General features: G+C 36.1%; 4 protein-coding genes across 4 annotated transcripts; 3 read left to right on the forward strand and 1 right to left on the reverse strand.

The window, feature by feature from the left end:
- Window positions 1–13127: 13127 nt before the first annotated feature.
- On the forward strand, window positions 13128–18316 carry LOC136235432 (uncharacterized). Its single transcript, XM_066025098.1, has 9 exons — window positions 13128–13284; window positions 13408–13530; window positions 14854–14934; window positions 15005–15093; window positions 15201–15275; window positions 15995–16056; window positions 16141–16197; window positions 17177–17470; window positions 17968–18316. The coding sequence occupies exons 2-9, from the start codon at window positions 13408–13410 to the stop codon at window positions 18021–18023; spliced, it is 837 nt and encodes a 278-aa protein (XP_065881170.1). The 5' UTR covers window positions 13128–13284; the 3' UTR covers window positions 18024–18316.
- A 22751-nt stretch (window positions 18317–41067) lies between these two features.
- LOC136201299 (expansin-A11) lies at window positions 41068–43404 on the forward strand. The gene is made up of 3 exons (XM_065991931.1): window positions 41068–41389; window positions 42323–42644; window positions 42726–43404. Exons 1-3 carry the CDS (start codon window positions 41254–41256, stop codon window positions 43030–43032), a joined length of 765 nt encoding a protein of 254 aa, XP_065848003.1. The 5' UTR covers window positions 41068–41253; the 3' UTR covers window positions 43033–43404.
- A 12366-nt stretch (window positions 43405–55770) lies between these two features.
- LOC136234848 (uncharacterized) lies at window positions 55771–59061 on the forward strand. The gene is made up of 6 exons (XM_066024335.1): window positions 55771–56040; window positions 56117–56165; window positions 56252–56378; window positions 56592–56662; window positions 56744–56816; window positions 58622–59061. Exons 1-6 carry the CDS (start codon window positions 55821–55823, stop codon window positions 58733–58735), a joined length of 654 nt encoding a protein of 217 aa, XP_065880407.1. The 5' UTR covers window positions 55771–55820; the 3' UTR covers window positions 58736–59061.
- A 1039-nt stretch (window positions 59062–60100) lies between these two features.
- LOC136200654 (UPF0496 protein At1g20180) lies at window positions 60101–61730 on the reverse strand. Its single transcript, XM_065991078.1, has 2 exons — window positions 61529–61730; window positions 60101–61412 (listed from the first exon to the last, which is right to left on the reverse strand). The coding sequence occupies exons 1-2, from the start codon at window positions 61581–61583 to the stop codon at window positions 60322–60324; spliced, it is 1146 nt and encodes a 381-aa protein (XP_065847150.1). The 5' UTR covers window positions 61584–61730; the 3' UTR covers window positions 60101–60321.
- Window positions 61731–72089: the final 10359 nt, after the last annotated feature.

A 72089-nucleotide genomic window follows, 5' to 3' on the forward strand; every position in this document is an offset into this window, starting at 1 on the left:
TTTCTTATTTTTTTCTTCTTTCTCTCTCTTATCTTTCATCTTTGTTAAATTTTCTCTATCTAAAATCAATTGAACATTAAAAATACGAATTCATCAAATTGATTCATCAATTAACCGCTTTTGCTTGAGCATGGGCAGCAGAATTTGTTGAACGCTTAATAAAGGAGATAAAGTACAATTCTAAATCTCGTAATAAATGAATATAATCAGAAATAATGTCAACTAAATACGAATGACCTTCTAAACCCATTTGAATTGCCTTCATCACTTAGAATGACCAAAAGTTGATTTTATCAATATACGCATTTATTTTTATGGGAGAACCGATTTTTAATAAATAAATAAATAAAAAGTGACTTTTTTTTTAAGTGACTTTTTCATTGTTTGATTTTGTATAATGTTACAACAAGCTTCAATTTAGGAAATTAGTTTTAAATTGTTTTACATAAGATAGTCAAATTGGTTGAAAATCTGTAGTCTTCCAGATTGCAAATTACTTTAATTTATTGTATATATCTTTTTCAATTCAATATGAATCATTGACATTTTCCATGACACAGATTATTGCTAATTGTATATATATCCCACAAAAAGAAAAGAAAGCTAAATAAAGATAAAAACTGAGACAAATGTCTAATTAATGCAAATAACTTAACTTATGGGATTGGATTTGGATGAGTAACTGAAAAACTTTGGCCAGTTTCTGTTTCTTGACTCAACATTACATTACCAATCATAACAAATTTGTTAAAATCAAATTTCTAGTATTAGCAAAACCTCGTTTTGGTAGTGTAGGGACGCGATGGCATTTTGGTAAATAACTTGCACAACCTTTAATCAACAATTAAATGAGAAAGGATGAAGGATTCGACCCTAGAATGTAGAGAAGAGGAGCACACACGCGCGTGTATTACCACTGGGACACTTGTTTTTGTTTGTTCATTATACAATTCTTTTATTTATATATTATTAAGTGCCTCTGATACTAAAAAAAATCCAATACTATATTTTTTAATAAAAATATATTATATATTTTAATACAATTTCATATTAACATTTTATTTATATAAAAAAATATATTTTTAAAATATAAGTTAGAACATATATTTTAACTTTACGTTATGTTTTTTAAACATGCGTTATGTTTTTTCGAACATGAGTTATAAATTTTTTTCTTTTTTGGATAGAAATTGGGACGAGACAGAACTTGGGCGGGGTGAGCACCCGTGACCCAAGAACTGACAAACCCGCAATATATTAATAAACGAAAAATGAATGTTTGAACAAGAGAAGAGGAAGGAGAACAAACAAAAAGAAGGGGGAGGAGAAAAGTTTAGGAAAGTCAAGAAAAACGTAAGTGAGAAATACTACAAATGTCATCATTGATAAACCTGTGGCAAAAAGCAGGAGCTGAAGGCCACCAATTGATCACTGAGGAAGAGACTCCAAAATTTTCCAGTGCATCAGCAACTCTATTTCCTTCCCTAAAGATGTGTGAAAAAAGAATGTTCATCCTAGAGCAAATACTGAGACAATGCAACCATTCTTGACGAATACTCCAAGGAACATCCATGGAACGATGTCTAAGCAGATTAACAACGTACATTGAGTCTGACTCAACCCAAAGCTGATGCTAATTTTTCTCCCAAGCAAGTTCAATTGCAAAAATAGCTGCTCTCAATTCAGCCATGTAAGCAAAAGAAGGAGGGGTAGAAAAAGCAAAACAGCCTTTGGAAAATCCACGATAGTTGCGAAAAATACCTCCCGCTCCTACCTCGCCTGGAGTGCCAAAAGCAGAGTCGTCCACATTGACTTTAACTCATCCCGGAGGAGGTTTAAGCCAATGGACCAGAATAATGTTGGGAGCCGGAGGCGGCCTAGGAGAAGCCAGAAGACGGGATAAGATAACATCATCTCTTCGTGAAGAGCAAAAACCTTTAGAAGTGGCAAAGGACTCTCGAATCATTCGAAAGAGGGTGATCTTCGAGTGCTGAATAGAAGGAGAAACTTCCTTAAAGATTGCTTCATTCCTGCAATGCCAGATTAACCAGATGTAAGTGACAGCGGCAACACGCCAGATCATCGATACCTATGAGCCAAAATAAATGCTACGAAGAGAGCTGAAGAAGTGGATGAATTGTGAATAACGAGGCAAAGAGCAGTCAAAGTGAAACTCGAGGGCCCTCCAAAGAGAATATGCAAAAGAACAGCTAATGAATAGGTGGTTAATGGACTCAGCATCCCTACCACATAGAACACAACGAGAGGCAAAGGAGAATCCAAGATGTTGTAGGAGGTCGTGAGTCGGAACCCGGCCATGCAAAACTCTCCAGAAAGTGAAGGAACTTTCAAGCTTGGTGATGACTGGAGGAACGAAGCTCTTCAATAAATATGATAATGAATAATGCAAGAACAAGCTTTCTATAAGAGGGGAAGGGTAAAGTAAATGTTATTATTCTAAAAAACTCTCGACGCCCTAACGTACCACGCAAGGCTGCTGATGGAGCCGCCGGCATCTAACCCTTCATCCCGACCACCTTCTGAGCCACCGGACCGACATTTGAAGGAGGTGCTAAATACCACAAGGATGGGAAACAATACTGAATCGGCGATTTTACAAAGGAACTGGAGGGACCTGCTCCTAAACAAGGAAGTTGTGCGAAACCCCAAACCAAGCGAAAACCTGAGAAAATCTGGGAAGGTGGTGATCACGGTGGACGATACTAACCCACTCTATCCACGAGTTTCACTTGACCCCAACCTGAAACAGCAACTAACTGATCAATGGTGCAATGCTTTGATTATTAAAGTGCTCGGGAAATCTTTGGGATATATTGCGCTACATAAGAGGGTATCAGACTTGTGGAAGCCAATTGCCGCATTCAAGATGATGGAGTTTGGGAACGGATTTTATGTGGTAAAGTTTGATGATCCACTTGATAGGGAACATGTCATCTTGGATGGCCCGTGGTTAATCCAGGGGAATTACCTAACGGTTCGAACCTGGTCGTCCTCCTTTTCACCGTCAGACTCGCTAATAGAATCAACGCTGGTATGGATTCGGTTTCCACAAATCCCACTGTTCTATTATAATCAAGATGTGCTACTAGCTATTGCCGAAGCAATTGGAAAGCCAATTAAGGTGGATGATAATACTGCTTTTGCGGACCGTGGAAAGTTTGCCCGCATATGCGTGGAAATCAACCTCCTCAATCCTCTTATTGCCCGCTTCGAGTTGGAAGGAATGGAACAGAGAGTGGAATATGAGGGTCTGCATACAGTCTGTACAAGCTGTGGTCGCTACGGACATTTACGTCAGGCTTGTCTTTGGCCGAGTGTTCACGCAAATGGGAGCATAGGGGGTTTGCAGAAGGGTGGCGAGGCAGAGAAACAGACTGTAGGGTTGGACGAAGCTAACCAAATGGAAGGAGAATGCACAGATGAGACGCCGGATCAGAATGCCAAGCTACCTTTACTCGAAGAGATGGAGTATGGTCCTTGGATGGTGGTTCCCAGGAGAAAGCAGTCAACTCGCAGTCGGATGCCACTGAAACCGCTAGCTATCGATCCGGGGAATGTGATGATGAATCCTTTTGTGGTTGAGAAACCGGATTGGGACAGGAACAGACCAGGTGGTAAGTTAGTCTTCTCAAGCAAGTGGAATGAGGAGGCCACAACTAGACGGACCAAGAAAGGAAAAAACCCAATCCACGCGTCGAGAAGCGGAATAAACATAAACAGAAATACCTTTGGAGAACTTGCTAACACAGACAATGAATTGGATCTTGTTTCCCATCAGACGAGTCCGCCAGGGTTTGAGGAGAAGAACAGAAGGGGTAAAAGGATTCGGAGGCAACAGGAAGAGCTGGCTAACCCGACTGAAGATCAGAGGAAACAAAATGGTAAGCAGGTGGATAAGGGCCCCTCAAAGGAAGTTGATAGTATGGAAGGAGTGGAGGAACCTGCGTTACACTTCCCTAGATAATCAGTTGGTGGGTCGGATACAGATTGATTCAGTCTTTTTTAATGCATTACATCTTTTGGAATTGTTTTGGTGCTGGGGGAAGGGTCTTCCAGCGATCTTTGTATCACTTAGTTAGCTTACATCGCCCTTCCATTGTTGTCCTTCTCGAGCCCAGGATTTCGGGTACTCGTGCGGAGCAAATGAGGAAGAGGTTGGGTTTCTCCTCCATGGAAATTGTTGAGGCTGATGGATTTAGAGGTGGTCTTTGGATGTTCTGGGATTCGAAGAGAGTTCTCATTGATGTTCAGCATCAGAATGATCAGTTCATCCACGCCTGGGTGACTAACCTTTCAGGAAGAAGGCAAGGTGTTAAGATCGAGTTAACGACTGTGTATGTGAGGCCTCAGGGTGGAGCTAAGCGTCAGTTTATGGAGGATATGATCATGCTGAAAACTTCTATTCAGAACCCCTGGGTTATCGCAGGGGATTTTAATTGCATCAAATCGGCGGAGGAGAAACTAGGAGGATCTAGGGTGCTAGCTTCTCGATGCTCGATGTTTGCAAACTGGATCAATGACCTTCAGCTCATCGATATTGACTTCATGGGACCTCCGTTCACCTGGTTCAGTGGACTCTCGGCTCGTACTCGTGTTGCTTGCCGGTTAGACCGAGCGCTATGCGACTCTAGCTGGAGACACACATTCCCAAATGGAGTTATTAGACATCTCCCTAGAGATAACTCAGATCATGCCCCCATCCTGTTGGATCTCATAGACTCAGTTCCGACTCGTGTTAATAGACCTTTTCGATTTCAAATGGCCTGGACGGAGCATCCTGGCTTTAAGAAAGCGTTAAGCACGTTTTGGGACAACTCTCAAGGGATGAATTTGAGCCTAGCTAACCTGGCGACCAAGCTGCAGGACTGGAACTCTAATGTTTTTGGAAACATTTTCCACCGTAAGAAGAGGCTTCTTGCGCGGCTCGCGGGGGTCCAAAGAAGACTTTTCCAGGAACATGTAAGGAACTTGTTTCATCTTGAGCGCCGTCTTTCTAATGAGTTGTCTGCAGTTTTACTTCAGGAAGAAATGCTTTGGAGCCAAAAGTCCCGCATTAACTGGATCAGATGTGGGGATCGTAATTCCCATTTTTTTCACACGACTACCTTTATCATGAGGAGGCGAAACCGGATTGATGGTCTCCAGGATGAGAGTGGTGTGTGGATATGGGACCCGGATCGGCTTAAACAGATGGCAATTGAGTATTATAGTACTGTGTATACGAAAGAAGAGGAGGATAGGCCGAGGCTTAGAACTGTTCATCAGTACCCGGGATGGGAGGAGGGAGCCTTGACGGAGCTGAATAAGCATTTTTCTGTGGAAGAAGTAAGGAGGGCAATTTTCTCAATGGCGCCTTTAAAAGCTCCTGGAGATGACGGGTTTCAAGCTTTCTTTTATCAGAAATTTTTGGATGTGGTGGGGCCGGCAGCTGCCGAGTGCGTTCTGAAAGCTCTGAATAATGGAGTTATTGAGGCCGGGCTAAACAATACACTCATTACGCTCATTCCCAAAATCCCAGCGCCTGTCAATTTCTCCCAGTTCAGACCGATCAGCCTCTGTAATGTTTTGTATAAAACTATCACAAAGTGCTTAGTCCAGCAAATCAAGAAGCATCTTGGATATTTAATTGGACCATGTCAGAGTAGCTTTGTACCTGGTAGGCAGATTACTGACAATGTGATCCTGATGCAGGAAGTCATCCACTCTCTAAAGAGACGGACAGGACGCAAGGGGGTGATGGTGCTTAAGCTTGATCTTGAGAAAGCTTACGATCGAGTTAGCTGGGATTTTCTGCGTGAGACTTTAACCCTATTGAAGCTTCCCAATCATTGGATTAATCTGATAATGACTTGCGTCTCCTCTCCGAAGCTGGCAATCTTATGGAACGGGGAAGCATCCCAAGATTTTCAACCGAGTCGAGGGTTACGTCAGGGTGATCCGCTCTCACCTTACCTCTTTGTGCTGTGTATTGAGAGGCTTTGCCACCTTATCTCTGATGCAACTGCAGACAAAAGCTGGAAGCCCATACGTGTGTCTAGAAGAGGCCCTGTCCTTTCCCATCTGATGTTTGCGGATGACATTGTGCTTATGGCGGAGGCTTCTGAGGAGCAGGCGTGCACTATTAAAGGTATTCTAGATAAGTTCTGTCAGGCCTCTGGCCAGCGAGTCAGCTTTCCTAAGTCCCGGGTGGTATTCTCATCAAACGTCCCTGAGCATGTTGGTGCAAGGATTTGCTCAGCTTTACATGTTGCGCGCACCACTAATCTAGGGAAATACCTAGGGGTGCAACTGTTTCATCAACGTGTTGATAAAAGTGCCTTTCAGCACGTGGTTGATAGGGTTCAAAACCGTTTAAATGGCTGGAAAGGGCAATGCTTATCCTTTGCGGGAAGAACAACTCTCATTCGATCCGTTGCTTCGTCCCTCCCAACTTATGTGATGCAAACGGCGCTAATGCCGATTGGGGTTAGCAACCAGCTTGACAGTTTGAATCGGAGATTCCTTTGGGGAGGGACAAGGGAATCCCGGAAGATCCATCTTGTTAAATGGGATACTGTTTGTAGACCGCGCAGAGTGGGTGGGTTGGGCATTCGCAGAACGAGAGACTTTAACCTGGCTATGGTAGCCAAACTTGGATGGAGGCTACTCACTGAAGACGCAACTTTGTGGGTACGGGTGCTCCGAAATAGGTACATGAAAGGCTCAGCGGAGATTCATAAAATTAAACCCCATCAGAACGCGAGTCACGTATGGAAGAGTTTGGTTCAGGGGGTCTCTCTGCTGCGTCAAGGTTTGGACAGATTGGTTTGTAATGGGAAAGATACTAAGTTTTGGACAGATAGATGGATCGGGGATTCATCAATTGAAGAAGCCTGCGAGATCCCTATCCCGGATGAGATCAAAGGGAAATCAGTAACGGACTACTGGAAGAGCACTGGAGGTTGGGACTGGGAGAATTTGCAGGAGATGGTACCAAATTCAATTATGTTGCACCTTGCTTCGATGGTTATTTTTCCGGAGGCGATTGAGGGGGATACTTGGCGGTGGAGTTTGAACAGCAGTGGCATGTTCAGTGTCAAAACAGCCTTTAATTTAACTCAAAGTTGGGAGAGTTCTAACCTGGTGTCGGAAGATTGGAGAATAGCTTGGAACTTGCAGGTCCCTGAAAGGCTGCGATACTTCTTCTGGCTGCTGCTACATGATGCAGTACTGTCGAATAGAGTCCGAGCTGCAAGACACTTATGTGAGGATGATTCGTGCGCGGAGTGCGGTTACTCGGAATCCACCTTGCATATTTTAAGGGACTGTCAGTCCACGGTAGATCTTTGGCGGTCAATAATCCCGAGATCGGAATGGGGGACTTTTTTCAGCCGGGATCTAAAGGAGTGGCTTCAGATGGGGATGAACTGTAAGGAGAAGTGGCGGGATGTGGATGGGAGAATAGTTTTTGCAACTACTGTCTGGTGGGCTTGGAAGTGGAGATGTACGCGTATTTTTGAACCAGCAGAGGCGAGATGTGTGGAGAAGATCGAGTTCATTTCCGTGAAAGCGGGCGAGTACTAGAGAACTTTTATGGATGAAATGAGGTTGCGGGATAAACCGGTGAGGGAGGTTCTGGTTGGATGGAAGCCGCCGGCGCATGGTTGGGTGAAAGTGAACAGCGACGGGGCTTGTAAAGGAAACCCGGGGTTAGCCGCCGCAGGTGGGGTTGTTCGTAATGAGAGAGGCGGTTGGCTAGGAGGTTTCGCTGCGAACCTTGGTTTCTGTTCGGCGGTCCTTTCTGAGCTTTGGGGTCTCTACTTCGGTCTGAAGTATGCTTGGGACAGACAGTTTCGCAGAGTAATTTTTGAGATGGATTCGCTGGTTGTCGTGGACATTATCAATAAAGGCACGGATCATAGGCACAAGTTTTTTTGGCTGATTGTGGAATGCCAGAAGCTTTTAAGACAAGAGTGGGAGGTTCAGTTAGTTCACGTGTTACGCGAAGGAAATCGAGCCGCGGATTGGATGGCAAACTACGCAGGGAATGTTACTTTGGGTCTTCACGAGTGTGAGGTGCCTCCTGCAGGCATCCGGGATATTATTTTGTCTGACAGTTGTGGTACTTGCCTCCCTAGGAGGACAAGTATCTACTAGTTTTTGAGCCTTTTTCGGTTGTGTTTGTGTTTGTCCTCGGGGTTTAACCCCTCCATATTGATAAAAAAAAAGTAAATGTTATTATTCTAAATACCTTAGAAATGAAGATCCAAGGTCTTTTCTAAAAGAAAATTACAAGCATAAGGGGCACAAAATCTAAATAAAGTGTTGGAAACTTGAAAATTCAAATGCTGAAAATATGGCCAGCATGATGTCTTGATGGACAGACTTCGAGGAAATTTTTCTCCGAGGGCCAGCACGACATGTTGGCCTATTGTTGGCAGTGCCCTGGGCAGTTTTTGACAAATTTTCCTTGATTGCCCCCTGTCCACTCCTTAAGTGAAAAATCCCTAAATAAAGATAATTAAATCAACAAAATCAAATGTGTCTAAGGATAATTCCATTTAAAAAAAATACAAAACTCAAATGTAAATCTAACAATTAAAAACTCAACTTAATCTAATAAATGCAATTAAAACCATAAAATAAATGAAAACTAAAAATAAAAGATTAAAAATTCTAGAAAAATAAACTAAAATTTCAAAAACATCAACCCATCTAAACTAGGAAAAATGAAAGTATGCAAAAGTGAGTGAAATTAAACAAAAAAAAAAAAGTTACTAAAATTCAAGAACTTTGACTCAAATTCACAGAATAAGTTTACACATGCATTTTGACTAGAAAATTTATGAAAAATGACTTTAATGAAAAGACTCTAAAAACCATATATAAAGATAGAGATAAAACATCTCTATCAATATATTAGGAGCCCTTTGGACTTCTAAAAAAAGTTGATCAGTCCTATGAATTTACAAAGTGATTTCTTAGTTCCTAAAATTTATTTAAAGTGACTTGATTATCTCTTTAAGTCCACATAGAAAAAATAAGATTAAATTTGGAAAAATTGAAATGTATATTAGTTTAAACAAGTTAATGGGTCGATAGACAACTATAAGCAAATTGAGTGGGTTAAAATGTGATACCATAGGAAATAAATAACGACGCATAGAGTATTAAGAGCATTCAGATCAAGTAACCACGTGGATCATTAAGAGCATTCGGACCAAACAGCTTTCAGAAACCGGCCGCCATTAAAGAGAAACCAACCGTCAATATATGAAGGATGCTGATAAGTTCGAAATTTATTATCGCATGCATTTTCACGTTTATATTCATGCGTTTAGCTTAGTCTATTAAATGTTTTGGAAAGATTTCACGTGGTTGTTTGTGATTTGAATATAAATAGGTTTAATACGGGTGGGTGACAGCTCAATATTAAGGAATATCAGCAAGAAACGAGCAAAAGACAAAAAAAGAAGTGCGAATTAGGGCAAAACCACTTGTCACATTCGTGACCCCTATGCCACGAACGTGACATGGCTAGGAATCAGCTCGAAGGAAAAAACTCCCTATTAGTTTTGTGACACTACTATCACGTTCGTGACATGCAAAATTCCACCATCTTTGTAGTTTCCACATGTCATGAACGTGACACCCGTGTCTCGTTCATGACAGGCATTAGCAAAAAGACATGATTTTTCATGTCTGAGGCACATCTTTTCGTCTGAATCAACGCTCCTTTTCACCATTGGCTACGTCCATTCATCACAACTTTATAGAAGAGTATTATGTCAAGAGACATAATCTTTCATCATCTATAAGAAGAATCTTCCTCTCCATTCAAAGATATAGATTGATAATTACAGAGATATACATAAGATATTCAGAGATATACTGAAGTTATCAAGTTATAAATATTTCTAGAGATTTAAATCCAAGCACATAAAGAAGTGAAGTCGAGAGATAAACTTTCTTGAGATCCAAAGAAGAAGATACAAAAGAGAAGATGAACCCGAGGCTTGACAACCTTACAGAGATAGTAAAAGGATTCACAACCCTTATACTTTCATCTGTTACAGTCTTTGTTCCTTATATTCTTTACTTTTGACATATGACCAATACTGTCAATACTTGTTTATCAGAATAAAATCAATCAAATGCAAATTATTCTATGTTTATTATCTTATTCTTATTGCTTTATTTATTTTATAAGGAAATCCATATAAGCTAGACATATGAATAGTTATCATTTTTATGGATCTAGAAGAGATTCAGTTCATAAAAATATAATTTATCACATTATTTACTTATTCCGTTTTTAATTCTTAATTCTAATTCACTATGATAGGTCTATGAATTAGAATTATCTATCTAAAAACACTTAAGTCATTTAATCATGGATTGAGACATCAGATTAAATCTGTTCTGTCTGATACAACTGTATAAAGATTGAAAAGCATTAACATGTTTATATTTAGTAAAACCATCAATGTATCCTGAGCTATAGGTGGAAATAAATCATAGGAACTGGTTTAGATTTTATATTACTTGCAACAAAACCATTTACCAAATTAATTATTTTCTATAAACAAAAGAAAACGAATTATTAAATTAATATTCTTTAAACAATCAATAGCTTTCCCTATGGGATCGATATCTTTTATTACTACAAACGAAGCCGTGCACTTACGAAATTTGCCTAACAGATGTTTTCTAAAAGAAGAAGGATTCATTAAGCACTATAAATGGGCATGTATGGCAAAACCTTAGAGGTACGTTAACATCAATATTATGAAGTATTGAATTGCCTTCAACCCTTCTAAACCCTTGTTTACTTAGGCATTGAAGCGGGTTCACCAGACGCTGCCCCCTCCCTAACTGTTTGTTCTTTCTTGCAGGTGATTTGAAGAGGATTCTGAAGATGTTCCGGATACCATATTGTCATTGGTGCGGTGAGCGTGGAACCGAACAAACACGTAACTTGCAAGGTAGGAGATCATACATATAGACCTGCAACCAACAGGCCCATTCGATATGAAGTTCATGGAGAATATATGGAGGAATCTAAGTTAGAGTCTAGACACCATTAGGAACCATTTGACCCTCAATACTAGAGGGATTCGAGGGATTCAACTCTATCCCTCTCCATATTCTGCTATGGTTCGCCCTATGTATAATCACCGTCCATATAGAATGCTTCCAATAGGTTCACCTCCCCTTGTTTAAGGGATTCTTGGCATACGCTCGATTATCCCTTTAATTATCAGGCCAACGTTTCCTTCCATTACGCTAGTAGAGAAACCACAAACAATTGTTTATGTTGTCAAGATATCACCTTATATGGATAATGAATTTATGTTATCTCTATTTCGGATTTGTGGAGTAGTCAATAGTTGGAAGCATGCTCAAGTCCCCATTAATAAGACTCCCAGAGCCTTTGGATTTGTGAATTTGAATATGCTGAAAGGGTTTTCCGTGCATTATGACTTTTGAGCAAATTTAATGTTGATGTGCAAGAACTGGTGCTAAATTTCAATCAAGCAACAAGAGAATATCTCCAACATTATGTTAAAAAGAAAACTAAACTCTTAAAGGATATAAAAGAAAATCAAGCTGCATGCACTCATAAGGAGGATGCTACAGCTTTAGTTGCAAAGAGTGAACCTCTCAAATCTTTTGAAGCCTCTGGCAGTGACAAAAGGAACAAAGAAAATCATGATAATGCAAACCTTTATCATTGTGACGAATGAAGACAAGGAAGGAAAGAAAGAGGCGTTGGAGAACTTGGCCTTCGTAGTGTCATCACAACACAAAAACTTTAGCACTGTTTCCAGTTATATTCCATATTGGTTCGGACTGACTGTTTATGTTGGCAAGAAAATCCTTCAACGGCCAGAAACTTCCTGCCATTCGACAAAGGTCATGTAACTTCTTGACTTTCAGCAATCAAAACATGTCATTCAACAAAGGTCATGTAACTTTTTGCCTTTCGGCAATCAAAAGAATTATTAATAAAACGAATACTTATAGACACATACTACTTCTTTCTTTAGTTACTTTCGGAATTCCTTAATCGACTATATTAAAGGTCAATCATATGCATGCTAAAAGGATTTCGATCAAATGTCTTAAGTCGAAAAAGTTCCAAGGAACACACTCCTTCAAACAAATTGAAGAATACTCCCGTACAAATTATTAAGGATGAGATCACATTTTAAAAAGGTTATTTTTTACAAAATGCATAGAGAAAAAAAGTAGCATGTTATAAAAGTAACATTGAAAAAATAAGGAAGCCGAAAGAATGAAATGTAACAATAGGCGCTTTTTTCTACTAGGCACACCGAACCCTAAAGGGCTCAGTTTTTCCTAGAAAGAGGAGGGAGGAGACATATGTTACCGTAGAAAATAAATGACGACACATAGAATATTAAGAGCCTTCAGATCAAGTAACCATATGCAGTATTAAGAGCCTTCTGATGTAGCAGCTTGTAAAAACCGTTTGCCATTAAGAGCCTTGCCTACTATTAAGAGCCATTAAAGAAAAACCGACTGCCATTAAAGAAAAATTGCCCGTCATTAAAAGAAGGACGTTTCTCAATAGAATAACGTTTTCTAGAAGAAGGAAGATCATTAAGCACTATAAATCGACATATATACATTAACATCACTATCACGAAGTATTCAGTTCTCTCCAACCCTTCTAAATCCTTACTTATTTGGACATTAGAGCGGGTTCAACGGACGCCGATCACTTTCTAGCTTTCTATTCTTTCTGATATGTGATTTGAGGAAGGATTCCGATGACGCTTTACATGCCATGTTATTAACGTCAGTTTAAATAAATTCAGATAATCGATATATCATTTTAAATAAGTTTAGAGACTAATAAAATGCTACGTAACCAATTAATTTTTTTTAAACAAATTAAGAACTCGTCGTAATCAACTTTTGGAAACAAATTAAGGACTCCTCGTATATTAAGCTTTAATATTTTAACTAATTCAGCAATTTTAAGATTTCTTTTAGGACCAATTAAATGTGTATTTAAAAGCTAGGTGTTGGTAGGATAAATTAAAGCGTGTTGAAAACGTGGCAGCATTTAAAGAAGAACCGAGCGTTATCCGGGTTGAACCGGTTATAAATCGGTTTGGTTAGGGCAGTTTTGGGAACTGGGAGTATATAGAACACCAGACTTCTCCGCAAGCAGGTTAGGGCGTAAAAGAAGAAACGAAGCCGTAGAAGAGGGCTCTTTCTTGGCCGAGCATATTTATCTCTTAATTTTCCAAGGTACATGTTGATCAGATCCATTCCAACTTCAGTTCATGTTTCCTTTCGATTCTTCTAGTTTCAAATTTTCTGCCTCAATTTTTCTTACTGATTTTGTTCATGTGTTTGAATTTGTCACTGCAGATGGATCGGTACCAAAGAGTGGAGAAGCCGAAAGCGGATACACCAATTGACGAGAATGAGATTCGTATTACTAGTCAGGGAAGGATGCGCAGTTATATCTCATATGCCATGAGTCTGCTTCAAGTATGTTTCTCTGTTCTAAATTATGTTTTAGTACTCCTTTTTTCTTACTTGAGATTTTAATTTATGTCGGATACGATTTATAAACTGGCGGTGTTTGATTTTATGGTTCTGTATATACATGGAAACTTGAGGCTTAAACTTGGATCTGTGGAGAAGGATTCAAACCTTGTGTGTGATTTTTAGGGAGAAAATTGTAACGTCCTTAAGTTGCCAGGCGCTTGTTAATTATGTTACGGTTGCTTATTTTATGTTTTCTGGTTGTTTTTCTTTCTGTTTGATGTTTATTTGGGAGGTAATTTATTAATTCTTCACCAACTTCCGGCATAAACTCAAATATGTGTAGAGTAGAGATAACATAGTTATTAAAGGCGCATGGTGCACCATAGCAAGCGAGACAAGGCACACTTACAAAAACAAAAATTATAAAACTATAAAACTAACATAAAAATGCAATGAATACTAAATCATGACAATATTAAGCATGAATAAGTTTTAAAATGCAAAATAAATCCCATGTTAGAAATATAAAGTTGAATACTAAATCCTAAGTTCTACTCCTCATCAAAACTCTCCAAATTAATCACTCATGTTGAGTTTGAATTCGCTTGGCTGCTTTGTTTCTGTTTGAATTCGTTTTCTGTGTTTTGTTCTACTAAACTTATTCCTCTTATAATAAGATTTTGTCGCTGCCTCTTCTAATTAATTCAAATGTATAATCTCTCTTCCTTTTTAATATTTGTTTTTTTTTCCCTCATTTTGGACCCTTCACAGAGGGCGAGCCTTGGCGCAACGGTAAACGTTGTTGTCGTGTGACCAAGAGGTCACGGGTTCGAGTCTTAGAAGCGGCCTCTTGCCAAATAAATTGGCAGGGGAAGGCTTGCCCCAGTACACCCTTGTGGTGGGACCCCTCCCCGGACCCTCGCTCAGCGGGGACGCGTAGTGCGACCGGGCCGCCCTTTTTTTTTTTTTTTTGACCCTTCACAACACTTGTTCCATATATGTAACTGTCAAAAAACCCATAAAACTGCCCCTAACTCACCAAGGCGCGCCTTAGTGCGCCTTTGGCAACTGCCCCTTGGCGCACCAGGCGCGCACCATGGCAGTTGCCCCACGCCATGGGGGTGTCATGGCGCTAAGGCCTGCACCTGGTGCGCATGCGCCATAGGCGCACCTTTAATAACTATGAGAGATAAGGGTTGCCTATTGTGCATGTTCCTGTGCTGATAGGTGGAAAATAATTGAAGTATAAAATTATTCGTGGTTCTTGTTTGTTTGATAATTGTCTTTATCGCTGTGATTTTTATTTTTATGCCAATTTTGCAGGAAAAAGGGTCAGACGAAATTGTATTTAAGGCAATGGGAAGAGCCATCAACAAGACTGTTACAATTGTGGAGCTAATCAAGGTATTGTTTGTAATATTACTGAGTTTCATGCTATTCCGATTCTGATGCATGTGTTTCTTCATTGATGCAGAGGAGAATTGTTGGTCTCCATCAGATCACAGCAATTGGATCCACAGACATAACTGATACATGGGAGCCCCTAGAGGAAGGCCTTCTACCGTATGTACATTCCGAGATGAAAACCTCAATGCCTAATATTTTTCTGTTAGAGATCATCATGTGGTATCTGTTGCTACAATTCTGACCTCCTGTTCTTGTCATTGCAGTTTGGAAACCACAAGGCATGTATCGATGATTACAATTACCCTTTCCAAGAAGGAATTGAATACGTCTTCTATTGGGTGAGCTTTAGAATCCTACTATTAAATGTGATGATGTTTTGTTGATAGCAACCTTGTGGTTATTCAAGGCCATTATGCCGTTCTATATTTCTTTTATTTAGATACTATGCTTTATTTCTGTCTTCTGTTTAGCAACATTGCAGCTAAGTAGATAGTGTTCTCGATATTTTATTTTATTTCCCCCCTAATTTTGGGGCACAGCATTTGGAGATATCATAAGCCTTCATTTATACTCAATTGAGCTTATAGTTGCCTCTTTTTGTGCTTTTCCTTTCTTAAAACATACCTCACAAAATTTCCTGATAAATTTGATTTAGAGGAACAAGTTAGATTGCAGTGAGTTGAGTTGAGTTGAAAAGCATCTCTCATCTTTTTTTTTTATCAGAATAGCAGTGTGGTTGTTGGATAATCCCTTCTCCCTTGATTTTTTCCTTTTCAAATTTTTTTTTTTAGTGGTCATACAAGCTGGTTCACCTGGAAATAAATTGAGATGCATATTTGATTTCTTTTTCTTGTTTATAATTATGTTCTATGGGTAATACTTGTTTATTCAGGGTGTCATGAATCATGATATCCTTGTTCATGGAATAGTTCCTCTGTTAGCCAGAACAGAAAAATTAATTCCATTTGGCTAGTATTTCTCTGCACATATAATATGACCAATTGAGTTGGATCTTAATTTTTAGCTATCTCATAACTGATAATGACTACCTTATCAGATACCAACCTCCATTGCCTGCGGAACAGGTGAAGGGCCCCCAAGAATATGATTACGAAGGAGGTGATGCTCATTTACTATCTGAATTTCTACACACATTTCTCTATTCTATGTTTTGCTTTGTTCTAAGTCAATTTTATGATGCAGAGGGCTCACCAAATCGAGGCAGGGGTCGGGGTGGTAGAGGAAGATCAAGAGGCAGAGGTACGTCTGAGTGGTTTTGACACCATTCTTTTGTTTTCGAAATTGAATTGGAGCTTGTGAAATCGGGACTTTAAAATATTTGCCATTAACTTGACCATATATTTTTTTTTTTCCAATGGTTGCTTCGTTCTTGGTTTGTTATTTGAGGCAGTAGAATGCATTAGTTATCAAATGAGATAATGCTGCTGTTGGATTTTTTTTTTTATTCTTAGGGGGTGTTTGGTTAGACAATTTTATAGTAGGGAATGGGAATGGGAATGGGAATGATTCATTTCGTTTCTTAGCGTTTGGTTTTACAATTTTAATCTAGGAATGGGAATCATATTCCATCATCTATGGGAATCATTCATTCCCTCTTCCCTCCCTATCAATCAATTTTCATTCCCATTTCCTTCCAAATTTACCGCACAAAAAAAATGATCCCACGTTTGGTTATATTTCTTTTGGTGCTAGACCCACGTTTATTTTGTTTAGATACACTACTAAACAACTACAAATTGCTTTTAATAACTACCCACATATACATAATAATCGTATATATATATTTTTTTGTACATATGTTATATAAAATATGATTTATTAAATTTATTAAATTATATATTAATATAATATCTTATTATATTATCTAATAAAAAATATATTAGTTTAAAAAAAAAGTTTGTTCCGTTTTAATTCTGATTCCAATTCCGAAATTGAACCAAACAATCTCTTAATAATTGGATTCCAATTCCGAAGTTTGAACCAAACAAAAGAATTAAATAGTCATTCCGATTCTGATTCCGTAGCATTCCGATTCCAATTCCGATTCCGAAGTTTGAACCAAACACTCCCTTAATCTAATGTGTATTATAAAATTTGTGTATAAATGTTATATATTCTAGTTTGATTCCTCAGTAGATGGAAGTGTTGAATGAGGATCATGGTTTTAGGTATTGACGGTTCATGCTGCATTGCACTTATAGATGTTTTCTTCCTTCAGGAAATGGATTTATTGCTGAATATGAAGATGGTGGTTGGGATCGCAGTAGGGGCTATGGTAGGGGTAGGGGCCGAGGAAGAGGACGTGGTTTCCGTGGTCGCGGGAGAGGAGGATATAATGGACCTCATGCTGACATGCAGCAAGATGGAGGCTACAATTATGATGCACCAGCTCAAGGCCGTGGAGGCTACAATTATGATGCACCAGCTCAAGGCCGTGGAGGCTACAATTATGATGCACCACCAGCTCAAGGCCGTGGAGGCTACAATTACGATGCACCAGCTCAAGGCCGTGGTACTTCCCTTTTTCCTCAACTTATGACTTACATTTTTCACATTTATTTTTTATCTGCTGTATATGTTTTTCCAATGGTATGCCTTTTTTAACTATAATTTATCAAAATCGTCCTTGAACAAAATAAGATACATTTAAAATAATTCACAGCAAAAGCCAGCTGTTAATCTGGTGACAGTTTGGTGAGAAGGTGAACTCAAAACTGCAAAAGCTAATGAGATGATTGGAATGATAAATTAAACATCCAAAGAATTTATGTATTCAAATTCGGATGAATTTTCAAGAGATGTTCGAGTAAATATTAATTCCTAAAGGTTATAGAGATAGGATGAATTATGAACTCTCTCACCAGCATTGTGTTACATTAGTTGTTGAGAATTTTTATGAAAATTGGTGGAGGTTGAGTTTTCAGCACCATATGTTCGTTAAAAATGAGATGTATTTCGAATTGGTTAAACATAGTCTCGTAAGATGAACATGATCTGTTTATGTTGCAGGTCGTGGGCGTGGAAGGGGAAATCGTGGAAGGGGTCGTGGATTTAAGGTGTTGTAATGGACTGATCCAGGGAGTTGCATGAAATGGCCCGTTTCTGATTGAATGGAGTGCAGTGTTGTTGATCATGTTTGATGTCTTCTCCAGTATCATCGTTATTATCATATTTTATTCCTTCTTTTTATTGGATTTCTTGGTGCGAACTAGGAGTGTTAACTTTAGGATATATTATCGTGTAGCCCCGTAGACACTAATCTTTGTAGTTTGACATGGTTGGGTTTGAACATTTTAGGTGTAGTTGTGGTGTTTAACAATTGTAATTTTTTTGAGCAGTGGTATTCTTTTATTTTTCAGTTTAAGCTTGCGGATTGGTAGAAGTAAAATTGCAAGTGGTGAAATCTCTTTTAGGTTATTGCTTGTTAGGATAACGAATGACATTGCAATTTCAGTTATACATAAGATTCGGACAAATTATACTGATAAGGGTCTAATTTATTATTGTGGAATGCTGTATTACTTGTGTTACAATTGAGTTCTTTAGCAGTGACAGAATTTCAGTCTGTTGATTCTTTTGAAAAATAGGAAACTGGGTTTTATTTGGTCTAGACTTTTTAATTGTGATGTTTTAACGTGGAGGCTTTTTAAGGTCAATATAAAGATATTAATAGTGTTTTAATTGTGAGAAAAATTGTATGTAATAATACTGGTGGATTGAAGCAAGAAAGTTAAAGAGAAGACATAATTAGCCGTGTTTTGATATTTTTCATAATTCAACTTAATTAATGATCTGTTCCGATTCAATTCCTAACAATATTGCTGTCAAGCGTTGTTTACATTGTGTTCAATAGGACTGCTATAATAACAGACGCAAGTGGTCTTTCTTGCAAGGGTATACGATGTGCCTGTTGAAAATCTAGAGCTATTCATATAGTTGTGTGTTTAGTAAGTTTTCCAGGTATTTTTCGTTCTTTGAAATGGGAAATAGTTTGGATTTGTATCATAAATGTGTCAATATCGGGCAACAAAGAGCATGATTCAAGCCAAAGCAGTACTGACTAAATAGGGGCAGGGTGGGGCAAAGGTACTGAAAGAGAAAGGAGGCGGAAGCAGACGGGGTTGGAGGTGCTGACCAGCTCCCTTCTTCGGAAACAACCCTCTTTTTTGTTGGAACTCAAGGTACCTTTGCCCGTAATCCCTGGATAAATAATTTATTAGTTTTCACATTTTTATGTAATATACTGTTTAGTTTTCATATTAACTCTGTGATGAACGCTTTCCTGAGTAAGACATCCTCCCATGGAAAAAAGACGTTACAACGGTATTTGGTATTTCCTTCATTGCTCTTTTTTCCCTCCTTTGAAGAGAAAAAGTTCAAGACATCGGACCTATCATTTTGTTTATTTTTTTCGATTTTTAACCGAACATATCTTAGCTTTCAGGACAGTCATAGTACGATACAAAATGGTAACGTTACTCTGTTTTTTTTCTGTCTGTCTGTTTATACTAAATATAACGGTTAAAAATCTTAAAAAAATAGACAAAATGACCAAATGGTTAACAGTGACAAAAGATAGATCTTATAATATGTGTCTTAGATAAAAAGGAGAGAACTAATAAATTATTTACCTTTTGGCATTGTTTGGATGAAGTGTAATTAAAGTAAGGTAATGTAATATGGAGTGAGATGTATGAAATAATTTTTGTGCTTGAGTAAGGTAAATACTGATTTAATAATGTAATTATATATAAAATTACTTTGATATAAATAAAATAAAAGACAAATGGTAAGATCCAATCCCACTTTTAAATTAGTTCTAAGATGGAATGATATTAGAGGTGTTGAGTAGTTCTAAGATCCAATCCAACTTTTAAATTAGTTTTTATTCCTCGCTTAGCGAACAGTGCAGCTCATTTGGTAGCGAGGCTTGCCTGTTTCAATGCTAGCGATTTCTTTTCAACAGTGGTGCCGGAATGCCTTGTAAACACCATTGTTATCGATGCAAATCCATCATTTATTTGATCTTCACTTTCTGGTTCAAAAAAAAAAAAAGACAAATGGTAATTTTGGAAGAAAAGGATCAGTACCATAATTCCATATGCTTTTTAATTACACTTCAAAACAAACAAAGTTATCTAATTATATTTACTCTCACTTACTCTCAAATACCATCAACCAAACAATGTCTTAGGTAAATATTAGTCTTATATTTAATCCCATTTTAGATCATGTTTGATTTTTTTTTTTTTTTTTTTTTTACAATTAATGAAAGTGGTTTTCTATTTATTTGACATTTTGAGGATTAAGTTATTATTATTGTGTATTAAAAATAAAAATTTATAACGTAATAAGGTTGTAATTATTATTATCATTTGTGATTTTCATGTAACTTACCCTTCTTAGAATTGTAAGACCATCAAGTTTGTGTCGACAATAGAATTTATAGAAATTATAACACGATCCATTTAACACGATTATCATTTTTATTATAATTATATAATATATAAACATGTGGAATATATAGATCATGTTATCGATGTTATGTTTTTTAACCTTAGATAAATTTTTTATCTCGGAAAGCATTGACAATTGAAAGACTTAACATTGAGTTTGTACTTGGATTTCTTTTTAGACGCAAGACATGTTGGATTTACCAGCAGTAATTGTTTAAATTTATAGGTGAGCCTAGGATTTAGTTTTGGAAAGACATGACCCTTCAATCCTAGTTTGATCATGGGGTATTAGGAGAGGATATTTTCACCCCGAAGTCTCACTGTGCTGTTTGATAAAACTGAAAATTAAGTGCTGAAAAAATAAGTACTTTGAAACCTAAGTGCTGAAAATATTGAGTAATATAATTATTATAAAAATATTAGTTGATAATGTTTAACTTAAAATATTAAGTTAAATATTTTAACTTATCAAAATAAGTGTTTTTTTAACTTAATTTACTAATTTAAGTGGCAGAGAAATAATTGTTATCAAACGTACTTAAATTAACATTTTAATTTAAGTCATTAAGTAGGTTATCAAACAAGACCTTAGCTGAGGTTGTAGAGAATTAATAACATAACATAATACAATTTCAATTTTTTTTTTTCCCAGCGTGATATTATATTTTAGTTACCTTGAATATGTTAACATTCAACTAGGATTTTTTTTTTTTTGTTGTTGTTTACAAGACGAGTTGAGTTCAAAGCCTAAAAGTTGAAAAAGAAACAATGGATTCGATGAGGGAAAAAGAGTTTCTGCATTGATAGACAAAAAGAAAATCTTGAATGTGTGACATACTATTTTCGTGATGATTTAAAAAAGTAAATAATTTATTAGTCTTTAACTTTTTACTTAACAGTAATCTTTTGTCAATATTAACCATTTGGTCATTCTGTCTATTTTTTTTAGATTTTTAACCGTTATCTTTTGTATAAACAGACAGACAGAAAATAACAGAGTAATATGATCATTTTGTATTGTATTATAACGGTCCTGAAAGCTAAGATATTTTCGGTTAAAAATCTAAAAAAAATAGACAAAATGAATAAAGAGTTAATATTGACAAAACATAAGTTTCTTATAATGTGCTTTTTAAAATAGAGGGATTAAACAGTGTGTTATATAAAAAGTTGGAGAATAATAAACTATTTACCCTTTAAAAAAAGTTTTTTTAATGTTTGCTATCGAATTAGGAACACAATTCTCTTCATGCCAAGTACGAAGTAGTTTTACAACTTTCAATTTGTATTTTTTTTTTGATAGGGAATGCTAATATTTCATTAAATCATGAAATTGTAAGTACACGATGAAACCAGTAAGGAATAAAACCTTACACATATAGGCTAAGTCTAATACATAGTCCACTAGGGTAAGAAAATGACTATTAAAAGCAAAAACATGACTATTAAAAGCAAAAAAAAGTCATTAAAGGTACATTAAACAAAGACAACATTTGAAACATATATAGATCGTAACTCCAAATTCGCCGCAAAGCAACTGTAGTACAATCTCCAGAATTTGAACCATTCTGAACTTTCGGATCTAGGTCATTTCTTTTGCAACCATGTAGATCCAGTGATCTACGTATAAGATCTACCGTTTCTGTTCTTGCTAACACAGAAAAGGTTACCAAAACTGAGAATTTAACCAACAGGTGCAGTTCAACCGGATCCAGAAGCACGATGAAATATATATGATCCAACTAACGAAACTGACCCAAAACAAAAGGAAAACAAACACGAAAACGGAAAAAAGAAACGGTGGGAGGAGGAAGAAAGAAGACAAGCTTCCTCCTCCCTCCTCAACTAAACAGCAGCAACAAGGAAGGAAGAGGAGGAGGAAAACCAGTGGTTTAGGAGAGGTGGGGAAAGAGAAGTAGAAAAACAGAGAAAGGCAGTGGGAGGCTGTGGTTGTGGGTGTAGATCTAGAGAGAAGAGCACCAAAACACAAAGCTCTTCAATTTGTATTGATTTAGTTCGTAGGGTTGCAAATTATTAATATAAACAGTGACAGACTCAAAATTTATTAACATGGGACTGCTTGTGGTGGTTTTTTATTATTATATAATTTATGGTGTTAAATTGGTGATTTTATATAAAAAATTAAAATCTTGTATATAGTTTCAGCGTTTTTCGACGATCAGTGAGTGCTCAAGTCTTTCTAGCTCTTCCCTAGATCCGTCCTTCGTGATAAACATGTATCTCATCATACTATATAGGGTAATTTACAAAATTAGACATTAGGAGAAGTTCATTTATATTTGTAGACTCATTTAAACATATGCTATCAAACTAGACTATTCCAATATATTTTTTCAAAAATACCTTACAAACCTTTCATTTTCTTCAACCTCTTCTTTTTCTCCTACAATGATGAGTTACACATAATGGTAACCCAACCTATAGATTAGAGATTCCAAAAAATAAATTCAATGGGTAACAACAAATTATGATGTAATAGGAGTTAGATCATGCATTTCGAAGCATGAATTTCCTGAAGGGATATTAGGTTGAGGTAATAGAAACTCTTAATGAGATATACACTCCATTTTAAGTGAAGTACATAACTTCATGAGTATTTCTGACAGACTCACCAATGTGAATGTGGAAGTGGGTCCGCTTTCTATGAGTTTACGACAAAACACTAAAGCATTCACTATATCGGGATAGATGTATGTCTATAAATGCATGACCTACTTGAATTGTACTTTGAAAAGTTTTGACGTGGTATAATGTCAGAGATAGAGTTCAAGTCACTCTAGTATAATATGAATTATATTTACTATGTAAGGGTTCAAATCGAAAGATACCTTTATTTATGCTCGATCATATATTACTACTCAGTACAATGTTTTTAAAAATTCAAGTGGGGGATTGTTGAGATAGTCCTAAAAATTTGAATTTTCATTGAGACAAAAACAACCTTAAGATTTACTTGAGTCATCCAAAAGGATATAGATAGTGTAAAACATCCCACATTGGAAAATTGTCACTTGTATAAAGAGCGCCCTCACACTCTTGTGTGTCCCAAGGGGTATCTCACTTTTATGAAATGATGAGGACATACATGATGCTCGTGCGCATGCCGCCGTCCGTCCGAGTTTGGTTGGGTTGCTGTGGTATGGACACTTAATTTTTGAGAAAATTTTGTTATTTATTTAATTAAAATTTTTGGAAATCATTTTAATTAAATAAATTATTTTTTCAATAACTATTTTATTAAGCTAAATTGGTCTCTAGACTTGGTCTCAACTAACTACCACTATCCCGCTATTGCTCCACTTGACTAGTATAAAAAAAGGCTTCTTTTTCAGTTATAAATAGTTTTAATTTTCATATTTTTTTAATACACTGTATTTTTTCATAAACTACTGTTTCAACTAAGATATTGTTCTGGGTATATGTATTACACCGATTCTGAACTGTGCAATTCAGAATCGTACTTCTCCTTTATCTAATATGTTTTATCTTGGAGGAGGCTTATATTTCAAACTGCTTGCACAATTTAGAGGTAGTGTCGCGAATGTTTTAAAGAGACCGCGACTCAACCTATGTTAATGTGTTCTGTAACTTTGTCTTTTCTGTATTTGTGCTTCAACAACCAAGGATGATTTCCTTTTTTGTCCATATGACACGTTGATTGCAGAAGGGATGAGCCTTACGAAAGCCTCGAGTTGGCTAAAAGAGAGAGGCATAAGTCAGTGGCGGACGCAGCCTGGCGCCTGGGGCGTCGACGCTGCCTCTAGAAAAGATATAGGTGAGGCAAATTAGCCCCCCAATTTTTACAGCAGCCATGGCTGGCTGCTATAGCTGCTGCTTTCATTCTCCTTCTCAACAGGGAAGGAGAAGGGGATTAGGATTGTGCCCATCCCAATGGGCTGGACACTTATAATTTGACCCTTTACCAAAACGATGTCGTTTTGGTAAAGGGCTACAAAACTAAAAGATACAAATTGTTCATGTTTCCGCTTTTCTCCATTTTTTTTTGAAAAATATATTTTTAGTCCTTTTTTTTATACTTTTTCCTTCTCAATCTTCTAACACTATCAATCAATAAGTTTTTCTTCTCCCATTTTCTCATTTATCTTAATTAATTTAGGTTTTAAATAAATTAGATTTGTTTTATTTAGATTTTGGGTTGAACTAATTTAGAAATTTTAATTTAGGTTGTATTAACTTTATAATTAAGGGGTTTTGATTTGGGGTTCTAATTTGGAGATTTAATTTAGGTGTTTTGATTAGATTGTGACTTACCTTAATTTGATTTTAGGGCTTTGATTTAGGAGTTTAATTAAGAGTTTTCTTATTTATGGGTTTAAATAAGGGATTTTGATTGGATTGTTTTAATTTGAGGATTTAATTAAGATTTGATTTGAGGGTTTTAATTTGAGGATTTAATTAGGAGTTTTGATTTGGGGATTTAATTTAGGTTCTTGAACTTGTTAGTTTAGGTCCTTTAACTTGTTTTATTATGGTTTCATATTTTACATGAAGACCATGGCAGCGCCTCTTCCCTGACCTACATCCATGGCGACATCGTCTTCTCCGGCTAGCGGCAACTCGCCGTTTGCCATTGCTCACCTTTTCGACAGGAAATCGTTCACACAGTTCTCAGTTAGCCATTCGCCCCCTATACAAAAAACCTCTTTCGCCGATACCGTTAGAGGAGGTAGTGGGAACACCACGATTCCGGCTCTATCGCAGCCGCTGATATCTGAGGAGGGGGGATTCAAGGCTGTCCGGATCCCTCAGGATATCTATGAAGAGAGAATTAAGGCAGTTCAACACTCGGTTATTGGTTGTGTCACGCTAAATAAAGGTGAACGACCATGGAGACATGCTGAGCTCAAGCAGAAGATGAATAAGGTCTGGAATCGAAACCTCGACTGGCAACTGATATCCCTGGGAAAGGATTTTATCAAATCATCATGCCAAATGAAAAAGCCCTGCAATCTATCTGGGGGCTAGGGGCCATTGCTCTGAAACCTGGCGTCATTCGATTCTCTCCGTGGACTCCGGGATTCAGACCCGATCTGCACAAGAACACCTCTGCTCAGGTATGGGTTCGTATCTATAATTTGCCTTGGGAATTCTGGGATACCAGGATCATTGCTAGCATAGCAAGGGCGGTGGGAGTCCCAATTTGGTTTGATCAGAATATTGTAAATGGCGAATTTGGTCATTATGCCAGAGTTTTGGTTGATATTGACCTGTCTCGTGAAATTCAATCTGAGCTTCGGCTTGACACTAATAATCATAAACAGTGGGTCTATGTTGAATATGAGAACCTTCCGGCTGTATGCAGCTCATGTTCCTCCATTGGTCACACGCATGCTCAGTGTCGTCACAATGGTAATGTTGTAAACCGTTCGACCTCAAAAAGCAGTAAGCAGGGGAAATCTAATGAAGGTCCCAAATCCTCCTCGGATGGCTTGGCCAACGAAAAGCAGTCGACGGGTGATTTTCATAATGCATATGTGTTGAATAAAGCTGAAAATGACAGCTCGGACAACCCTCTACAGATAGTACTACATAATTCCGCTAATAAAGGGAAGGACGTGATGTAAGGGAGAGCTGATGCTAAGGTGTCGATAGAAACCAATGCTCTGCAAGCTGACAATGGAGCTGAAGGTTCTGAACCAAATCGGACAGAAAACTCATATGAGGTAAATTTCCTATCTGAATCTACTGAGTGGAATGAACACATGCGTAGATTAATTAATAGAAACAGCAGCTCTGAATTTGCTTATGCCGCTGAAGGAAGTCAGTGGATCACCTCCAGAAAAAAATCAAAGGCTAAATCTGTCGACTCCCGTCTAAAGGGAAGGAATCGATTGAATAGGTCTTATACATGATCTATTTGTATTGGAACTGTAGGGGGATCCAAAACTTGGGTACCCAAAGGGCGTTAAAGCTCTTATGTAATACTAATCACCCGGATTTTGTCTGCTTATCGGAACCTATGGTGGATTTTGATAGTATTTCTGATCTCTTTTGGAGTTCTCTTGGACTTCAACTCATTGGCAAGAATGAATGCAATTCTATTTGGGTTTTCTGCAAATTTGGAATCTTTAACTGCTGTGATATTCTTAACAACCATGAGCAACACATCTCGCTGATTTACAGTCTGGGCTCCCAAAATATTCAACTTTCCTTTGTTTATGGGAATAACAGGGCTGATAGGCGTCGACTTCTTTGGAACTCAATTGTTGAGATGGGAGAGAATGCAAGTAGAGTTGTGATGGGCGACTTTAATGCAGTTAAATGGGCTCATGAGAAAATTGGCAGACCTCCTTCTCTTAGAAGCTGCCAGGACTTCAGAGACTTCATTAGAACAGCAGGACTGACGAAGGTAGAGAGCTATGGTTTGCAATTTACCTGGTCAAATGGAAGAATGGGTTCTGATCATGTAGAATGTAAGCTAGACAGAGCTCTGGTCAATGAAGATTTTATTGACAGTTGGGACAGAATTCTTTGATTGGCTCTTCCTAGGACTAAATCAGATCACTGTCCAATTCTTCTCTCCTGCTCTAATGGAGCTGCTCGTAGGGGAAGATTTCGTTTTTATTCCATGTGGACCACTCATGAATCCCTGCGCAATCTTGTCTCTGATCACTGGTCCTCCTGCACTCTTTCGCTGCCTCCTACCCAGCTGCTCTGCCACAAGATCAAAACTCTTCGTCCTAAGATCAGAGCTTGGAATACTGAAGTCTTTGGGAGAGTTGAAAATAATATTGCTGCTGCTTTAAAAAAGTTAGAGGAAGTTCAGGCTATCATCTCTAGTGACGGTCTTAGTGACATTCGTATTGTTCAGGAGGATGAAGCTCAGAAGGATATTGAACTACAACTACTCAGGCAAGAGATGCTCCTCAGAGACAAAAGCAGAGAAAAATGGCTACTTGCTGGGGACAGAAACTCTGCCTTCTTCCACCGATCAGCAAAAATTAGGAAGGTACTCTCCTCACTTGATAGCCTTCTCATTGACAGCACTATTGTGAATGACAAAGATGTGATTGCACAACATGTTATCAATTACTATGAATCACTCTTTACTGGTGGTATAAGACAGATTAATTATGATGCAGTTAATGCTGTCATCCCCTGCAATGTAACCGAAGCAGATAATGAGGATCTCACCAGACGACCCAGTGCTTCTGAGATTCATGATGTAGTGTTCAGTATGAATAAGGATAGTTCACCTGGGCCAGATGGATTTGGAGGGATATTTTACCAACACTACTGGGATATTGTAGGTCCCGATGTTTGCAGGATGGTGCTCAGCTTCTTTGATATCGGCTACATGCTTCCTGGAATGAACTCAAGCATTATTTCTCTTATTCCAAAGGCTGAAGGTGCTAATGAGATTCATCAATTCAGACCAATCGCAATGGGGAATTCCAATTACAAGATTATCTCCAGAATCTTATCAAGCAGAATTGTGCCGATTGTAGCTAGAATCACATCTGATAATCAGTTTGGATTCATATCTGGCAGAAGCATTCATCAGTGCATCGCAGCGGCTTCTGAGGGAGTCAACTTGCTAAAAAAGAAATGCTTTGGGGGCAACATGGCATTGAAAATTGATATCAGAAAGGCCTTTGACACCTTAGACTGGAATTTTCTGTTAGCTGTGCTTGATTCCTTTGGCTTCTCTTTAAAGTTCAGGAACTGGATTTTGGAGATTCTTAGATCTGCTAGAATGTCAGTCTCGATTTGAGGTGATATCAAAGGCTTCTTTAGCTGTTCCTGTGGAGTCAGGCAGGGTGACCCTCTCTCCTCCACTCTCTTTGGACTGGCTGAGGACTTCCTGGGTAGATGGATCACCAAACTGTCAGAAGAAGGACGCTTTAACCCTATGCGATATACCAAAAATGAGATCTTCCCCTCTCATCTCCTCTACGCTGATGACATGATGCTATTCTACAGCGCTTCGCTGAAAAATATGAGATGTATAAAAGAAATATTTGATTTCTATGAAACAATGTCTGGGCAGGCGGTTAACTGGGAAAAATCTCAAGCTATCTTCGGCAATTATATCCCTCTGTCAAGGAAGACTCGCATGGCTGACACTTAGGCATCAAGGCGGTATCTCTTCCATTTAATTACCTCGGTGTGCCGCTATTCCAAGGAGCTCCCCGGACCCGGTATTTACAACCGCTTATTGACAAATTTCTCAATCGGTTCAGCCGTTGGAGAGGTCAGTGTCTTTCAATTGCTGGAAGGCTTACATTAATCAAATCATCTTTGACTGGTGCCCTGGTGCATTCATTCATGATATACAAATGGCCTCATGACTTAATTATGAGAATCAACAAGGCTATTCATAACTTTTTATGGACTGGGGATAAGGATAAACGAAAATTTATCACGGTTCCGTGGAACAGATGCTGTATGAATACTGGACATGGTGGTCTTGGCATTAAGGATCTGAAATTGTTCAACTTAGCACTGATTACTAAGCTCTGTTGGGAATTAGTGCAGGGGCATGGATTCATCATTAACCTGCTTAAATCTAGATTCTTGGAAGTCTCAGGCCTGGCGAAGCGTTTCATTAGCAGCTCTACGATTTGGTGTTCAGTAAGGGCTATGTATGACACTATCACGAGAGATATGGTTTGGTGGTTTAGGGAAGGCTCAAACTTGAATTTTTGGACTGCTCGCTGGATCTCCCCTGCCATCGCGGATTAGCTAAACATCCCGATGAAATTGCAACTTAAACTCTTCAAGCCTCTAAGTGAATACCGTGATAATGGTAGATGGATTAATTTGGATTCCCTTCCTGTTCTCGTTCAGGATAATATCAGCCAAGTCGAAAGATTTGGTGCCGTGGACTGCTGCATTTGGCAACCTTCGGATTCTAAAAATCTCTCGACCAAGGAGGTCTACTGTAATCTAATCTAGGGAGAATCGGTTGACTGGAGTAGGATGTTATGGAACTCGTTCCTCCCCCCTCGAAGAGCTCTCACCTGCTGGTTGTTAATTCATGGTGGTATTGCGGTTCAAAGTAAATTATAATCCCGAGGTTTCAGTTTGGCGCAAAGGTGCGAGCTGTGCAAGGAAAATGAAGAATCATTAGAGCATCTGTTCTTCAATTACAGAATTTCTGCAACTCTATGGAGACTTGTCTGCTGTGATAATTCGGTAAGATGTCCGATTTTCTCCTTGGTGGATTTTTGCAATCAGATAAGTAATGCAAGAATAAGTTATAGTTGCAGAAACCGTTGGATATTCTCGGCTGCTACATGCGTATGGTATATATGGTATATCAGGAACAGAGCGATATTTGAGCAAGACCTCCCTTCAATCCAAATGATTTGTTACAGGCTACTGATGTTTATTCGAGAATCGGCGATGTCCCCGGTAGCTACAGCACGCCCCCCGCTTGCTCCTAATATCAGAATTGTGCGCTGGATCCCTCCTCTGTGAAACTGGATAAAAATTAACACGGATGGTGCCTCGAACCCCAACGGTCGAGCTGGTGCTAGTGCAATATTTAGAAACCATCGGGGATTTGTCACTGGTTGTTTTGCGGCTCCTCTACATAGCTCGTCGGCTCTTATTACAGAATTGCAAGCCATTATAATGTCGGTACATGAAGCTTTGAGCAGAAACTGGAGATTGCTATGGATTGAATCGGACTCCAGTCATGCTGTTAACCTCCTCAACAATCTCTCCAGTGATGTTCCCTGGCGAATCAGAAAAGATTGGCAATCCTGTCTGCAGAAGCTCTCAAGTATGTCTTGGAAAGCATCTCACATCTTCAGGGAAGGCAATCAAGCTGCTGATCGGCTAGCACTCATTGGACTATCAGCTACCTCTAAGCTGTGGTGGACATCTGCTCCGCCCCCCTGCCAGAGCTTCGTTTTTGATGATATATGTAATGTAGCTCACGTTCGCTTTAAGTGAACCTTCTTTGTTCTTTACCTTTTTCTTTCTCTTTCTCTCCCTATGTATTCTTTCTTCTTTTTATTAATAATATTCGGGTTGCAGGCAGTGCTAGGGGTGCCAGCCTAGCTGGGATGTCCGGCCAGCCTGCGCGTCCCAACCTTTAGTTAAAAAAAAAACTTGTTTTATTATATTTTTATGGTAGGTTCGTTAACTTGTTTTTTTTATTAGGTTTTTAAGAAGAAGCCATTTATCGGAAATATAGTATATGTAACAAGTACTTTTTAGCATTTACAATAGGATTAAAATTTTATATAGTTATATTCCCCCAAAAAAAATTTATATAGTTTGATTTTAATTTTTATACATGATTTTCTTTTCTTCTAATGTTGGGTTAAAATTAGTCCCCCTATTCGGAAATCTTGCGTCCGCCACTGGGCATAAGGATTACTTGGTGGAATCCGATTCACAAATTCTAATTAAGCTTGTTGAGTATCAAGTTGAATTAATTTCTTTTATTTAGTTTAGTTGTTCAAGATTGTAAGGCTCACCTTTCAGGAGTTGGTTATAATTATTCAATCCTCTTTGTTAAACAGTCTACGAATCATACTTCTCATTTGCTAGCTAGAGAAGTAGATTCGTGGAGCTTGAAATCTAATCCTTCCTCCTTTTATTTGTAATAGCTTGTTGGTTGTTTAAATAATGTCAAAATATCTAAAAAAATTAGTGTGCTATTAACTCAATTACAAATAACTTAATAAAAATGTACGGAACTGTTTTAGTTTCATGGACAAATTTATTTAAATACAATCAAATTTACATGTTCTAAGTACCAGTTTTGATATCATTTTAATTCAAACAAATTTCAGCAATTAATCTAAACATAAATGTGAAATGGAGGCCCAATTTACTAATATTCCAATAAAACCTATAGTACTCTTTAACATGAATAAGTATGTATGGGGATGAAAGAGTGTTGTGTTGTGTGACACTTTAGAGGATTAAAAAAGTTGTAATAATTTGATTCTTACCTACCAAGTTGTGCATCCATTAATTGCCAGATATTCCATATTCATATATAAACCAAACCACATCCATAATTTAGTGTTTGGCATCAAAAGAATCACCAACCCTCCCTTTTGTAATCTACCAATTCCCAACTTTTATGGAAAGTGAGACACATATATAGTACAAACCCTCATAACCCATTCCGTTGATTATATATATTTTTTTGTAATCAAAGAATACCTTTATTAAGAAACGTCGCTAAAAGAATATCGGAAATAAAGGGAGGGGCCCATCCCACTCTGCACGGACAGACCTAAAAACTACAGCCTGTGCTAAACTATAAGCTGCACAATTCGCTGGACGTTTGACAAAAGAAATTGAGACATCATCTAATGCTCGCAATAATGAAATACAATCAGAAATCACATCACATAAGTATGAAAATTTAACCACTGATATGTTGATTGCTTGAACAACTGAGATGCATTCTGATCGAATCTTCACGTTTTTAAAGTTTCGAAGCTTTATCCACGACAGAGCCTCATGGATTGCAATAGCCTCGGCAATGATCGATTCGTACAGCCGGTCGAGAGGTCCATACGAGGCAGACAAACATGTCTCGTTGGAGTCCCTAATCAAAACCCCGAACGAACTGTACCCTCCTTCAAAAAAGATGTCAGCATCCACATTACAGGCCAGTGCGTCTTCGATGGGTCTTTGCCAATGGGAATCCATACGAAGAACAACGTTACTTCTCCTGCCTGCAGTATCATGAACCGCTAACCAGCCGTCTTTTCATGTTTAGCAAACTCAACTATCTGACCCGATAAATTCGACATACCGCACCATACAGTTTGGTTCCGGTTTCTCCAAAGCGCCCATAAAATGAAAGCCACTTCACCCATTGTCGGACCAGTTGTAACTTCCAGGGACGAAATAACCCATTCAACATAGGACCTGACCTGTTCCATCCTGTTATCCCCATAGAATTCTGCCCAAACTATGGCAGCCACCTCGTATGATAGAAAAGCGTGGGTTTCATATTTTCCTAGCATCTTACAAATCGGACAAAAGTTAGCCAATGAGTTATATCGCCATTCCAAGTTTGCCATCATGGGTAAGCAATGAAAAATTAACCTCCACAGGAAGTTCTTAATCTTCGGTGCAACCTGTAGGTTCCAGAGTCCCTGCCACTTGATCGACGGCTGGGCCACCATGGCTGCGAAAACTGCCATTGACAGTCTATATCCACTACGAACCGAATAATTCTCGTTTCTCTCCATTCGCAATAGCCAACCATCCTGCTTTAACAAATCCCTTCGTGGTATAGAGCGGATAAGCTATTGGTCTCGTAGGGAAAAGATCTCAGACAGAATATCCATATTCCAATGACCATCACCCGCTAGTAACGAGTTAACTGTACCATCACCCACTGTTAAGTTCGGCAGACTCTTAGGGAATGATGGTACAGAATTTGGAAGACATGGATCTCTCCAGATGTTCCTTGAGGCAACACCATCTATATTTCCTCAATCAAATGTCTATGCAGAAATTCAGTATTAACATGTAATTGGTAAAGACCCCACTATTGATTGGCTGTAATTGCTAAGAGAAGCCTTATTGTAGTCATCTTCACAACTGGAGAGAAGGTATCAATATAATCTATATCTTCTTTTTTGAGTGTATCCTTTTGCTACTAATCGAGCTTTGTATCTTTTCAAAGTACCATTTGCCATGAGTTTGGTTTTAAAAATCCACCTGAAGCTAATTCAGACTTTTCTAAATGGTAAATCAACTAATTCCCAAATATTGTTCTTTTCTAATGCAATATCTCTTCTTCCATAGTTTCCTCCAACCTGTTTCTTTGACAACCTAATTATTTGGTTATGTTTTTAGATAGAGGCAAGTATATACTATGGCTAATTCTCTCATTATTCTTCCTACAATACAACATAAACACTTATTAAAGACCCATATTTGTCAAACACGGTTCACCACCATCTTAGCCTAAAGTGGTTTAGCTCATATTTGAGTTAAAACATGAAGGCATGATGAGATGGACTGATGTCGAACTCATGTTCAACAAGTCGGGTTTATTAATTCAAGAATAAAATGTTGAAATTAATATTAGATCTATGATAGTTAGTGTGGGATTGCATACATGTTAGTTTTATTCTTTAGTTGACAGCTGTCCATAGCTGTCCTTCTTTTCTCTTTATATAAAGAGTTCACCATTGTATTCCTGATTAAAGATCTTTTGATACAATAATAACATAGAGATATTTGTCTCTCTTTCATTTCATGTATTCTAGATGGTATCAGAGCTTCAAGGCTGTTAACACGCTTCTTTCATGGTGAAAGGAAGAAGAAGAAGCTACGCTGAAGTTGTTGAAACTAGCGGAACCAGTAACGATCAAGAAGATCGAACATCGATGGAGACTGAAAACTCATCGAAAACTGCAAACTCATCAGAATCACCAGAAATTGAGAACACTGCAAACTCGCCGGAATCACCGGAAATTGAGAACACTGAAATCTCACCGGAATCACCTGAAATTGAGAACGTGCTGAAATCGGAGATGGAGCGCAATCGCAATCAATCTGAATCGAGTTATTTTACAGATAATCCAGGTTTAATTTTAGTTCACTCTCCTTTAATTGGAAGCAATTACTTATCCTGGAAACGATCTATGCTTATTGCATTAGCTGTTAAGAAACGAACCAATTTCGTATTGAAAGATGATTTAGAACCTCATGATAGAGAATCTACTGAGTATGAGACCTGGCTTCAAGGTGATAATCTTGTTTTTGCATGGATATTGAACACTTTAGACAAGGATTTAGCAGAAACGTTTCTTTATGCACCTACTGCTAGAGCTTTGTAGAAAGAATTAGAAGCTAGGTATGGTGAAAGAGATGGACACTTGTATTTTCATCTAAAGAAAGAATTGAGTACAATAGTTCAGGGAAATTCCTCTGTTACTGTATTTTACAATAGATTGAAGAGATTATGGGATGAGATAGCTACCTTAAAACCTATACCTAATTGCAAATGTAAAGAAGCAAGGGCGTTGATCCAGGATTTATATGATGAAGATAAGCTTATGCAGTTTTTGTGTGGATTAAACATAGAATATGAACATGTTCGTAATCAAATCTTACTTACTGATCCTCCACCTGATTTGAATAAAGCATGCTCTATGTTTGTGAGAATTGAGAAGCAAAAGGAGGCCAGTGCAGGAAATGTTGCTGGCAATAGTGAGTTTGTGAATTTGTCTATGTCTTCAAAGAATACACAGGGTGCTTCAAGTAGTAAGAAAGGAGGAAATTCCAACAACAGGTTTAATAAGGATAAGGAGGATAAGAGCAAGCTGTTTTGTGACATTTGCAAGCGTGCTAGACATGATAAGACAACTTGTTTTCGAGTTCATGGATATCCAGACTGGTGGAAGGGGTCTAAACCTGGTGGATCATCTAATGGAGTTGCATCCAATAATCATAAAGCTATGCTTACTCAAGGCTCAAATACACCTTTTCATGATTATGCTGGTTCAGATGATGACGAGCATACTGCAAAGCAGATTTCTCAAGATATGCAGAAAGAAATGCAGAGGATAATGCAGGTGGAGATTCAGAAGTATCTCAAAGCAAAAGGCAAAGGAGTTCAAAACCAAAGCTCATCCAATTCATCAATGGATTTCAGTGCTTTTGCATCTGCCTCAGGTACCCCTAACACACATATAGTGTTATCTGCTAATGATAATTATGAAGAAGCCTAGATTGTGGATTCTAGAGCCACTGCACATATGAGTTTTTGCATTCATATGTTTCATGATATTGAGGATTTATATCCCCATAGGAAGGTTTTTCTTCCTGATGGATCATCGCAAATGGTCACCAAAGCAGGCTCAATAATATTCACATCTGATTTTAAAATCAGAAATGTACTATATGTTGAAAATTTCAAGTACAACCTTCTGTCCGTGCCACAGTTGCTTAGAGATTCTTTTCTAAAGTTGATGTTTGTTGGTATGAAATGCTCTTTGCAGGACCTGAGCACTGATGCTGTTTTGGCTACAGGAACTTTATACCAAGGCTTGTATCTACTTGATTCAAGTGCTACTCGTAAGTCTAGTGGTGTTTTTAATATTGCTTTAAATAGTACTATTGTAGCAAATGTTCCTAAGTCTACAGATGCATGGTTGTGGCATTGTAGATTAGGTCATGTTTCTGCTCAGAAACAGAAGCATTTATCTGTCTTTTCTCTTAATGATGTAATTCAGAATTGTGATGTCTGTTACCAATCCAAACAACATAGGTTACCATTTGTAAACAGTTCTATTCACACCAGTAGACCATTTGAAGTTGTTCATGCAGATTGTTGGGGTCCTTATAAGCAAAAGTCTATGACTGCTGATAGATTTATGCTTACTTTGGTTGATGATTATACTAGAACTACTTGGACAGTGCTGTTCAAAACTAAGGATCAGGTGCCACAGTTACTTACTAGTTTTATAAGAATGGTTAAGACTCAATTTGAGCTTGCAGTGAAATGTGTGCGAACTGACAATGGGATGGAGTTTGTAAGTCAATCTTGTCAGCATGTTTTTCAGTTGTTTGGTATTGTTCACCAAAGGACTTGTGTATATACCCCTCAGCAAAACGGGGTTGCTGAAAGAAAGCATAGACATCTCACAGAAGTAGCAAGATCACTTCTGTTTCATGCTGGAATGCCTATTTGTTTTTGGGGAGAGGCCATCTTGCATGCCACTACCCTCATCAATATCATGCCTACAAGAGTTTTAGAATGGAAATCTCCATATTTAAAACTGTATGGCAAGGAACCAGTGTATGACAGGTTCAAAGTTTTTGGCAGTGAGTGTCATATAGCCAATACTAATCCTCATAAGGATAAATTTGAAGTTAGAGCATATAAGTCTGTGTATGTGGGTAACTCGTTAGGCCAAAAGGGTTATAAGGTATATAATCTTGAAACTAAGAAAATTTGTGTATCTAGGGATATTGTGTTTCATGAGGACAAATTCCCTTTTAAACATGATGTTTCAAGCACAGAACAAAAGGATACTTCTGCAGTGTCTTTACAACCCTTGTTTGGTGGTGAATCTTCTATTGTTTCCCCACATCACACTAACCACATAGAACTTAATGAGCCTAATACTATCCAATCAGACTCTCTTGTTCCCAATAGCCACACTTCTAACTCTCAAATTCCTATTGTTACGTCTCCAAATCATATTCAAACCACCACAACAGATGTCATATTACCGACCACTAACACTTCAGTGATTCATGCAAACATACCAATTAGACACTCAACCAGACCTCATAAAAAACCCGCAAAATTTAGTGATTTTGTTTTACAAGCCAACACTTACAGTCAGACCTGTTTTGCTTATTCATCTGATTACAAAGCCTTTTTAGCCAACCTCACCAAAATTCATGAACCTAAAAACTATGCAGAGGCTTGTGGTGATCCTAATTGGAAAGAGGCCATGAATAAAGAGCTTCAAGCTCTTGAATCCAATGAAACATGGATTTTAACGGAGTTACCTGAAGGGAAGAAACCTATTACATCTCGATGGTTGTATCGAACTAAGTACAATTCAGATGGGTCAGTTGAAAGGTATAAAGCTAGGCTTGTGGCAAGGGGGTTCACTCAAACCTATGGAGAAGATTATACATATTGTTTTTCTCCAGTTACCAAAGTGACAACTGCGAGATTATTCATTGCTGTTGCTGCTGCTAAGGGTTGGAATATACACTAGGCAGATATAAACAATGCATACCTACACGGTCATATTGATGAGGATTTGTACTTAGAGACACCTGAAGGTTATAATAAAGCTAAGCCTAGTCAATATTGTAAGTTAGTCAAGTCGTTATATGGTTTGAAACAAGCAGGGAGGCAGTGGAATTTGGAGTTTACAAACAAACTATTGGACATGGGGTTTCAAAAGTCCATTCATGATTATTGCTTATTTACTAAGCATACTGGTACAGATTTTTTGGTATTAATTGTGTACGTGGATGATATTTTGATAACAGGAACATCTGATTTGTTGATTGAAGAAGTTAAGAAGGAATTAAACAGGGCTTTTACTATAAAAGACATGGGGTTTGCCAAGTTTTTCTTAGGCATTGAACTTGCAAGGTCTTCTGCTGGTATACTTTTGTCTCAACAGAAGTACATCAGAGATATGGTGAATGATGCATGTCTTCAGGAGGCAAAGGCTGTCTCTAGTCCTGTTGCTAGCAATTTGCAATTGACTGATGACTCTCCTGTTCTCAGTCAGCCCGATCAATATAGAAGGTTAGTGGGGAAACTTCTTTATTTAGGGTTTACCAGACCTGATATAGGATTCATAACTCAACAGCTTAGTCAGTTTATGACTAACCCTCTTGAAATTCATATGCAAATGGCAATGCATGTTTTGAAATATCTTAAAGGCACCTGCACTTTAGGATTATTTTATCCCAGCAATATTGATTTCAAACTTAATGCTTACTGTGACTCTGATTGGGGGAGATGTAAGACTACTCGAAGGTCTGTAACAGGATATTGCATACTTCTTGGAAACTCTGTTATTTCCTGGAAATGCAAGAAGCAGGGCACTGTTACTAAATCTTCTGCAGAGGCCGAGTATAGGGGTATGGCTTCTACTGTTTGTGAAATCAAGTGGTTAGCATATTTGCTCAAGGAATTTAACATTGATTTGATTCTTCCAGTTCCTTTACATTGTGATAATCAGTCCGCAATCTACATTGCATCTAATCCAGTGTTCCATGAACAAACAAAGCACATTGCTATTGATTGCCACATTGTGAGAGAATGTCTAATGACTGGTTTCATTTCTGCTGCTTATGTCACCAGTAATTCTCAACTTGCTGATGTTCTGACTAAACCATTGAGTTCTGCTCAGATGCTGCCCAGTTTAATCAAGTTGGGATTAGTCAATCTACCGTCCTCAACTTGAGAGGGGGGGTGTTGAAATTAATATTAGATCTATGATAGTTAGTGTGGGATTGCGTACATGTTAGTTTTATTCTTTAGTTGACAGCTGTCCACAGCTGTCCTTCTTTTCTCTTTATATAAAGAGTTCACCATTGTATTCCTGATTAAAGATCTTTTGATACAATAATAACAGAGAGATATTTGTCTCTCTTTCATTTCATGTATTCAAGATAAAATGTGGAAAAGAGTGTAAATGAAGAGAAAATTTGAATTGAACGAACTAAACTTGAGAAAAAAGATAAAGGACAAACTATTGTCAAGCTTGCTTCAACTAAACTGGAAATAAAACGAAAACTATAAACTAAGGAAAAACGAACTATAGAGGAAAATATGCGAAAACTTAAAGTAAAACTAAGTTAAGATTAAGCTAAGATATTAATTATAATGGAAAAATCTATATTATACGGATCCAAATATCAACTCACACTTACATCTCTACATTTAAAAACAGCTTAGAAACACATCAACCACAAACAATATAGAGGGGTTACGGGGGATTAAACCCATTGGCAGGGCCGATTCTGACATTTTAGGGGCCCCAGGCGAAATAAGAGACGATGGGCCCTTAATAAAAAAAATTGTACTTAAAAGTCTAAAAATAGAAATTTGGACCCATTTTAGGTCTAAAATATCATTTTTTTGGTCAATTTTTAGACCTAATGGGTATTATAACTAAATTTATAACTAAAAAAATGGTATATATTCATTAAAATTAAAAAATTTGGGCCCCTTTTACCCTTGGACCCTGAGCGGCCGCACCCCGGACCTATGCCCATTGGTTGTCGAAAAACATCAAAAAAATTTCATTGAAGATGTTTATGTGTTTTTTTTTCCCACAAAAGCATCCAGAAAATATCAATTCAACATTTATAGATCACTAAATAGCTTTCCAATCATCCATCATTAGTCAATAGATCACCAAATAGCTTTCCAATCATCCACCATTAGTCAATCCTGGATCCACATCTTCGTATCACTCATATTATTTACGTTTATTTTACCATTCTAATTGAAGTTTTAAAAGTTTACTACTATATAAGCATATAAAAAATATTTTTGAATCGTTTAAAATATAATTTCAAACACAGAGTAAATGATAAATATATTTTAAACCAAGATTCAGGTTTCATGGCTAACGTTTCTGTTAAGCTTTAATACATTTACTGCATCATGTATTTGGCCCAAAACCTCAACTCCCTCAAAACTTTCAAAAGTTCTAAATGATCCTCTATTTTTCTCCAATTATAATCCAATCCTCCTATTATTTTTCCAATTGCATTTAGTAACCCTCTATTATTGTCCCATTGTATTCAGTAACCCTTTATTCTTATCTAATTGCATTTAACAACCTCATGCCCCGTTAACTTTTAAAAGTTTTTATTTATTTGTCTTTTTGACATTTTCAATTTGATACGCCATGTACTTTGACACGTAAGTCTTTTATTTTTTACATCCAATAAATTCTATTAAAAAATAAAGGGTTATTGAATGCAATCATTGAAGCAGTGACAATAAATGTATTAGGCCTTTCTATTAACTTAATACTATGTATGATTACAATTAATGAAAAACTTAACCTATGAAATTAGTTTAATAACAAAATAAAAGATAAGATCTGATTTTGTTTAGTTTTGTTTGTATTTCAATCAAGCAAACGTAATTGATACCTATCCATCACCGCCAAATGTGAAAAAAGAAGAAAAATAAATAGCTAAGCCATGTGCTTCATAAAACATTAAATGCCAAAGTATCCAAATGGGTGAAAGCCATTGGCATGTGATATGATGTAAGCCTAATATTCCCATAAACACACTAAACACCCCCTCTTTTCATCTTTTTTACTTTGCACTTCTTTTTTAAACCCAACCCCCCAAAAATAGCAATTTTGTAACAACCTATCCAATACGATGTAGATATCGTCCGCTTCTTTCAAATTCAATTTCTTAAATCTCACGGTTTTAAAACACATCTGCATATATTGGATTTCCATCTTACTAATAAACATCAGTCACTCTTTTCTTTTTCGATGTGGGAACCAGTCAGTGGTGAATACAGGATTGCTCGGTTGGGGGGCCGCTTTTACACGTGGTGTGTAAATTTTTTTTTTTTGCTAAATCGGTGTCTAATAGAAAAAATTCGGATTTAGAGAGAGCTTAATAGGTGAAAAAACTAGAAATTTAGATTTAAGAAAGACCTAACAGGCAAAAAAAAAAAAAAAATCTGGATCCAATGAGTGCTTAACAGACAAAAAAAAAAAAATTGAAATTTTAGATTTAGAAAAGAGTTAACGGGACCTGGGCCAATTTTGGGTACTAATACTGCATCCGAGAACAATTTCTTGGAAACAAGGGGCCAGAATCACTGCAACCTTAAATTTTGCCGAGACAGAAGCCGAAACTACTCGTGGCTGTAGATACCCTTTTTGTCCGGACCAATTTTTAAGTTTTTAATAAATTTTATTCGAAATTTAAACAAAAGCCAGGATGCGACAGTAACCATGGTAGTTCCGATGACCGGAGGGGAGAAAACCACGTGGTTTCAGTTCATTCCTGTCCGACCACCCATTTCGGACCGGGTCGTTACAAATTTGGCCAATGGGTTTTCCAAAATTTCACGGCTCTCTCAAGGGGAAAGACCATGTGGGTGCTTATGCAAGAGAACGTGGGAATTATTGATGTTAGTCAGAAAAATTAAATCAGATTTTGTTTCATGTTTATTTACATGTTACCTTCTTTCATCATATTTTGCAAATCTGGTACCTTTACCTTATTTATAGGTTCACTTCTTCTCTTAACATTTGTCAAATAATAACTGTAAATACACTCCCCCCTGTCTTCTTTTTTCACTATTCATCTTGTGGTTTCTACTAAGGAAATGGCAAGTTTTGTTTCATGTTTCTTGCTTCTACTCTTGGGGGTTTTGGCTATCAAAGTTCATGCCTTTTCACCTTCTGGTTGGACTAAAGCTCATGCTACTTTTTATGGAGGAAGTGATGCTTCTGGAACTATGGGTATGTTTGCTTCTCCTTTTTCTTTATGTTTCTGGTCCGATTAGTCGGTTCGAGGTTAACTTATAGCAGTTCAAGGCCCTTCTAACCCGGGCTAGTTTTAGTGCATGTTTGAGTCACTCCGTATGTATTTTCTAGTTTCCTCTAAACAAAATATAAAGTGTTCGATTAGAGTTCAGAAACAACTGTTTACAACTAATTTGGATGCGAAATCTACTAGCATTTAGTAGCATTTTTGCATTTTGTATTGTGTCCGTGTCTATTTTAGTTTGAAGACTATTTTATGAAGATTATGTTTTTGGTAGCTGTTTTCGAATTCATGTAACTTATAGCAAATCGCCCTTAGTTTCATTATCCGTGCAGGAACAACTAATAGCAAATCGCCCTTAGTCTTTCTTTTATATTATTGTTTTTGTGGAATATGCCAACATGTAACTTGTAAAGTTGGAATTTTTACATTAAGCACTCCGTCTTTTATGTCATTTGGAGAATCTCAATTCACATTTGGATATGTGTATTGTGACCCCACTGAATCAAAAGAGTGGAGTTTCTTATAATAGGTGTATTACATATGTCAAAATATATATGGAAGGTCCTTCGTTTAACATGGAAAACCGAATGCTTCTAGTAGTTTTTCTAAAGTTGAGGCCTTTTTTTGTTGAGGGGTGAATTTGAGGAGGCTTTTTCGAATGGTCCACTTCCGGATCAAATTGGTTCGAGGCCATTAAGATCATGCCATGTCAATGGAGATGCTAATCTTAGGGGTCATAGACCAATTTGGCCCGGAACCAATCTAGAATTTTTCATATTTGAGACCTTTTAGTAGTTTTTCTTTCAATTATAGTAGTTTTCTATCCTACACATTGAAATTAGACCTAAGTTAAACAAGTAGATGTTCTTTCTAGCTAACTTATAATTTATTATATTTGAGAACAGGAGGAGCTTGTGGATATGGAAATCTGTATTCAGCTGGATATGGGACAAATACTGCTGCTTTAAGTACAGCTTTATTCAATGATGGAGCTTCATGTGGTCAATGCTATAGAATCATGTGTGATTCTCAAACAGACCCCAGATGGTGTATTAAAGGCACTTCAGTTACCATTACAGCAACCAATTTCTGCCCCCCAAATTTTGCCCTTCCAAGCAACAACGGTGGCTGGTGCAACCCCCCTCTCCAACATTTTGACATGGCTCAGCCTGCCTGGCAAAAAATTGGCATTTACCGAGGTGGAATCGTCCCCGTTATCTTCCAAAGGTACCAATACCAACCCAATTAGAGATGTCAAAACGCGCTTTATCGTGTCATAATTGTTTAATGTAATTCTAATGGTTGCAGGGTTCCGTGTATGAAACATGGTGGAGTAAGATTCACAATTAATGGAAGGGACTACTTTGAGTTGGTGTTGATAAGCAATGTGGGAGGAGCTGGATCTGTCCAATCAGTGTCAATAAAAGGGTCAAAAACAGGGTGGATGGCAATGTCAAGAAATTGGGGAGCTAATTGGCAATCAAATGCCTATCTAAATGGACAATCTTTGTCATTTAGGGTGACTACTACTGATGGGGAGACCAAAATATTTACAAATGTAGTTTCATCAAATTGGGCATTTGGGCAAACATACTCTACAGCATTGCAATTCTGATAAATTGAATCAGCAACAACAGCAGCTTTGGAGTTATCGGCAGCGCTTTGTTTGGCTGAGGCGTGCTCACAAAATTACCAGAGCTGCCCGCCCGCCCGCCCTCCCTATTCTACTCTTAGGCTACTCTCTGCTTTCCATGTCCACAAACTGTTTTACTTCTATAAAAATCTTTCATGTTTTATTTCACCTGAATAAGAACACATTCAATTTTACCTTTATTTGTCACCTATAGCTTACTGTAGTCTGTAATACAGAGATTTGTTTTTTTGGTTTGTTTTTGTTAATGAGGCTATTATAATATATGTATGAATCTTTCAATTTTTTATGTTTGGAATGATGGGTAGGTGACCAATATAGAATAGAATTAAGATATTTTTCGTTGCAAAAGATGCAAAAGAAGTAAGTGATTTGTAAAAGAAAAAAGAAGAAGCTCTATCAACATTTATTGTTTGATTTTACTAATTATATGGCAATTGATATTTCATTAACTAAACATGTTATACATATTCCACTCTCTAATCTATCCCCCGCTCGTGGCCGATGACTAGCTCTGTTGGTGGCTCGTCGCCGCCGGCACCTCCTGAAAGTGTCTCCAATCAGTAGTAAAGAAGGCTAAGGGGGCAAATGGTTCGCCTGGTTCATCTGAATCTCTGAATCCCTTTTCATCACCAATCAAGAGGAAGCCTAACTGGAAGAATACTTTGCTAGGTCAATCCCACGATGAATCTTTTGACATGGCATTTGTTCCTAAAACCATTGATTTTGCTAGCAGCGATCATATAGGACCGGAGTTTGATATCGAGGAGGAAGATGATGACTCGTTATGTCCTTCCATTAGATTATATGTAGCATAGAAAAGCGCCTTCTGAAAGCCATGAAGCTAGTCTCTAATTATCAAAGTTTCGGGTAAGAAAGTTGGGTATAATTTCATTCAACAGAAAACCCGTTCTGTTTGGGCTAAACACATAACTGTTACATTGATTGACTTGGCGAATGATTTCTACATTGCGAAACTTTCCAATTCGAATGATTTTGATAATGCTATTAGGGGGGCATACTTGGTGGCGGATCATGTGCTATCAATTCAACCTTATATTGGAGTATGACCTAGTCCCGAGATGTTATATTTAATGGAACTGTTAACCGTAAGACAATAATATGTTAAGTCATCTTACTTGTTGAAACTGATTAATAAAGTGTCCAAGACTAGTGATTTCCTCAAGTTTGGCGAGTTGATGACCTCGTCAGGTGAAGCCGTGAGACAACAAGATACTAATATGAATTTTCCTAGTATGTTATTGTCTTGGAAACGATAACTAATGAAAGATTAATATGTACTTTGATTGTAATGATGTTTCAGTGGTTACAATACATTGGATATCAAATTAGGAGCATTGGGTTTATTAAATAATAAGCTCAGGATTGATTTATGAGAACACCACATGGTTAGGATAGTCATACATGGTTTTCATGTAACACTCTAAGTTGAATCCTTAAACCAAGCTCACTATGGGGCTTAGATGGTTTGCACTGTACTTTGGTTGATCACCTAACGGACCCGTAACTAGGTGCCACGTATGAGTTCTGCTGGGTGCATTGTACACCATGCTTAGAAACCATGAGCGAAGCGATGGATTGATGAATCTCTTATAGAAATTAGATATCACTGGCAACTTGATTGGTGAGATTGAGAAGCGTGTGGCCGCATCCGAATGAGGCAATGTGTAATTGCTCATTCGAACTTATTAGTTCACTAGAGATCAAAGAAATATCCGAACAATAGATGAGGGTGACTTAACTGTGCCTCTTGTTGGACTTGATATCACATAGCAAGACATTACTAAAAGGTCAATATTAGGTTCTCGAAGGTTCCACACGAGAGTATTGTCTGAGTTGGATTATCATAAAGGTCAGCTAAATCCTTATATGATTGGTAAGACGAACCAGATGTTCGGTCTAACCACCATCTCTAGATATGCCTACCAGGATCACTCGTAAAAGAGACTCGATAGGAACATAAGGTTTCTAGTAATGTCTTATTATACAAGTTTAACACAACTGCATGAATCTAAGAACATTATGTCAGCGTTATGTGGGTACAGGTGCACAGAGAAATTTAAATTGGATTAAATTCAAATTCAAGTTCAACTTGACCGAATTAATTAAACAAAGGAAAGTGCAAAAATTGTCTGAATAGAAATTTTAATTTTAATTTTTTGAAAAATAGAAATGTCAATTTAATTGGATTAAATTGGGAATATAAATTTAGATAATTTTATATGCCTGTATTTGTAACATCTTTCTGAAATAAGGGTTAAGGTATTTGATACAGGTTGGTGGTTTGACTTAATGTGTATCCGAAGCAAATCCTGACCTTAAGCATAGGTTGAAAAGTGCCAAAGTCCTAAAGAAGTTTCCCTCCAAATCGAGCGTTACACATGATGTAATAAGATAGTCCTACCTAACTAACTTAGACTTAGGTGTACAAACTAAATCGAGGCCAAATAGAGATCTCAACTCACTAAGTAAAAAACATACTACATACTACAACATGAATTGAGTTATATAGTTAATAATTTATTTAATGAGAAAAATAAAAGACTTTAAAAGTTACCCACTTTAATTTTTTACGTAGACTTAGTAAATGGAAAATTCGAACTCTTTTTCCCCAAGGTTCGTCCTTGAAAAGGACAAGCTCAATGGTCAGAAATTTATCGACTGGGTTCGAAATCTTCGATACTTATCCACGAGTAGAAAGAATATGTTTTGAACTAAGTTTTGTCATTCGTCTCTATCTGAAATGCTACTCAAGAAGGGTTGGGTATTTATGATGAGCATAAGAAGGGCTCACGTGATGTGAAATGTCTTATGCTAGCAATGATGGAACCTGAATTGTAAAAGCAGTTCATGGACCAACAGGCTTTCCAGATAATGAGCAGTCTAAAGGAGATGTTCTAGGCGTTGCACGTCAAGAATGGTTCTTGACGGCTAAGGCTCTAAATTTTGGATGCCTCCGAGTACTTCAGTAAATGCCTAGATTCTCAAGATGAATGGTTATATTGATATCATTGAGAAACTGTAGTCTTCTATATTGAGGGAGTTGGCTGTAGACACTATTCTCAAATCCTTACCAGAGTTTTATGATGGTTTCTTCCTAAACTATAACATGTTTGGAATGGAGAAGACTGTGGCTGAATTACATGGGATGCTAAAGACAGCCAGCCATCAAAAAAACGAATCCGGTGTTGCTCATGCAACACTCAGGCCAAGAGAAAGAAGAAGGCTCATCTAAGAAGGGTAAGAAGCCATTACAACCAGTAAAAAAGGTTGCAAAGGGGCCTTGCACGCTAAAGGGAAAGCAAAGGGGATACAAGAGCCGCTTTCATTGTTTCGAGATGAGACATTGGAAGAGAGACTGTCCAACCTTCTTGGAGTAGATAAAGAAGAATGGAGGCTAGACCTCGAATTCAGATATTTTCTTTAAAACTAATTGTTCTATTTCAATATTCTAGTATTCAATGCTATAAAATTGGTACTAACATTTGTTTCGAATGTATAGAGACCAAAAAATGAAAGCGACAGCAACATTGGAGGAGCATTGGATGTTGATGATGAGGGTTTATGATTTCTTGTTATACCATCTCTTCTTCTTTTAGATTGTTTGTTATAATTCTTAGGCATTTCTTTCTTATCATATAATTTCCATAGCCATTTGTGATTTAAAAACCTATGTATTTGAATTATAATTATAAGTGGGTTAGACTATACTTACTTTATTATACTTACTTCCATGAGCTTACTTTGTCAAAGTTCACTATCCAATAATGAAAAAAACAAAATAAAGTTTACTTTGTAAAAAATAAAGTAAGTATGGAAGGTACCATCATGCAAATACTAATTTGATTTGAAATGATATTTAATTAAAGGGTTAATTTCAAATATAACCTCTGTGGTTTCAAATTTTAGCAAATAAATACATGTGGTTTGATTTCAAGCAAATAAATACATGTGGTATGCTCCGTTTTTCAAAAACGCGGAAACGGATGATAGACAAATACTGACGTGGCCGAGGGTAATTTAGTCAATAAGAGTTAATTTCAAATAAATTGTTGTGGTTTGCGTGTTTTTTTGCAAATAGGTACCTGTGGTTTGGATATTTTTGCAAATAGGTACCCGTAGTATAACAAACCATAAACAAAAGCTTAATTTAGACAAATACCCGTGGTATAATAAACCATAAACAAACGCTTAATTTAGGCAAATAGGTACCCGTGGTATAACAAACCACAATATTTGCCTAAATTAAGCATTTATTTATGGTTTGTTATGCCACGGATACCTATTTGCAAAAACATCCAAACCACGAGTATCTATTTGCAAAAATATGCAAACCACATGTACCTATTTGTAAAAAACACGCAAACCACAACAATTTATTTGAAATTAATTTTTATTGACTAAATTACCCTTGGCCATGTCAGCATATAGACGGTGTCTTGACCGTTTCCGTGTTTTTGAAAAACGGAGTATACCACAGGTATTTATTTGCTCGAAATCCAACCACATGTATTTATTTGCTAAAACTTGAAACCACAGAGGTTATATTTGAAATTAACCCTTAATTAAATTAATTAGTGTTTTGCATCCATTAACTGGTTAGATATTGATTTTATAGAAACGAGTCGGTGATTAATGTACAAAGAAATTTAATTTGTAATAATAATAATAATGAAGAATTATATCCATAAACGTTAAAAGAGTAATTGAGAATGTGGACAGCTATTCTAAATAAAGAAAACTTTGTACACGTTTATTGGTCCAACCCAATGTACCAAACACATACTCATTCTCCTTAATTTTATAATCACCCAAATGAGTTCTATTTAAACTCTAATGATTAAGTTACAGTTGAAATGTATGTCAATGTCAAATTAAACTACCCCACGATTTAATAGGAAAATCAATGATTGTCTAAATCAATTATTGATTAAGTTCCATTCTTATATTTTTAGTTTTAGAAGTTAGTTGACAGTTCTAACTCATTCTCTTACAAGAAAAAAAAAAAATTGCATATTTAAAAAAAAAAATATAAAGATTAGACATGTTTATAAATTTATTAACCTGTTTAATCTGTTCAAATCCGTCTTTCATGAGTTGAGTTTGGACATACTTATTTAACATTTGATCTTATTCGGTCGAAGTTCATACAAACGTATAAATAAAATGGATTACCTTGAAAGTTCTCGCTAGCCCGACCCGATTAGCATGTCCAGTACTTAAATTTGATTAGAAGAGGACAAGATAAAAGAAAACATGAAGTCGGAATACTAGGTAAAAAGTAGGCTCACCAGCAGCGACACCTTCAACAACTCCTTTTGAAGCCTGTAGAGCACTGGAAATAGGAGTGGATTCAGGTCGAGAGAAGGTGAAGGGGTTAGCCATTCGAGAAGATTTGAAAAAGATACGTCCCATCCACGAGCCTCGGCTTCTACATTCTTTTGAGCTTTTAGACATTCGACGGCTTGCCGAGCTAACAATTTTTGGTATAAGGAAGGCATGTCAGAACCTGCAAAGCACAGGAAAACCCAAAATAAAAAGCAACACAAAAATATCAGAAAGATACCTTTAAGAAGATTAACATATTCGGGCAAGCCCTCATAGTACAAATCCCCTTCGGCAGAGCGAAAGAGGAAAGGAATGTTACTTTTTATGTGCGTCAGCAATGACTCTTTAGAAAAGGTGAACCCTAAGTTCAACAGGACTTGTTGATCCTCATTCTCTGCCATCATTAAAGGTCCCAACATTGGCCACTTCGTCTTATTCACAGGATCGAGGTTGTAGGAGGACATGGAAGGGGAACCATTAGGGTACAAATCCCCCTTCATCGACTTCCCACCTTCATCTACAGGGGAATAAATCCAGAACAACTTAAGTTTAAACTTCTTGTTACTCACAAACAATTTCTAGTTCATATGAAATTTTGAAATCCAAATGGAATCATTAAGCTCTGATATCATAGAGGGTGTCCATATCCGTTGAAATAAATAACCAATCAGCTTAATGTCCAAATCTTCGCATACCTTCACCAGCCCAAGCAAATCAAGCCAGATATTAAGGGAAAGCTAAGAGGGGCAGATGTCAAATTCATTCAACATGTTGATAATACCAGAAGAAAAGGGAAGCTGAGCCCCCATTCTCCAGAAACATCTTATAGAACCCCAAATATCCTTCCTGAGCTCTAGTTATTACTTGATCGGGCTCAGGAGCAGAAAACCCAGATGCGCAAATTTTGGATAGTTGGAGACCAGCTCCGTCAGCGAAATATCATCCAGGGAAGAAGGTTTATCAAAGTTCTTGAGATTAGGAATGATGTTCTTCTTTACCATTTCAACATCTAAAGCTTCATCAACTAGTAGCTTCTTACGACCCATAACGAAGTGAAATAACACACAAAATAAAAGCACAGTAGAAAATGGCACTTACTGAAGGAAAATAGAAAGATGAAAGCTTGAAATGCAGACAGAATTTAGAAGAAAATAGGAAGTAAAAGAAGTAAAAAGAAGAAAACAAGCTTAAATAACCTTTTATAGAGAAAAAGAGGAAGATGAAAAGGAAAACGACAGAAAATAAGAATAATAAATGCCTATAGACGAATAGACTAGTCGTCGTTTCAGAGGCCCTAATAGGCGCAAGAAACAAAGCCAATAAAAATAGGCCACCTGGACAACGCGTATCAACCAAAGAAAAATTTCGAGGAAACTCAAACGACATGTGTCAATAAAGAAAGCATAAGACCGAAGATATGGAACAACCAAAGGCAAAGGGAACAACCGAAGACGAAAATAACTACTTTGCTTATCCTTTCTCAGGGCCGGCTCAGGACTATTTGAGGCCCTAAGCGAGATATGAAATATAGGCCCTTTATATATTCATGTGACACAAAAAAATTTAATATTTATCTAAAGTTACTCTAGCTTTTTGAGATGCAAAATCACTAATTAAATTTTTAAATTTAATGTTTTTAGTGTCTCATTTTTCTATTGATAATAAAGTTAATCCATGTTCTTAAATAGTATATATAGCTATTTTTTATTTTTTATGTTGTTTAAAGTAAAAAAAGAAAAAAAAACGTTGTAAGATTTTGATAAATGGCAAAATATGGAATTGATAGACATACAGTAAAACCTTCATAAATTAATACTCGATAAATTAATAACCTCTTTAAAATAATAATCTCTTCTGATCCTGATTTAGGCCAATTCAATTAATACTCGATAAATTAATATTTCTATAAATTAATAAAGTTTTATGGTCTCAACATTATTAATTTAAAGAGATTTTACTGTATGGATTGGATTTGGATGGAAGAATAAATAAATTAACATCCTAATTCCATAATTATTATATTTTTCTAAATTCTATCTATAACAAACATATTAAATTGAGGCCCTCATTTGTTGGGGGCCCTAGGCGGTGGCCTTGGCTGCCTTAAAGGCAAGCCAGCCCTGCCCCTTCTCATTAACCTTGCAAATAGTTCAGAAAAAGGGCAGACATATTATGATATCGTATAAAATGACTCAGTTACGTGGTACTACAGGAGCCCTTAGATCAACTGTCACATGTTACAATTTGGACCTTCCGACCAGTCATGAAGCTTCCATAGAACGATTCCCCTATAAGGGAAACCCCCATGCAGCTAGGTTGAAGACTCCACATTATGGAGGACTTCTCCTAAAGCTAGACTTCTAGTTGAGAAGTAGGACTCCTAGAAGGAGGGTTCGGCCCAGCCTTATAAATACACATGTATGACCACATCCTACGGTATGTTAACACTACTATCTCACAACTATTCCTTACTCTTCAATCCTTCCAAAGCACTTACTGGCTCAGGCATCATAGCAGGTTCGTCGAACCTTGGTCCCTCTCTAACCATTGATTCTGTTTTACAAGTTGACTACGGAAGACTCGGTAGGATATTATGACTCTCAATCACAAGTTTAGATACACGGTTATCACCCTGCCATATCAATACATTGATAAAAAGTTATTGAATAAAGAATAAACTAAAGCAAAATAAAGAATAAGGTTATTTTCCGGCTAAAATTTGAAAGAAAACCTCAAAGCTTGAATAAGAATTTAAGAGTTTTTTTTTTAGGCTTAATACATCATTTGCCCCCTAAACTTGTCCAAAAAGGTTGATTTAGCCCCTGAACTTTTAAAATGTCTCGATAGCTCCCTTAACTTACGTAAATGTAATCAATTAATCATCAAGTTGCAAAATAATAATAATAATAATAATAATAATAAGTTACATACGGAATGTGTGTTGCACTCACCTTAGAAAAGTAAAACAACCAAAGTCGAGGTATCCAGTTCTAATATTAAAGAAGATAAGTTTTACAACTGAGCAAGTAAGAACTTCCCTTTTAATATGTTTTAATTCATTCTCTGAATTATGTAATTGATAACATCCAAACATTATCGTTGTGGCAAAAGTATAATAATGGAGGAACACGCCACATGGAATGAAATAAGATACACCGTCCGAGCAAGACATGACAAATGGAGATGAGTGAGAAGGATCCGCCATCTCACCTTATTCATCATACACCCGCCATCGTGTCTATTTTAAAAAGTTTCAGGAGATACCAAGGAACATTGCTGTTAATATCATTAAAATTAGCAATTAATGCACTTAAATGATACTTAATCATTATTAAAAGCGTCATTGATGTGACTATTCAAATACAACATCATTAATGATTAAAAGGTTATGAAAACTTATATAAATACCCTAACTCTAAGGTATTCTAGGTATTCTCACTAAGCCTTCTAAAGCTCTCATTAATTATTCTTATTATTCTCAAATCCTATACTAACTTTGGCATCGGAATGTCCCCTACCGATTCCAAACGAACCTCATAGGAAAGATATTCCGAGCAAGGAAATTCTCACTGTTATCAGTAATAACATCTTACGGTGCGTGCAATACACCTTTCACCTACATCTTATTTTATTTTTTTACAACCGATTGATTAATTGATTACATTTTATATAACTAGACCTAACTTTCCAAATAATATTATTATGTTTTAAACCCACCAATTTCATATTGGTCCAATTTTATCAATTGAGGCCACCCTTTTGCACTTGGGAGTAATTGGGATGTGGACAGGACAGTTATTCTAAACACAATAAACGGATCTTTCTTTTTTTTTTTGAGCAAATATGCGAGAACACATTTATTGGTTCATTCAATTCAACCCCATCAACCAAATACATCCTCTTTGTCCTTTATTCTTAGTCTAATATTCTTTATTTTTAGTCTAATGCATCGGTTATGTTTATATTTGCCCAAAATTTCCACTCGCCTTTAATTTTAAAAATTTCAAATTAGCATATATTTTTATTTAATTATATTCAATGATATTTTATTTTTTAATAGAATTTATTGAATTTTAAAAAAGAAAGACATGCTCCATCATGTATAAAAAAATATCAAATAGATAAATAATTAGAAAATTTTGAAAGTTGTAAGGTTATTGAATGCAATTTGACAATAACAAAAGATTATTGAATATAATCGAATAAGATTAGAGAGTTATTAAATACAATGAAATGAGAATCGAAGGTTAATAAATACAATTGAACAAGAATACAAAGTTATTTAAAATTTTAAAGTTGAAAAGACTCATAGATTTAAACATTTATTTTTTAATGAGCCAAATGAGTTCATGTGTTTTGCTTGATATAATTACAAGTGACTAACTTAACCTCTAATTGTAATAATTAAGTCTGTCTTGTCTTTTTTTTTTTTTTTTTTTTTAACAGATGGTCTGGGATACAAAAACAAAACAATTGCTGTTTTTCCTTAACTTCAATTATCAGAAATACACATACTGTACTTTAATCACTTGAAAATCAAGAGTATATCTATATGGATACCTACCTTAGTTGCAGTTATTTTAGCACTTCAAAATTTTCAGATTTCATCTCGGGTGGCTGCAGACTGAGCTTGAACTATTACGAGGGGGTTTGATATTTAATAGAGATAAGGATACTGATATAGGTTATTGGGACATATATATACCAATAAAAGATTGTTATAAGTCGAAAATTATTATATTGGACAAGGATATGGTCAAGGATAGGGAACGAGATATGAGATATGGATAAAATAAATAAATTTTATTATATTAGCCTGTAGATAAATAACCAGATATAAGAAAGATTTTCCATCTTATTAAAATTACAGTAGCTTATTTCAGCTCTTATACTACTCCATTAGGTATAAAATTTGAGGGTCAGATTTTTATATCTCACTTTATTTATCTCCTATAACAAACACACTCTATAATCAGACGTGTTCTGAGATAGAGTGAGTTGTTATTGGTGAAGTTAGAGCATCTCTAGTGGTTCTGTTTAGGGACTGATCTGCAAATATTATTAGTGTCTAACCACTATTTTATACAAAATTCTTTGTATCCGGATTTGATCAGTATCTAAATTTAGACACTGATATTTGGATTTGAGGGAGAAAGGAAGAAAGGCAGCAGGTTGAACAAGGATTGCTACTCGCGTGATGTGTCAAAGCATAAAAAGTGGCGTGGTCTTCCTACACAGTGAGGGCGCGTTTCCATTGATTTTTTTGTAAAGCAACCATATACTTTACCATGGGTCCCATGCAATTTTCGCCAAAAAAAAATTGGTTTATTTTGGTAAAATTTCTGTTTCAAAATAAAAAATGGTAAAATTTTAATTCAAAAGCAATTATTTAATAAAATCTATATTTTGTCTGAAATTATAAAAAAAAAACTTTACTAAATCCTAATTATTTGCATTAAATTTCTGCATTAAATAAATTATCAAATTTTATTTTTATTTAAATAATATGATAAAAAGCATTTTTTTATTAATTATTACTGACTGTTTAATAATATTATATTATTAGTATTATTAATAAATATTAATAATACAAACACTTAGATTAAAATGAAAAAATTAAAATATTAATATGTAAGACCTATTGAAATAAGATAAAAGTGTCTAACTATTAGAGGAGATTTTTAAGAAAAGTGTTTTAATTTGGAGGGTGTTTTGTAATAGTGTAAATTGATGATGTGTCAAAATTTGGATACTAACACCATTAGAGATGCTCTTAAGAACGCAATGAATGGTGACAACACAGTTCCAGGTGGACTGGTGAGGATGCAGTACCATGATTGTTTAATAATGAGAGTAAGTAGGCATCCATAAATTAGAATAAAAATAAATGAGTTTGGCAAGTAGTGAAATAGAATTAAATAGAGATTAAATATGTTAAAATGAATGCATAGGTTAAATTAAGCAGGGTTGGAGTAAAAAAAAGGGAAAGGAGAAAGCAGACATATATATCATTGCATTGCATGCTTTTTATGCAAAGAAAGCAGTTGAAGGCATGTGGCCAGCCCAGGCGTTGTTGTTTCTAGTGCTGATATCTTGGCTTTGGCTGCCAGTGCCAGGGACAGGGACCGGGACGCTGTAGCTCTGGTCACTGATTTATTCATCTTTCGACTTTTACACATTAAGCTCGTGATCGTGCATCATCTTTCAACGTAACATATATATAAAGTTATGAATTCAGATGCTTTACTGGTTAAGACTCCAAATTTCCTTAAACTCACATCTAAAGTTAATGATTGCTAAACCTAAAATGGATAAATTATAAAAATAAAAATTTAACATAAAAGTTCGTCCTCATGGTCATTGAATTTTAATCATTATTACCATTGAATTTTATCGTTTTTTTCTCAAATCAGGAATAATAGTCAAATTTAATCCCCTTCTCTACTCCGTTCCCAAGAGTATACGTTTTCATGTTCCAATTGAACACTTTCCTTTTTTTATTATTCTCAAAGGAGAAGATTTTTTTTTTTATCAAACATATGCGGATCCAATCACAACCTTATAATAAGAACAAGAGATCTTTCTCGATCAATCTCTTTGTTACAAACATAATGCAGATTTAGCCTTAACGTATGAAATGATAAAATTTAACTCTAAAGTTTTTAAGGAAAATCAATTTTAGCCATGCGCTATCGGAAATTTAAAAGGACTTGTTTGACTATTATTTAACTGTCATATTGGACATTCGAAACAAGTTTATCAATAAATTGAAGTAGATTCGTACATTTTTAGTTGATTTTTTTTAACTATATTAATAATACAGTAAATATTTTAAACAGTTTGATAAAAAAAATTATGATTAATATATATTTAGCATATTTAGTTAAAAGATTTTTTTTATAATTTTGTTAGTAATACATTAAATATCATAATTGATATACAGAAGGTTTGAAGTAACAGTTAAATATCAGTCAAACTAGTTTTTTTCTAATTTTCATAACGTATGACTAAAATTGATTTTGTTTAAAAATATTAAAATTAAATTTACATTATTTCATAAATTAAAGCTAAATATGAACGTTAGGATTATCCCTATCAGTTTATTAGCTGCATTATTTTATTTTTTATTTTATTTTTTCCTAATCCATGACCTAGTACCATCCAATCAAATATTTTTTTTTTCTAACAGATTGGTTTGTGCAGAATTTGTTTTATTACAAAGATCAGTGTTTGGGCCGAAATCCAACTCTGCAAGCCCAAATTGAATATTTCCGGATAGAAGCCCACAAGGCCCAATTGTGTACACGTCGTCAGTAACTTCCTTCCAACTTGCAACTGGAACAAACAACCTAATCGATTCTCTGATTCTCTCCTCTCTAGTCTTTCTTTACACTTGAATTTCAATGACAATTCACGACGGAAATGCCGACGAATCCGCCGCTGAAGATATCAGTCTACACGAAACGACAACCCACAAACAAGAACAGCAACCAAAACAAGTCGCACTTCACTATAAAGTCGCCGATGAAGAGTTGCATAAGCTTCTTTTACCTAACATCGACGACCTTCCTCTACTCCCTCCCTCTGCAATTGAAACCAATTTCATCTCTTATTTTGCTCCAGGTTACTTCTCTCAATTTCAATTTCACTTTCTCTGTTTTTGGCTTCTGCAACCTTAATCAGTTTTGTTTTCGTTCAGATTTTATCAAGCCCGGGCACGATCAGTACGTTTATCGACATGCCAATGGGTATAATGCTTGAATCTTTATGTTTCTTTTGATGTGTCTAGGGTTTCTATTAATATTGGATAGGAATTTGTTGTTTTGGTTGGAAGATTGTGCGTGATTGGGCTGGCTTCTACGCACATTGCGTTTAAGGATGAAGGGGGAATCACCGCCGTTGATTTTAATGTTGGCAAGTCTGATAGGAGTGGCTTTAAGGTTACTGGAAAACGCAAAAAGGTATAATCCAGATGGTAATTAGTGATTAGGATTTTAATCAGGCAGCTTAAAACTCTTAATTTTAGTCTGTTTGATGACTTTCTTGCTTGGTTTCTTATGAGGACCTATTGTTGGCTGTTTAATTGATTGATTGCTTATGCAATGATGCATTTGATTGTAGCTTGTTAATCTCATATCTGTCCATTCTAAGCGAGTTTAGATAATCTTCTGCAGAATGCACAACATTTCGAGCCCAATACAGCTTTATGTAAAGTTTGCACCAATACTGATTCCTATGTTGTCAGGTAAGTAGAACTAATTGATTCACCACAATTTTCGCCATGCTATTTCGCTTTGGAGTTAAAGTTGTTCTTCAATTTTGACAGATGTTGTGTAAAAGGCTCATTATTGGAAGTGAATGATAGACTAATCAAACAGCCTGGATTACTCAATGCATCGGTGAGAACAACATTCATAGTGATTCCAAAAACCATTGATTTGTGTTTTCGCTACATAGAGATTAACTAACAACTTATTATGATGATTATGGTTGGATACTGTAGTACAATGACATTTGAAGAAATCTCGATAAAGTTGTTATGCATTTTGATTCATTTGTAACAAGTGTTCTTGAAACATTGTTTCGGTTTGGGGGCAGTCTTTTATGACCATCACCATCTTTTGGGCTTTGATGGAGGATCAGGATAGTTAGCAATCATTTTACAGGCATAGATGGTGTAGTGTGATAATTCTATTATCTATTAATTTTATTGATTTCATTCTCGTGGACTTAGCATCTTAGTCAAATTTAAATCATTGATGGGTCCAATTGTTTTGCAGCAATTTTGTATCCATATAGCTCTGGTCACTTAATAAGGAAAGACATTTCGCGGAAATATATTGACATCAAAAAGAACATGTATGAGGGAGCATGCACGAGTGTACGTACTAGCGTTGGGAAGACTGAAGAGTTTCCTATTACGATTGGAGTGCATCAAGGTTCCGCACTAAGCCCATTTCTTTTTGCCATCGTTATGGATGAACTAACAAGTTCATTTCAAGATGGTATACCATGGTGCATGCTGTTTGCAGATGATATTGTGTTGGCTGATGAGACGAAAGAAGGAGTGGATAGGAAGTTGGAACTATGGAGACAAACTCTAGAATCTAGAGGCTTTAAGTTGAGCCGAAGTAAGACAGAATATTTGGAGTGTAAGTTTAGCGGCCATAGGAGTAGAGAGGCAGGGACAATCACCCTAGATGGGAGAGTTGTTCAGGCCTCGGATTGCTTCCGGTATTTAGGATCTATTATCCAAACGGATGGAGAAGTAGATGGAGATGTTGCTCATAGGATTAAAGCTGGTTGGTCGAAGTGGAAGAGTGCTACGGGTTTCCTTTGTGACCCCGGCATGCCTAATAGATTGAAGGGAAAATTCTACCGGACGGCAATTAGACCAGCACCACATCCATAAGATGTCGGTGGCGGAGATGCGTATGTTGAGATGGATGTGTGGTCATACGAGAAAGGATCGTGTGAGTAATGAAATAATTAGGACAAAAGTAGGGGTCACATCTATTGAGAATAAAATGAGAGAAAACCAACTAAGGTGGTTTGGCCATGTGAGACGTAGAGCGCTTGATGCGCCGGTTAGGAGAACCGAAGAGTGGCAAAGGGATGTAGTGGTGAGGGGTAGGGGAAGACCTAAGCAAACTTGGAGGAGGGTGATCGAGAGTGATATGAGTTTACTGGGAATTGAGGAAAATATGGTCGTGGATAGGACGGAGTGGAAGGAGCGAATTTGTGTCGCTGACACGACTTGATTTCACGGTTTTATATGATGGTTCATGTTAACCGACCCCGAATCATTTCGGGACTAAGGCTTTATTGTTGTTGTATAGCTCTGGTCACTTAGGTTGTCTCAGGTTCCCGACTTCTGCTGTTGTTCTTAGAGTTCTAAGTTAGGCATGCATATATTTTTCAGGCATCTGGTACTTCAACTTTCACCGACATGTGATCATATAAGAGGGTTATAAGTTGTCATTCTTTTGAGAGATGCATTAGATCTGTGATATGGTCGCCACTGATGAGAGGAATATGCATTGATGTCTATGCGAGCATCTGAAATATGCTTATCAGATTTATCAGCATAACCATGAGACCATTTTGTTTATCCTGGTTGATGAAACAATTTTTACTGTTGCGTTCGAGAAGTCATTTTACTATGCACAATCAGTATTGATTGATATTCTGGGTTAAATTGCAGGCAGACAGAGAAGGATTCATTGCCATTATTATGCCAAAGCCAGCAGATTGGCAGAAGGTCAAGATATCCTTACTGAGCCTCGATGATTACAAGAAACTGAGAGCAGGGAGTTGAGGATTGGAATGCTCGGATCAATTTCAGGAATATCAACGAAAACAGAATGAGTTATACTGCCTCATCCCGGGTTCCATATCTTGAATTTTCAACATCATCAATTCATTCACAATGAGAACATTTCCGTCCATCCCGGGGTGTGGCATTCGTACATCTCAGAGGGTGAAGGGTGAACTGTAATGCCATTGCCATCCCATTTTTGGTGTTGTTCTGAATTGTTTCATCACTTGTTTCTTCTTTTTCTTTTTGTTCATTTCAATTATTTAAGAATAATACTTGAGTGTTTAGAATATATTTCTTATTTAATGTAGCTTATTAAGTGGAAATAGAGTATCTTGATATATAATTTTTTCCCCTAAAATTTCTCTGGATTGCTGCATTCTGTTCAAAATTGGTTATGCAAGTTTTTACTGTCTTTTGAACGGCTTGTATAATTTCTCCAAACAAAGGGTATGAATTGTTCTAGAAATGCAATTAAAAATAAAGGACTCAATAGATGATTACACATTTCAACTCATCATTTTTACTGTTTGGCATCCTACATTCTTATTTGACAAATTTCAAAATTGACATCACATATGTCAAGTTAAACTTACTTTTATCTAATTTGACTTTTATCTAAACTAATTTTTATCTAAAAGTTGATAAATTTAGATGTGTAATTAAAGTCTAAAAAACATCACGTGGCTCTGACCTTCAAATTTTTAGTATATTAAATTCTTGATCTTTCACTATTTTTTTTTTATATATATTTGAAGTATTATTCATTGAGGGCGAGCCTTGACGCAACGGTAAACGTTGTTATCGTGTGACTAAGAGGTCATGGGTTCGAGTCTTAGGAGCGGTCTCTTGCCAAATAAATTGGCAGGGGACGGCTTGCCCCCAGTACACCCTTGTGGTGGGATCCCTCCCCGGACCCTCGCGTAGTGCGACCGGACCGCCCTTTTTTTTTTGAAGTATTATTCATTTCAACTGCTTTTAAAATTTGTATTTTTAACAATTCGAAAACAGTTTTTGATATTTAATGTGATTATAGCGAAAATGTAACAACTTTATTTCAAATTATAAAATATATAATTTTAAACATAAATGAAATGAACATCATTTTAATTGAATTAGATATTTACAACCGACTAAATTGATAAACAAGAGTTTATTGTGATAAAAAAAAATAGATAATAAAAAAGTTAATGTCTCTAAATAAAAAATCAAATGATTAAGCATACCAAAAATGAAAGATGAGAAAACTAATGGTGTTGTTTTTGCCAAAAATTGACCAAGTATGATGCAATGTTTCTTCACTAAAACCTTGGGTAAGATAATGCAAAAAAAAAAAAAAAAAAAAAAAAAAAAGCCAAACCTTGGGTAAGAACTTCACAATATATACATCTGCTGATTTTCCATATGGAAAAAGGAATATTCAGTTTTGGGCTTCTCTGCCTATATATTGTTATTGAATATTACATGGGACATTGAATATGCCATCTTTGGCCTTAATTGGAAAAGAATAAAATAAAATAATGAAGCTAAAGAAAAAGAATTAACAGTTGAGCTGCCACCTTCAATTTTGTCCTCTAACTAAATGATTATTGTTGTTGTGCAACCATAAGTTCCCTTAAAACAAGCCTTCTAGATCTGTTAATTGTATGAAAACACAAATAAACATGTTCTTCAAGCTCATCAAGCTGCTCCTGATAGCATGAATCATGCATATAAAATTCCTTCACAACTTCCTTTAACAACTCGCTATTTTTATGCCTAACACACATTTCAGCAAGAGCTTTCTTATGCTCCAATTCATCTGACAAACTCGCCACCAATCGACTCACTGTATCAAAATCATTAACCAATATGTAAGTACCTTTCGCTGCAACATCAAGCTGCGCACACAGCTTCTCAAAGAAGCTCTTCTTCTTTTTCTTAAACAAACGCAGAAAACAAGTGATTAACCCTGGCGCAACCACAATGCCTACGAATCCATGTATAGCAATGACCAGTAATGCAATTAAAAGCGCACTATGAGCAACCACAAGGCAATATCCTCCGATCCTCTTCCAAATTCTCTTCAATTTTGCTTTTCTTCTAATCTTCCTTTGCTCCGAATTCAATTTATGAAGTAGATCTAGGTTATTATCATGTAGATCTCGGAATTCTGTTTGGCTCACGAAGGATAACGGATTTTTCAGCATTGCGTACGCAGAAAGCTCTCTCAAGATAGATCCACGCATTTTCTTCGTGTAATCTGTAGAGTGTTTGGCTGATTTGCTTAGCTTGATTACCTTCTCAATCCTCCGATAATTAACGCGTGTTTGATGGATATTTCGGAGAAGTAAATCGCAGATATTACATGCTTCTAAACTCGATTCGAAATAGTCAATCAGAAGGCGGTGGAAATCCATACTGTGTACCATTCCTGTTAATGTCGCTTTATGCTCCGGTTGAAATAGGTAATCGGAGAGATGAACGTAAAATTTAGGAAGAGACGAGGAGGAAGAAGAAGAAGGAGGAGTAGAAGGAAGTCTTTCTAATCCTCCTCCATCAATAGATCTTCTTCTTATCTGACCATGAATTCTATTCCACATTTCTACATATGATGTAGTCCTGAAAGCTTCTTTATACTCTTCGTTCACATTAGGATTTTTGCTCAAGTTGTTTCCATCTTCATTATCTGATCTTCCTGAAAATCAAAATCAAAATCAAAATCAACATCAGAATCAAAATCAAAATCAACATCAACATCAGAATCAAAATCAGAATCAGAAAAAAGTAATACAAAAGTAGATAAATCGATACCTGTCCGGGAAAAGGGAGACTTAAACTTGCCCCAAAGCTTTCCCATAGAAGACATAATAACTTTTCGAAATAGGAAAGAGATATTAGAAGAGAAAAGAGAAGAAGAAGGCGTAATATATATAGGGGGGAAGGGAAGGAAGAAAGTTGGCAGTAGAGCGCCGCCTGCGCATTTTAATTTAGCTTAAGTAATACGATAGAGTGTCAATGTCCCTCACACGCTTTTGTTTTTATGTAAATAAATGCTGACGTGTCGTCCTCTTAGACAAAGCTTTTATTTCAGAAAAACACTGATATAATCCAATTGGAAATTATGTTACGCTATTATGTTTATAGTCACTAATATATTTATTTATTACCTTAATATTATTTTCCTTTTATTATTATGAAACCGATTCTGATGATAATCATTATTATTACTATTACTAACTGATTTTTAGGAAACCAGTAGTGTTAGTTACATTACTCAATTATTTATTTTATATTATTGCTTCTGAGTTTTAATAAATTAATAATTATAATGCAACAGCTATTTAAGGAATGAAGCACGAAAACTATTTAATTAAAGCTTGCGCGTTTATTAAATAATTGAATCATATACTTATATTTCATATAGTATATAAATAATATATATTTATATATTTCAGCAGAGGATAATATTAGGGAGTTAATTTGGCCTACAAAGCCTATAACAACACTATGTTATGACATAGGATTCGGATCCCCTCCTGTTCACCAAAAACAGGAGGGGTTCTGTTTATATTATTTCAGCCCTTTGATTAAATTAAGGGCTGTGATTTAATTAAATATAGTTTTTTTTGAAGATAAACTTATAAAAAACAGTCCACAGTTTGCGTTGAAAACAATTACCGCATTCTCCCTATCTATTCCTTTTCCAATTAATTAACGGTAAATTTTAAATAAAACTCCAGTAGTTTTATTAATTTTTAGATAAAAGACTATGATTTACTTTCTTTTTCAAAGTAAAGTCTAAAGTTTTTAACTTTAGCAAAATAAGAACTTTTTCGATTAATACTATTAAAATCATCATTGACGATTTTAAAAATGACATATTTTAAGAATTACTAAAATTCTAAGCAACTTTAACTCTCCAACTTTTTATTTGAGATTATTTAGATGATGTTTGGTAAAGAGAGATGAAGTTCATGTTTAGAAAGAGGAAGTTCTAAAAAAATGATTTTCGAAAATAAAAAATGTAGTTCCATAGCAAATATGACATTGAACAACTTTAATTCTTGAAAAATTTTCATTTTCAGACCGTTAAATATTGTTTTAATAGCATTAATCCAAAAAGTCTTTGTTATATTAAAAGTGTGAAACCTCAATCTTCGTTTTGATAAAAAGTAAATCACAGTCCTTTATCTGAAAAATAGTAAAACCACATGGGTTTTATTTGTAATTTATCCATTAATTAATTAGTTTAATTTTCTATCTTAAAACTAAAAAGCCTAAATTACACTTATAGCTATTGAATTATATCCATTTTAATATTAAGGCCGTTGAATTTACGATCACTAAATTTTATACATTTTAACATTGGTGGTCACTCAACGTCTCAAAGCCGTTGACGGTTTCAAAATAAAAAATTCGAAGAGTTAATAATATTCTAAGGAACTTTAATTCTTGAACTTTATATTTTTTTTAATATCGGTAGTCATTCAATTTTAATTAACTTCTCAAAATGACCGTTAACAACCTGAAAATGAAAATATTTAAGAATTAAAGTTGTTCATAACAATATTTACCCTGAAAATATTTTCAATTTACAAAATCACATTTTTGGAGCTTTCTTTTTAAAAATTCACTATCTCTCTCTTAACCAAACAACATCTAAATGGCCTCAAAACAAAAATATTGTTATGAACAACTTTAATTCTTAAATATTTTCATTTTGAGGTCGTTAACGGTCATTTTGAGGAGTTAGTTAAAGTTGAATGGTCACCGGTATTTAAAAAAAAATGTAAAGTTCATTAGAATATCATTAACTTTTCGAATTTTTTATTTTGAGACAACGGTCATTTTGAGGCATTGAGTGACCATCAATATTAAAATGTATAAAATTCAGTGATGTATCGTTAACAACTGAAGTTCAATGGCCTCAATATTAAAATGAATACAATTCAGTGGCCATGGATGTAATTTAGGCTTTTTAGTTTTAAGATAGAAAACTAAAATAAGGGCAAAAGGCATCATTAAGCCTTTGATTTTTTATTTGGATACATTAAGTCTTTGATCATTTATTTTTGGTCTCATTAAGCTCTTTACGACCAAATTAGTAAGTTATGAACACCTAATTCTGTTAAAATTACGTTATTAACTTCATTTGTATTTGAAATTATTAAAAAAATATTTTTTACAGTTTGAATTAAGGTTTTTGAAGTTTTCCTATATCCACATTATACTTCCAAAACTGTTTTCAAACAGTGTAAAAATACAAATTTCGAATGCAGGTTTAATTAATAAAAGTGTGTTTACCGAATTTTATGTTCAAAATTACTTTTTTTGGTCATCAAGGGATTAATGAGATAAAAAAATAAATGATCAAGGGTTTAATATATCCAAATAAAAGGTCAAGAGTTTATTAAACAAAAATGAAAAATCAAGAGATTAATTATGATTTTTTGCCTAAAATAAATAATTAATTTGAAGAGGGATGAATGGAAAGGGTGCGGTAATTGTTTTCAACTTAAACTGTGGACTGTTTTTTTTAATTTTATCTTTAAAAACTATAGTTAAATCACATCACTTCAATTTAATCAAAGGGCTGACATAACATAAACAGAACCCCTCCTGTTTTTGGTAAACAGGAGGGGATCCAAATCCTATGACATAAGGAGTAAAGAAAATGTTAATACTATATTTTCTTTTTGTCAATATAGTAAAAGATGAAATTATTGATAGTTTTGTTTAGACACGTAACTTTCTGATGTGGATATGTATAAGTGTTTTAGATTATGTTAACATATATAATTGAAGGGATTAAATAATCCGAATGTAGACACGATTTTAGGTTTACATCTTGTAGAGTAGTACTCGTTGATTTGATTAGCAGCGGAAGAGTCGGATCTATCATGATTGCATATCACCAGGCACGTATCACCCACGATGATAGTGATAACGAATGATCCACGAACTAAATGCTGACTTAGGAGACAATGGAGGTGGCGCATGAGTACAAAAGGAGGCATAGAGAATATTATGTATAGTGTAGTGTGATTAAGGGTAGGAGGCTATCTATTTATAGCTTCAAGATAGGCTATAAAATCCTAATCCTCAAATCCTTTAGATGGGTTTGACCTGTTTCACTTACAGGTGGATAAATATTTGATCCATAACCCGAATATTCCTAATATCTTCCACTCGCACATAATGGAATATATTCCAATCTTCATCTCAGTCTCATCCATACTATTGCAAATAGTTCGTGCGACCGGCATACTATCGAGAGCTCTAGTATTATATACTCGTTGGAACATATAGTTGTTCGATGTGCATATATCAAACTTGAAAATATACACTTGTTGGAGATAATATAGACTTTAGATTTGAACATGGGTCATCATCGGTGTATGATTTACCCTGGATTCCACATCATATCCACTATAATAACATTGATCTCTACAGTTCTTCTGTTTTTCACAAATATGCACATGTGCATAAGTGTCCGGACAGTGAAATGCAGAAACTCGTAGGATGTGAACTTAATGGATATTTTCCCCTCTTGTTTAATCCTTTCCATCATAGTCTAACTCGCTTATCCAATTGAGTTCTTTTTCGTTGGAATTATCACATCAACCTAAAGATGACCTTTCTAAGCTAGCCACATCAGACTACACTTCTAGAATAAGTTAAGGGTATGTAAGGATAAGGAATATTAAGAAATCATGATTTCACGATGTAAGTCTCGCACTAGGAAAAGGCGAGATCATCTCTTTTCCATCTTGTGGTCGACAAAGCACACATGGTATGAAACATGTGTTATGGTGTTCAATTCTTTCTTGGGAAGAGGAGCATCTCTTATGTTAACACCATACAGAAGCATAGGTTCAGATGTACCAAAACATCTAAGTTTAGTTTACTACATATAGTGGTTACTTCCATCTGTATAGGCAGAAACCTCTAAGTTGTCTCAAACTCGCCATTCAGATTGTGTGCGGACTTCTTGGCTAATCATGCTTTCGAATTCCCCATCAGAGTGTCAACTCTCCGGCATCCTGCCCTTGATTATGGATGATATGTTAGGAGTAACTCTCCCTCGTTTAGTTGCTGCCTGGTGCGGCCTTTTTCGTTGCTTTGTTTTCCTTTCCTTATTTACCAAAAAAAAAAAAACTCGCCATTCAGATTACACGTAATATGTTTTATACACTTGTAGTGTATATGAACATCTTGCACCATGATGAAATTGCTTTGATACCTTCTACAAGGTGATTCTATTATTGCACATGCTCTTGAATTGTTCAAAAACACCTTCATCCTTATATTTGTCACCATGTGACAAAATAAGGATAAACACGCTTGTGTGAGTGAGCTTATTTTATGTGTAACATGTATTGTATCATATAACAACGAACAATATCAAAAAAATATTCATACTCGTGTATTGTAAAAAAAATCATGAAACCTTTATTAATAAATCATGTTCAGATAATACATGAAAAAACAAAAGTATGTCTAGATCTTATGCAATCTTGGGGATCTAACAAGTTTGATGTAAACATCTCTATTGACATGTTTAGTAAGTAGATCTGCAATCATGTCATGATTCAACATACGGCTTAATTATTCCCACGATTTTATCGGCATATACGTAATTTGAAATATCAGCTACACTTCCATCTATAGCATTAATAATATGTTTCAGTTAATATTGTTTTGAAGTTAATGTTGTTAAACTATGAGTGAATGTCATATTACCAGTTGTAGCAGCATTCTAGATGAATCGGTACTCCCACGCACTCGGTAGAGTTTGGTAGATGTACTCCGCTTCGGTCGTCCTCATTTTGTAGTTTTCACTTATGGTTCATAGTAATTTGTTTGGTCCGGGTGAAGTTGATCATAAATAAAAAGAGATATGTTGTGCATAAAGGTTCTGTCGCTTTTATCAACCTCCTCAACCAGTGAGTAAAAGTACCGGTGATCCTCCGACCCATCATCATATCCGACATTGTCAGTAGTGTCAACATGACTAATGATAACTGTCTTCCAAAATATGTAGATACTGTCAACACTGATCGGGGTAGCCGAATCTACTATTGCTCTAATCTCGCATGAACATGGAAGTTGATGAGTGGTTCTCAATATACAATCACAAGATCCATACACTTCATATGCTCATACTCATCACTAAGCAACTTCATACATTAGTGGGACACTTTATACGTCAGGTAGTTGAATGGAAATCCGGAGTAAAAGACTCCTCTACGGTGTCTTGACTCCTCAAGATGATACCTATAAGAATAAATAATAATAGTCAAAATATATACTAATAAATAAAAAATAAATAATAACAGTAAAAAATTGGAATAAATGTATACCTGATCGTAGTTAACTAAAACTCAATTTTTTTGTGAACCTTCATACATACTCTATCGAGGGCTCCGGTGGAGGAATTGAGCCATTGCTTTTATTAGACGTGTTCACTCTCCAGTCTACAGGTAGTTATGTTGCCAAAGAGTAGGATATTCTTGGTCCATGCAACAACGAACTTCTCATTGTGAACTAACCATGTCCCCCTCAACATAAGAGACAACATGAGGTTACCTTCTCATTGTATCCCTCATCCGCATCAGATGTTTTTCATATTCCTCTACTATTGGGGCTTCCATTATCTTTTTTCATTTTCCATTCTTGAATAACTGCGCATAAGCCTTATCTTTTCTTATTAGTCTGTACACTTTATCTTCTACATCCTTGTTGATATGCCAAGTACATAGCAAGTGAGATGTATCTGGGAAAATCTCTCTAATCGGCCTCATCAAATCCAACTCCCGATCAGTGACAATAGCAGTCAGGTTAACATCAAACCCAATCAAATTTCTCAGCCTCTCCATCACCCAACGATAGCTCGACTCAGTCCCATCTTTCATTATCGCATAAGTTATCTTGAAGTTGTTGTTACATTGAGTCATCCCAATAATTTTTAAAAATGGTATTTTGTACTCATTCTTTTTGTATGTTGAATCCATGCCAATGTACTAGTGGTAGGTTCAGATTAATTCCACTGACTCTGGATGTGCCATAAACACATGCATCAACACACTGGTATCCGACTCGGCAAGCATCTAATGCACATACTTGTTCTCGATAGCTAGATGGAAAAATTGACTCACCACGTCTCTACCCTCAAACTCAAACTTCCTCAACTGATCTCTGTAGTTATACAAATTTTTATAGTTGGGTTGTTTGTTGGATGTTTTTCATGAAGTGCCGCCAAAATAGCACACGGCCTTGGTGGAGCCGTACTCATGTCACACACAATTTTTTTGAAGCAGGACTGAGTTCGCTAATCTATCGATATTCCTCTGGATAAACAACCAATGCATGGTTGCGCATACCCTGAATCCCTTCCGAAATCAGGATCCCCCAACCGCTATAGCCTTGCAATTGTACGACTTTATGCTGGAATTTACACTTGCACGCTTTAGTCTTACTTTTGCTTCTTAAAGCCTCATCCAAAGTATTCAAACCCCTCTATACCGTTCACCACGAGGACATCTCAAGCGCTTATACTTTCCTCCGTGTTTGTGCGAAACAATAATCAGCTCGAAATCATGTTGAATTGCAACATTTTTTGCCCACTCAATAGCTTCTGAACTTGCTTGGAAATCATGTCCGTAATGAAACGGCTATTGTAATCGATCTCGTCACCACCTCACTCTTCTAATGGCAGCTAAAAATAAATGAAAATCGTAATAATTATTAAAAAATGCACTTCAAACGCGTTTTATAGTTAAATAATTGAAAAAACTAGGCAACTCTATCTGTCCATAGGCTCAGACGGTCAAAAATACCGCCTGGCCATTGCACATGCGGTCACCGATACAGCTTGGCCATTGTCACCGTCCAGTGCAAAAAAGGGAGAAAACACAGAAAATTTTTAAATTTTTTTACCTCCTCTTCGAAATCGTCCATTTCCGGAGTTCTCGAGTCAATTTTTTTTAGAATTTTGGTTTTGTTACAATTAACAGTTTTTTAAGAAAATATATGAAAATGGCAAAATTGTCAAAATGGAGACGGTGAATAACAATACTCTAAATTATATATATGGCCCTGAATCATATTGAAGTGCCCGTAAACTTCATTTGTTGCATAGGTTTTTCTGCATTTTTGCATTATTGTTACATTAAGATTCAATTTGATTAAAAAAAAAAGAAACCTTATTATATTTCTTGCTTGTATAAACAATGGCTGAAATGTAGCAATTTCAATTTTGCCTAAATATCTTGTGTTCTATCACGGGAGCTGTAGCTGCTAGCTTAGGGTATGGTATTGCATTGCATTGCATTTGTCGTGTCCATAAAAATATCTTAGCGATTGGACTTTTTTGGAAGTATTAATTTTGCAAATTATAAGCAAAACATCTAATTTTTGTCTTTTTTTCTCAAATTATAATTTTAGGTGCAGAGGGAAGTTCCTCAAAGCTTCCACATTTAGTAGTAGTTCATACTTTTGTAATTGGATAAAATAATAGAAATGTTTTTCAGCAAGCAAAAACTTTAAATAATGATTTCTCTTAAGTATCCATAATATTAGGCTTAGTTTGTTGTTTTATTTTCCCATTTAGGTGCAAATGGATAACTCATGTTATTTTTGCAAAGAGAAAATTTTTTATGATTCAACATTTCTAGTGTTGCTAAGTATTGTTATTAAAAGTAAGCAAAAATTAGAAAGTGGCTATTTGTTTAGGTTGTTATAGTCTATTACTTATATTATTGTTTATTGTTTATTGCTTGATGTTGTTGATAACTTGTAGATAACGAACAAATTATGGCTTCAATGATTTTCTTCTCATTGATTAATTAGAATATGTAATTGTAAGAAAATAATTGGGTTACAGAAAAAACTTATCAGAAATCGAATCATGCCGTGGCAGGAGTCACTACCTTGAAAGCGATTTCAACAGACGAAGGTGTAATCTGAATCCGTTCGCTTTCCAAGGTTAACACAGAAGCTTCCAAATTTGTGCACTCAAAGTTGAAAACAGTGGAATAGCAAAAGTAATTTAATTGTCCAGAAAAATGTATGAAGAGAAGAGATGAAAAAACTGTATTTTCACAAAGCTCAAAAACGAATTTTATAATTGCAGTGAAAAACTGAACGTTAGAACGTGCGGTTGAGGAGAAAGAATAGCAGAAAATATTGGCTAGATTGTTTGAATAAAACCAATTAATTGTGGAAATAGTCAGAATATTAAAAATAAATTGTAAGGAAAAATAAAATTCAAGTTGGATTGGACGAGCGCGCGTTGTGGTATATTTACCAAAACCCACGAAACACAATTTAAAAACTCATTAGACCCAAACCTTTATAAACTCTTTCAATCTTTCATTTGTTTCCCATGTGGGATAGAAAAAACTACTTTAAGTGATAAAACACTCCATATATGTAGCAAAGGCTTTAAGCCATTTCCTACAATCCCCCACAAATGGTTTTATAGAAAAAACATTTTTAAATAAGTACAAAGAGAATCTTTTCTGGGCAATAAAATAAAATAAGGTTTTGAAAAACTTAAATATTAATGTCTTTCGATTGAATTGATACATAGTGAGATGAGGCAACAGTGTGACGCTTTATAAGTGAATTACTCTTGAACTTCTAAAACTTCATCTGAGACCCCCACAACATGTAAAAACCTTAGAAAACTTTGTTGTTCCACGATAAAAGAATACAACGCTTTTGATGGCCATGTGCAAATCTCATGAGTGCTCTAGAAAGAATGCCCAAGTCTTTCATAGAAGGCAGCTCACCTTCACACTCAAATAGATGATCTCAACGTGAGATCATTAAGAGTTTCTCATAACTCATCCTCTAGAAAACATCAATCCAGTCCATTAAGATGAACCACCACATTACGAGCTATAGATTACACACGCACTATTATATGTCATAGGAATGGGAGAAATATAGTGCAACAAAGGATAATATGGTTTTTTTTTTACCATGACCGGTGTCCACCATATTTCCTTTAATCAACGGGCTTTAGCCCCATTCCACTCGACGATTCAAGAACAACTCTTCTCGATAACCCTTTGGTAAAAGGATATGATTCTTTTCAGATCTCACATAACCCATTGTCTAATGCGAATATGTCTTCTCTTTCCATTATAGACACTATTTTTGGTAGTACCAATAGCTGCCTGTGAATCACAATAAATTGAGACGGGTGCAGAAGAATTCCCCCACAATGGAATATCGGCTAACAAAGCCCTCAACCATTCTGCTTCTTGACTAGGCAACTCAAGGGCTATAAATTCAGATTCCATAATTGAGTGTAGACCTGAGCATGGACCGGGCTGGGCCGGGTCTGTCGGGCCTTTAATAAAACCTGACGAGTCCAAGCCGAGCCCATCCCAGCCCACAATAAATTGAGTCGGACTCGGACTTGGGCCTAAAATATGAATCCCAAACCCGTCCGTCCAAGCCTATCTGTATATTTAAAAAATACAATTAAAATGTCACACCAACTTTTCTTAATAAAAAATAGTACAGACAACACAATACTTAATAAGTTTGGAAAAATTCTAATAAACCAATTGTCTATCGAAACAAATTCAAAATAAATTACAATATAATTAGGGGTAAGGTAAGTATATATCATCTCATAAAAAAAATATAATTAATTTATAAATTATAATATATATATATATATCGGACCAGGCCGAACCGATGGAAAATTCATATAGCCCAATTTCCGGCGGGCTTATACAGGCTTGGACCGGACCGGACCCGACACCAATTTCATGTGTCCAAACCCGGCTAAATGGGTCTGGGCTTCGGCAGGCTCATCGGCCCATGCCTAGGTCTAATTGAGCGAGCAATACAGGTTTGCTTGGAGGATTTCCAAGACACAACATCACCCCCTAGAACAAAAACATAGCCACTGGGGGAACTCATCTTATCATTGTCAGACACCCAATTTGCATCAGTATATCTTTTTAAAACAGCCGGAAATTTATTAAAGTGCAAACAATAATTCATGGGGCCTTTCAAGTATTTAAGTAAGTGATAAAGTGCATTCCAATGTTCATCATTGGGACAATGAGTATATCTACTCAATCTACTAACAACATAGGCTATGTGAGGTCTAGTATGGTTCATTAGGAACATTACACTACCTATGATCTTAACATATTCTTCTTGAGAGATATTGTTTTCTCCCTTCTCGAGAGATATTTTTCTTTGGTCCTCCTATTTTAAAAACACATTATAAAATCTTTATCTTTTGTCAATACTAATCATTTGGTCATTTTGTCTATTTTTTTATATTTTTAACCGAATATATCTTAGTTTTCAGGATAGCCATAGTACTATACAAAATGACTAT

The sequence above is a fragment of the Euphorbia lathyris genome, chromosome 7 (genome assembly GCF_963576675.1).
Source record: "Euphorbia lathyris chromosome 7, ddEupLath1.1, whole genome shotgun sequence".
Lineage (NCBI taxonomy): Eukaryota > Viridiplantae > Streptophyta > Magnoliopsida > Malpighiales > Euphorbiaceae > Euphorbia > Euphorbia lathyris.

Coding starts and splice junctions, on each gene's coding strand:
- LOC136234848 (XM_066024335.1), top strand. CDS start 55,821: ATGACAATTCACGACGGAAATGCCGACGAATCCGCCGCTGAAGATATC. Junction 56,041..56,116: donor CATCTCTTATTTTGCTCCAG/GTTACTTCTCTC, acceptor GTTTTCGTTCAG/ATTTTATCAAGCCCGGGCAC. Junction 56,166..56,251: donor GTTTATCGACATGCCAATGG/GTATAATGCTTG, acceptor TTTGGTTGGAAG/ATTGTGCGTGATTGGGCTGG.
- LOC136235432 (XM_066025098.1), top strand. CDS start 13,408: ATGGATCGGTACCAAAGAGTGGAGAAGCCGAAAGCGGATACACCAATT. Junction 16,057..16,140: donor AGAATATGATTACGAAGGAG/GTGATGCTCATT, acceptor TTTATGATGCAG/AGGGCTCACCAAATCGAGGC. Junction 16,198..17,176: donor AGGAAGATCAAGAGGCAGAG/GTACGTCTGAGT, acceptor TTCTTCCTTCAG/GAAATGGATTTATTGCTGAA.
- LOC136200654 (XM_065991078.1), bottom strand. CDS start 61,583: ATGTCTTCTATGGGAAAGCTTTGGGGCAAGTTTAAGTCTCCCTTTTCC. Junction 61,413..61,528: donor GTCTCCCTTTTCCCGGACAG/GTATCGATTTAT, acceptor TTTGATTTTCAG/GAAGATCAGATAATGAAGAT.
- LOC136201299 (XM_065991931.1), top strand. CDS start 41,254: ATGGCAAGTTTTGTTTCATGTTTCTTGCTTCTACTCTTGGGGGTTTTG. Junction 41,390..42,322: donor TGATGCTTCTGGAACTATGG/GTATGTTTGCTT, acceptor ATTTGAGAACAG/GAGGAGCTTGTGGATATGGA. Junction 42,645..42,725: donor GTCCCCGTTATCTTCCAAAG/GTACCAATACCA, acceptor TAATGGTTGCAG/GGTTCCGTGTATGAAACATG.